This window comes from Coptis chinensis, chromosome 1 (genome assembly GCF_015680905.1).
Source record: "Coptis chinensis isolate HL-2020 chromosome 1, ASM1568090v1, whole genome shotgun sequence".
NCBI lineage: Eukaryota > Viridiplantae > Streptophyta > Magnoliopsida > Ranunculales > Ranunculaceae > Coptis > Coptis chinensis.
In genome coordinates this window covers 82,061,477-82,115,936 of record NC_141456.1, presented here as the reverse complement: position 1 = coordinate 82,115,936, position 54,460 = coordinate 82,061,477, and the positions used below count along the sequence as shown (strand labels likewise).

The 54,460-nt window shown below is 37.2% G+C and overlaps 2 long non-coding RNA genes and 2 pseudogenes across 16 annotated transcripts; 3 read left to right on the top strand and 1 right to left on the bottom strand.

Annotated features, from left to right (window-relative positions):
* Positions 1 to 4,082: 4,082 nt before the first annotated feature.
* LOC147525460 (DNA ligase 1 pseudogene) lies at positions 4,083 to 4,862 on the top strand (annotated as a pseudogene).
* Positions 4,863 to 7,546: 2,684 nt separating this feature from the next.
* LOC147525459 (uncharacterized) lies at positions 7,547 to 9,625 on the bottom strand. The gene is made up of 3 exons (XR_015198169.1): positions 9,482 to 9,625; positions 9,002 to 9,139; positions 7,547 to 7,907 (listed from the first exon to the last, which is right to left on the bottom strand). It is a non-coding gene; the product is annotated as an uncharacterized LOC147525459 (long non-coding RNA).
* Positions 9,626 to 11,348: 1,723 nt separating this feature from the next.
* On the top strand, positions 11,349 to 15,795 carry LOC147525458 (protein LAZ1 homolog 1-like; annotated as a pseudogene).
* A 9,633-nt stretch (positions 15,796 to 25,428) lies between these two features.
* LOC147525457 (uncharacterized) lies at positions 25,429 to 30,865 on the top strand. 15 transcript variants are annotated; one of them, XR_015221730.1, is made up of 8 exons: positions 25,434 to 25,748; positions 25,919 to 26,009; positions 27,705 to 27,806; positions 27,939 to 28,134; positions 28,224 to 28,277; positions 29,460 to 29,579; positions 29,666 to 29,711; positions 29,809 to 30,865. It is a non-coding gene; the product is annotated as an uncharacterized LOC147525457 (long non-coding RNA). The 15 variants fall into 15 exon arrangements; XR_015221731.1 differs by adding an exon at positions 27,392 to 27,454 and having other exon boundaries at positions 25,429 to 25,748; positions 29,460 to 30,865; XR_015221737.1 differs by adding an exon at positions 26,963 to 27,017 and having other exon boundaries at positions 25,429 to 25,748; positions 29,460 to 30,865.
* The last annotated feature ends 23,595 nt before the right edge of the window (positions 30,866 to 54,460 follow it).

Here is a 54,460-nt window from a genome sequence, read left to right as displayed (position 1 = left end):
TGCTCTAGCTTTGTTTCAGGTTAATCTAGTGGCACTAAGAACCGAACAAGACGAGGCAGCGAAAAGTAGTAGCAGTAAGACATAAATGCGTGTTTACTAGTAAGGGCCAAGGGCCATAGAGATTTCTATGAAGGCAATACATAACTGATTAGACAATGTTTGTATCTGTCAATTAATGAAGAGGTTGTTGCTCAAAGTTATATAATATTAAAGGTCATTCCATATAATATCAATTTACACTCTCAATCTATGTTATGCATGAAATTCATAGAAGTATATTTTTCTATTGCACACCTTTATAATGTATTTTATACTCTTAGTTTTCTTTGCTCACTTCATATACTAGCAGTGTTCATTGTTACATACTTATTAATGGAATCTAATCTATTTCTGTGATTGCTTCTTATTGATCAGGAACAAAATTAATGATTCACATATTGATTGATATTTGATGGTATCTGTAAGGGCTTCGGCACTGCTAAAGTAAAAAGGCATTAGTTTATGTATTTCTCAAGTGGTTTCAAATATATAGCCTGATTTGAATCCTATGTATCTTCTTCTCCTTCTCTTTCCAATTTTTCTATGATTTCTCTCTCCAACTTTTCCATGATTGGAATAATGAAAACTAGGTTTACCAATACATTTAAACTTTAGAACAGTGTACTTGACCACTTGCACCTTTCACTTGCATCTTTTGTTTGGAGGGTGGTTTTCATCTATATGTTAAGAGCCTCAACACATAACTTGATATTTTTTAACAAAGAACCAAAGTTACATGAAGTATTGTTTATATTTTTGTGGGCTTTAGTGTAACTATAGATTGAGGTTACTGTCAGAAAATAATTTTTGGCTATCGTATAAATTTGTGGTTATTTATGTAAAATTTTAGAAATCAAAATTGTGTGGAGAATTATGTGCACACATTTTTCGGTAACATTTATATATGAGACTAAGCCAGCCAAACTCATCTCTGAACTGAAATTGTCACACCCCAAATTCAACTCCACACACACTAATGTCCAAAACAGATCTACATATACTAAAGTCTATATTCATATACAACTTCTATCTCACACATATATATTTATGTAGTATCAAAACAACAGTACTTTCTAACACAATCACATAGTTATCACACAAACTAATATATATATTATAGATATAGTGATCGTGACTGTACATAAAGGCTTTCATGATTCAATCTTTTAAGATTAGAATCAAGCCTTACGTAGCTCTTAACCAATTCTCCAAATATTTTAATAATCACGATAAAATAAAACATATATATATATTTTCATTCCACACCAATATTTTCACGATAGTAAGAATATATCGAAAGTATAATAACCACTGACCATCTAATGCCATCATGTAACCACCCAACTATATCTATTTTAAACTTGAGCTAATTCTAACAACCTTGTTAATCCGTGCCTTGACAGACAACCCACCATTGGATCTGCCTAAAATTTGTATATGTCATTTAACTAGATATCAAGAATCTATGGATTAAATTTTAGGTCAATCCGATAATAGGTTGACCTCCATCTAAACAGAAACAAAGGACTGCACCCATCAGTTTTCTGGTGTAGTTTCTACTACGACTAGTCCCACTAATGGAAGCCTCGACAGATATCAAGCCATTGGATAAATCTAAAAATCTAATATGGAAGACTAAAATGTGTCAGGAAACTATAGATTAAATTTCATACAAATCCGAGTACGGAAAGGTCACCATCTAAGAAGAAACAAAAGACTGCACACTGCAGTTTTTCTGGTGTAGAAACACTAGAACCTGTCATGCTTATGCGCACCTCGACAGAAATCCAACCGTTGGATCTGTCTAAACTTTTAATATGTCAGACTATAATGTGTCAGGAAACTATGGATTAAATTTCATACAAATCCGAGTATGGAAACGACACCATCTAAGCAGAAACAAAAGACTGCACACTGCAGTTTTTCTGGTGTAGAAACACTACGACGTGTCACGCTTATGCGCGCCTCGACAGAAATCCAACCGTTGGATCTGTCTAAAAGTTTAATATGTCAGACTAAAATGTGTCAGGAAACTATGAATTAAATTTGAGAGACATCCGTGTGCGGAAAGATCTCCATCTGAACAGAATTAAAAGACTGCGCAGACAACTTTTTCTAGAATGGTGTTTACTGTTAACTGTTCATCTTCTTCACAAAACTCTATACAATTTATTAATGGCTTTATCCTCCCAATATACAATCCATATGATCACACATAACAAACAACATATCCTATTTCTATGGAAACAATAAAAGAAATAAATATAACTCACCTTATTAAGTCTACAAGATGTAAACAACTATGAATATCAATAGTGCGGTGAGCCCAATACTTTGCGTCCCCTTTTTCTCTTTTCTTCCTCTTCCCCTTCTTTTTATTGGAGGCTAGGGTTTTGATTTTGAATAATCATATTTTTACAGAGAAAATTCGCAGCTCTTATTTATTCCATGTTTTAAGTCTGTTTAAGGTAACCTATGGGCCTCCAATGGGTCTAAAAACACCCAAGGTCCATACCTATATGAATGGGTACATTTTAACAATCTTTTCAAGCCCAAAATGATTATAAAATACCCACATAAGTTCTAACAAACAATTCAAGTAAAAACATTAACTTTTTTTCTTGAAAATCAACAATAGCTAAACAAATTTTAGAATAAGCTTGACTTCATAATATAATAGTTATTTTCAATCAAATAATTTAATTTATGTTGTTTAAAAATTGGGGTTGTTATAGAAATGGTTCATATGGGCGAGGGGTTTGAATTGTACAGGCATTCCTGTTTCGGGCTATTCAGACCCAAGGTTCAGTTTTGATGGGGTGAAATCGAGCTTTTAACTCAGTTAGATGGACCAGCTTATATTGATGGGAAACATAGGTCGTGCCACAAGTAGCACCTATTTTTCTGCATTATCACATGGCAACTACATTTAGGCTTGAAGAAACCAAAATCTTCACTTGCTTCCAAGTCTTAAGGTAACCATTATTCCTCTGTGCCATTTATTTTGTTTATTTATTCAACTTTAATGTGAATTAACTAGCTATGGAATGCACATCAAATCGCTATATGGTTGGAGGTATTTTGTAAAACAAAAAATGATAAAAAGGTATTTTGTAAAATTGGTACTGTAGTAGATTGTGCAATCAAATTTGACTTACTTAGGTAGTTAGGTAAAAGGAGCGAGAATATAAGGAAGTATTTGGTAATCAGTTTTTTATTTTATTTTTTTCTCAAACAAACACGCTACCATCCTTTATTCACAATAGATCTGTGGTCAATGTTGGACCAATTTTTACTTTTTTTTTTTTTTTTTTGGGTGAACCGTTTTACATGAATATGGTATTGATAGTTCATATGGATGATGTGACAATATATTGTATCTATCCACCTTTTCACATGGCTTTCAAATAGGATTTTAAGTGTTTGTGAAAACAGATTATGAAAGTAGCTGTTCTTCACGCAAAATCATCGTCTTCAATTTGTTCCCTTTTGTTTGATTTTGATTGCTTTAATAATTTTTAGCGTAAAAGTCTATTAAATTAGACATAATTTTACGAGATCTACCTCTATTACAAGTAATTTGACATTTGGACAACATGGATTTTTTTACCCCCCGCTAGCAACATAACTGTCCATGTGGGTTTGCATTGTAGGTATGCATCGGCACCTTTGCTTTGCATTGTGACTTCTCTTGAGGCTACAATGTCTTCTACTAATGCTAATGTTCTCATGGCTACTGCTCGAGCTCAAGCACGTAAACAACCATCATCCCATACTTCTTCACCATCATCCAAGAGACCAAAGTTAGACAACCAGAAACCTAAAGAATCCACCACTCCAAGGGCTTCTTAAAATGAACCTCATTCACTCAATATTGAACAGGAAAGGATTGGACAAGGTATCATTCAGTTGGAGAAAAATCCTGCAGATTTCGATACTAATTCTGCTGCATTCTGGAATGAGGGAGAATCAGTGCTGTTTTTTGTTTCTTGCCCGGATTTTCGATTTGATATATGGTAATAAATAAATCAAGTCGAATGAAGATGACTGAAATTCTTTGTAACGCTTTTCGGATTGTCATTACTACCATGCCAAATGATCTGACAGCTGTTGTTTACCTTTCGAGTAACAAGATTGCCACTTCTTTTTCAGGTGTAGAGTTTGGCATCAGTGAATCTGATCTTATCAAGGCAGTAGCTAAAACTTACAAGATTTCAGAGAAGCACATTAAAGAAGAGCTTGGTATCCGTAAGCCTTCTCTTATCAAAGTCAAGAAATGTTGTGATTTAGGCGGTTTTGTCAAGGAAAGGTGTTCGTCACAGCTTGAGTGATTCAATTATAAGCCTGCTCCATTAACTGTTGTCAAAGTTTCGAATACATTTCCCACCATTGCCAATGAATCTGGGAAAGATAGTCAAGTATAGAAAAGAAGCCATATCGAGAGACTTCTTAAATCTGGTACGGATTGTGGACCACAGTATATAATTCGTCTACTTCTGTCAAAGCTGGGAATCGACTTAAGGGAGCAAACTGTCTTAGTTGTTCTAGGGCAAGCAGCTGTTTATTCTGAAAATCGACCTCCTTCACAACTTCATTTTAAGTCTTCTCCTGAAGAAGTTGCAGAGATTGTGAAGAAAGTGTGCTCAGAATTTCCTGACTTTGATAGAATCATTCCTGCTCTTCTAGAAAGTGGTGTGTTGAAGCTCTCAGAGTCATGTGGGTTTACTCCTTGTGTCCTTATTGGATCTATGCTATCCAAACCAACTAAAGGAATCTCTCAGATTCTTGATAAGTTCCAGGCCGGGTTCAAAATTCACATGTGAATATAAGTATGACGATGAACATGCTCAGATATAGAAAGATGGTTATGTTGAGATATATAGTCGGAATGGTGAACGAAATACAGGAAGGTTTCCAAACGTGGTAAATTCAGTTAAAAGGTTAAAATATTCTTCCATAAGGTCGTCTGTCTGCTGTTGCCTTCGATGTGAAGAAGCAGAAAATTATGCCTTTTTAGATCCTCACGTATAAGTGTAAGCATCAGTGACATAACCTTCGCTAGAGCCATGCGACAGACTATAAAATTATTTCAGTGGTCACTCACTCTATAAATGTAAACAAAATCTCTTACAAACTTTTATGTATCCAGGTTATTTTTTGTTATCAGTTATTACAATGTCCTTATCAATTCGTATAGTTGTGATAGTTCACAAGTTCGCCGTAATCACATACACTTCCATGGTTTTTTTTTTAACATTATCACATACCCTCCAATATATGTATTCCTTATCATCAACGTGCATAGCATGCACAATTTTCTAGTTTATATAGGACATATGTATGTACGTATAATATAATGTACACGTATTCGATTTGAAATGTAAGTTAATACATGCATACGTACAATTTATGAGATGTATTTAAAGTTTTTAGAACATTTTCAAAGATTATTGAATTTATGATAATTACAAGTGTTATTGTCGTACTAAAAACCAATTTTTATATCGGTTACGTAATTAAAAATGTAATTTTAGTAATAATAATGTATAACCCGAGAAGGAATCGGAACCGGAATAGGAACCGACTTAATTAATGGGTATGGTTCCCGATTTTCTAATTATAAGAAAAAACAAAGATTGGGACTAAAGCCCATAGTTCCAATTTAATTACAGATAAAAGACATAGACTTTTGTAATTATGTCAAGAGCCCACTCGGTCCATTTGTTGGTAATGGATGGTTTGCTATAAAGGAAATATGAGAATGAAAAGAGAAGAAGTGTTTTCAAAGAGAGAAAAGAGATTTGTTTATCTTATTTTCACCTAGGAGGACACGAGTCAACATGCCAAGTGACTGTGTCATTTTTTATGTCGGTAGACAGTTTCAGCCAAGTTTTTGTCGGTAGCAGTACTCAACACCTTGGTATGTATGAGAAACTAAATGAATTATGTCACTAACACCCTCTCGCAATGTATAGTATCCTCTTTAATACATATGCTATTATTTTCTGTACTAAAAAAATTTAGGGTTAACTAGTATTACCCCCCCTACTAGATGAGCCAATTAGGATTTCCCCACTAGATGAGAAATTAGGGTCTCCCCCCTAAATACACACAAAAATTGGCTCCCATCTAGTGGGAGTAATACTAGGATTCTTTTTTGTGGTTAACTAGTATTATTTTTTGTGTGTATTTTTTGGGGTGGAATCCTAATTGGCTCATCTAGTGGGGGGGTAATACTAGTTCACCCAAAAATTTATACATCAATTCTAATCTACCACTGGAAAGCTAGAAAATAAATTCCACATTCAAAATAAATTCCAAAATCTTGTAACATAATACCTAAAACCAAAACCAAAATTTTCACTTTCTATTTCTTGTTAATAAGATAATCATCATACTTATAATATAAGCTTTCACACGACCTAATAAGATCTAAACTTTATTACACCTTTTATCAAATAAATTCTTTAAATGAGATTCGAAATTGAGAAACTTGAAGTCAAATAAAAAAACAATTTGAGAAATGAGAGAGGAAATAGAAAATTTGAGAGAGAGAGAGAGAGTACAAAAAAGAAGACGCTATTAATGGGGTTCGAAAGAAGTAGGGACTAGGAGTTGTGAGTTGAAGATCGAGAAGGTAGAGATGGAAGAAATGGGTAAATTTGGTATTATAAGAAACTAAATGAGATTACCCAATTAGGTAAATGACTTTATACCGCAATTCAATGTGTATGATGCTTTTAATTAACAACTAAAAAAACGCGGGTGGGCTTAGCCGTAATTCAAAAAGTCAATGGGTTTTAGGCTAATAAAATCCGGAATCAAGGTTTTCACCCTAGTTTTATGTTATATAAAAAGGTAAGCTCCTCCCATATTCATGCACAATAAGATTTCTCTCTCTCATTCTCTCCATTATTCATATCTACTTTAGTTAGTGTAGTGTTCTCTCTAAGGCTAGTTAATTCGATCTAACAACATTCTCTTTTTTTGTAAAAATGTTATTTCAATTGAATTAGGCTTATGAGAGTAGGCCTTGATAAGTTCAAACATGGGTAGGGATCGTAACCATGCGTAGCAACTTCTGGTATTAATTATTACCATGTGCAGCAACTTTTGATTCCTTGTTTCCGTTCACTAGGATCTGAAATGTTTTGTTCTTCTTTTATTCCTTTTTTCTTGTGTTTATATTGTTTCACTTCACTATCCCAAATTTTGAATGCTTGTTAATCTCGTGATTCACTGCCTAATTCCTATAATCATATCTTAATGCAAAGCTCCAGATCTTCTTTGAAAGGTTACAAATCAGCTATGGTTTCTTATTAAGTATGTCAATGAACTAAGTACTTAACTGGAAGAGTTATACTTCTCAAAATGTACAGTCTTTGAGAATTTATTTCACTGTTAGTTAATTAGTAAAAAAAAACGCACCAATGGGTCTTTAGCTTAAAGGGTAAAGCACCTGGAAGATGATTTCCAGAAAATGGCAGTTCGAATCCGCCAAGATCCTTTGGTAACATAGACGTGAAGTAGTACATCGTAATTTCTTTACGTTCTAAGAAAAGAACAAAAGTGTTAAGTGGAGAAACACATAGTTTATAGTTCTAATAACAAAAGACAATGCCTACATACATAACTGATCATTCATCATTAAAGAGACACATTTTCTTATAGAAGTGCTTGTGTATGTAGGTAGCCATCAACTCTTCTTTGTAAAAAATAACGAGTCCGCTTCAAGCTTTGTAGTACAGAGTCATTCAAACTGGTGTAGTTGGTGTAATTAAGTTTTGGTAACACTCTTCCACCGTTAACTTCAAAGGAACTTTGTTACTTTCAACTTTGGACGGTATAACATTCACCAACAAATCAGCCTATATAGTAACGAAAAATCAGTAGATTAACGAAGTTGTTAACATGTCACATTTGGTGGAACATGTAATCATGAACATGAATGAATGAATCTACGTCTTTAAATTGACTGAGTCTCATCAGAAGAAAGAAAACAAATTAAAATCATTGGTAGGGTCTTATCTATTTCTTTAGCCTAAAGATGTTTAACAAAGTAAACTCAGTGCTGATCTTGTTTTTCCTTTGTTAGGTTATAGAGGTGATCCCTTGAAGTTATGGACCTGAATCCACAGGGCGACTGGAGGTTCAGGATATATGGGATATTGAGAAAAGCTTAGCTCAAGAGTTTAAAAGAGTGGTCTTTCAAATCAAGGAATGGATAGGGATTGTATGTTGGGTTGTAGTTCAGTTCTAAGCACATATAGGGTGAAATATGTTGGACTTGTTCTTTAGAATTGGTCTCTATTGAGTTGGAACTTTGGGAAAACTTTTAAGAGACACAATACCTAAGAACATGGTGGCTTGTTCTTTAGAATTGGTACTTCAGGGAAAATACAATGAACTTGGCCTGGCCAACGACCTAGCTACAGTGCCTACAAGGACCGTAATTTTTCGTAGGGGTTCAAGGCCTATATATGGAGATACACAATTTCTTTTTTCGCTTTCAAAGAACCCCTACCAGCTTATCAATATTGGTAACGAATAGAGAATGCCTAACTACAAGTCTAGAAACATATATGCAATTGTAAAGAAGCATAGCAATAACAAAGTAAAGAAGGGGTACTATTTATTACGATAAATCATCCGAACATATGTCTTAAAACACATATACTCTACTGTTAAAACACATAAGTAGTTATAGTTTCTCTGTAAATGCTGAACAGGACATCAAGGAGACCAACAAACTATAGGCAGTCTAGCACAACTACACTCTATTAGATGCCAAAGTCGCTGATACTGGCATTATTGTGACTGGTGCATAATTTTTGTAGCACGTCCTTAAACTTAAACTTTTACCACACACGGAGAAGAACAGATATCTGCACTGATCCTTAAGATGAATGTAAAACACGTAAAACTCGATCTGAATGTGACAAGAAGTTAAATTGATACGTACCTAGAAACGCTCCAGTTCCTGCTGCAGTCTATATACAAAATAGTTTGTATGTTTTCAGTATCTCGGAAGTAGATCTTAAACAAATGATGCTTCAGGGCCACTAATAGGCTCTTCAGTTGATTCAGAGATTGCTGCTATCTGAAATAGAAGAATATCAATTTCAATTTAAGTAACTATTAAAAGTGAAAACTGAGTATGGCATGAAAACTGAAACAAATAATACTCAGCAATATCATCACAATGTTGATTCAGAGATTTCTAGGTTTCATTACCAAACGCAAAACCAGCTGACAAATCAATGAATCACTAATTTCGAACCTGATTACAATACTACTCTGTTTAACTAATTTCGAATCTGATTACATGTTTAAAGATTATATGAATTAATCATTGACGGATTAAAAAATGTTAAAATCTAAACGAAATCGCTTAGATTTGATAAAGAGATTGTAGATTTGATAAAGAAACAATTGAAATTACCTGAAGAGATTGTAGATTTGATAAAGAGATTGTAGATTTGCTGAAGAGAGTGATTTGAGAGGATCGATCAAATATTATGAAGATTTTGAGAGTGATTTTGAGAGCAGTGATTTTGAGGATCGATCAAATATTATTTTGGTGAGAGAGAACGAAACAAGTTTTTTTTTGGGACCCTTTTTCTATGGGTTGTATAATGTGATCTGACGCTTAGGGGGAGTTCAACGACACGTGGTGGGCGTGCTCACAAAAGGACAAAACAAAAGCGTCGGTAGCTTTGTCTTTTTTTTAAAATCTGGTGTAGTGTGAAGTTGATCTTTGTTGTCTCTGTAATATAGAAAACATGCAATTAGAGTGGTATGCTCAACAAATAATCAAATATTGATTTAGCGTATGATTAGTTTGAGGATTACTCACAACTTGCTCCAACTTAAACATAAATTTGTTGATGTAAACTTAAATATGCTAATGTGAACTAAAATAGTACGCGTCCACTGAACAATCATTGTTCATAGTCCAATAGGAGTATGAATAATGATTGTTCAGTGGGCACCTTTCCAAAAAGCAGATAGACTTGCTAGACCTTGACTTGTGAAAACATACCAAAAGCACACTATAGGTATATATATAGTCTAAAATTTATGCAAGTGCCGACTAGCAAAATCGATAAAACCTTTAGATGGTGATACCAGAGGTCTAGGGCTCAAACCCCGCCAGTATCAAAGAGTTATTGATCTCATTTAAAACAAGCTTGCCAATAAATAAAAAACAAATATAGTTACAAACTAGATTTTGGACCCGGGCATACGCCCGGGATCTTATGGTCTTCCGCATCATGATTATCATACTAATGTCTTCCTTCTTTGTATGCCAAACCTTAAATGTACACAATGTTATGAAATGAACGAACTCATAAAAAAGTAGTACAATCATAATTAAGAACGGAGTTTTAAACCAATTCCTATTGCTATAGTTACACACTTCACACCCTATAAAGGAATTATGATCGATTGTAATAATAATTGGAAAAAAATTAAAAAATTAAAAATTAAATAAAAAAAAAATTATGATTGTATTGTTAAATGCCTATGACATCACCAAGATTTTTTTTTTTTTTTTTTTTTTTTTTTTTTTCAAATAAACTAGGGTTAGGCAGACCATCACTTGTATTAAAAACAAGAACTTCTTACATAGACAAGTCCACTAGCATCCTCTTTTACATGGGCTTATAAATCTTTATCTAGAGGATGCCCAAATTGGACCGTACAAGTGCTATTTTCCTGCACTAGAAACATGCCCATGAACAACCAACCTAGCCAAGCCCAAAGACTAAACAGAAACCAAGCCTTCATGTCTACCAGCCCAACAGGATTCAGGCCCAAGATAAGAGGATGGATCTGGGTGACCTGAACTCCACCATGTCTACCCGCCTGCAAGCTCCAGCGCCTATGGCTTTGTCATCCCCATCGCCAGGCAATGGAATTTCTAATCCAAGGATCTGTTACCAGCTCCTCTCGTCAAAAACCCATAAACAACTATCATAACAAAATTCATCAGCCAAGAAGACCGGTTACAATCCCAATCGATCTACTAATCTGCCCATAGCGCATAGTTGTTAGAAACACAACCCTTATTTGCTATCGCCTCCCTTGTGTCCAACCAAACACAATTTTGAATCCAGTCCCAAACTTTACTAGTTCTCACCCCAAATCCAATCTTAGCTCAGTTCAAAACACCGGAACAACCACAATAATGGATCCATGCTTCTTCCCAACCCAAGCTCAGAAGGACTTCCACGGATCAAGAGGGTCAACCTATCCTCTATACTAATGAACAATGATTAATGAATAATTGTAGCAGATAATACCTTATGGATGATAATCTCAACAGGCTGTCGGCTAGATCCAAATCCACCAAGTTCAGCCAAGTCCAAGCTGTGTTGTCTTCTGTGTGTGCTCTTGAGAGGTCCTAGAGAGAGATTGGACAACATATCCAGCCACCGGACGTCAGAGATGACGCCGGTGGCTGGTTAGTAGGGTCAGTAGTACGGGTCAGTAGTTGGGCGGTTAGTAAGAAATAGATGTTATCCATCACCAAGAAATTGGTCCCAATACCTATTTGCGAGTGAAAATCACTCACAGAACTAGTGTTTTTTTTAATCACTCTCAAGGACAATTTTCGAGTGTAAATAATCGGGAAAACCAATTTTCGAGTGAAAATAACTCCTAACGACAAATAGCCCGGATTTAAAATAAATATTTTCCGATTTTACCCTTTCAATTGTTTTGCTATGAACAATAAGTGTTCATACCTTATGTTGATGTATGAACATTGATTGTTCATACCCAAATAGGTTAACGTACCTCATGCAATATGTTGAGGTATGAACAATGATTGTTCATACTCCAATATGTGTTCTTACTGATCATACATTATGTTGAGGTATGAACATTAATTGTTCATACCTCAAATATGTATGAACAATGATTGTTCACAGCTCATGCTAGTATGAACAATGATTGTTCATATCCCAAATAAGTATGAACAATGATTGTCCATACTCCAATAGGTGTTCTTACTGATCATACATTACGTTGAGGTGTGAACAGTGATTGTTCATACCCCAAATAGGTATGAACAATGAGTGTTCATAGCTCATGTTAAGGTATGAACAGTGATTGTTCATATCCCAAATAGGTATGAACAATAATTGTTCATACTCCAATAAGTGCTCATATTGTTCATACATCACATAATGTATGATCAGTAAGAGCAATGAGTGTTCATAGCTTATGTTGCGATATGAACAATGATTGTTCATACCCCAAATAGATATGAACAATCATTATTCATATCTATTTAGAGTATGAATAATCATTATTCATATCTCAACATAAGCTATGAACACTCATTGTTCACACCTAAATAAACAGAGGAACATGTTTTTTTCTCTGGTGGGTGCACTTGGTAAAGCAAAGGTTTATTGGTCCAAATAGAAGGAAAACTCTGGGTTTTTGGGAAATGTGGTTGCTAAATTCACATAAAATACGGTACAATTTGAATTAGAACTTTGCTCTTCCAAACACACCCAAACCACAGAAGTGTGACTGGTTTGCATTACATGACTCTGAAGAGAGATTATACCAGGGAATGACGATACCTTAATCCGCCCTTCACCAAGATTAATCAAAATGCTCCACCTGCTTTCTGTTGTGCCAATCGGCTTAACGGGTTGTATTAAGTTTTGTACACTATGCATGTTTGTGATAACTACGTTAAATTGCATGCAGGTATCTTTATCTGGCAGTACTTCTGAATTTCAGTCAAACATGAGCTCTATATTTCCTTGTACAGTTTTATTCTGTCATCAAAGAGAAGCTGGAGCCTATCAAGCCTTTGGCTAAATTTCTTACATTCAAATCAATTGTATTCCTAACATGGCGGCAAGGCGTAATTATTGCATTTCTCTTCTCGATGGGAGCATTTTAAGGGTCTTTGGCGCAAGAGTTGAAAACACGCATTCAAGACTACATCATCTGCATTGAGGTTTGGTTCATCAATTTTCTGACAAACAGCTTACAAGTTACACCCTTTGAGTGTCATGACGATTGTATAGGATAATTAAAATCTAAGAGTAAGAGAATGAAAAGAGAGAAGTCCTTATGTGTTAAAACACATGATGATTTTACTCACATGTGGAATTTGTATGGTTGTGGGGAAAATAATTAAAAAGGAAATTTTGTAATGGCTTAAGCGACATATGGAGTGATTAAGATTCTAAATTTTTCATGGATTTATATGTTGGATTACTTTAATTCTACATCTTTAACATGCTAATTAGTATTGATCAAAAAAATAATTAAAAGAAAAATACCTTCAAAGTTGTCGAAATTGGAGATTGACAGTAAATAGAAATTTTCCAAAGCTGAATCCAAATCACGTAGTCTTCAGCCTTCTAGTAGTATTCACCACACAACACACCACAAAACACTTTTATTTTTCTCCTCCTTTTAGTTGTACTTTTTCTGGAAAGACTAATGGTTCCTTTTTCCAAAACGTTATTCTCTTATAGAGAAACTTTGAGAATACGTAAGTGTGTGTAATGGGATCCACTTAGGATTCCAAGTCTTATCTTAAGAAGACAAGTCTTTTTCATACAAGTACTTGTACTTGATATATTAAAACAATTTTAATATATATCTCTTTAATATGGAAAGTGCCCATTAACAAATTCATATTTACAATAAGGCCTTTGGAACTTTCAAGAAAGTCCTTTCCTACCATTAATTATATCTAAGTCCCTCCACCTTACATGTATTCACAATTAGACCATTGGGAATTTGTTCTTCACTGTCACACCCATGTCTAATTGACCCAATTTGGCATTTAACATCAATTGAGCATTAATAAACTATTTCTTATATCGGCCGGGTTTGAGCTCAATTAGTTATGTCACAATTTCCTAATACATAACTCCGTAGAGTGGTGAATCATTTATTAGAATTTGTGATTCAAGACGTTCTACATTCATTACCCAAAATGTCAAGTCTAGTCTATGAATAGACATTACTTTTTAACATCTCAAAGTAATAAATTTGAGACACAATGAATTTTTACAATTCCTCAAGTCTAGGGATTAATTGGTAGAGTGAGATTTGCACACTAACCTTAACAACGAATTTATAGTGTGTTCTCACTTTGATCCTCTCAGTGTCAGTCATGTGACTACACCAATATACAAACTTAGAGTCATACTCAAATGATTGAGATATCATCATCCTATCATATAACAATTATGTATATTACAGTCTTATAAATGAAGCGTCCGACTTCACCCCTAACTGTGAGCATTCTAGGTAAATAGATACAATCAAATCTCTCGCATATGACTCTTCATATGCTTGATTGTTCTAATTCTATTACCTATGGAATTTATGGTTTTATCATATGATATTAGTTTACCCATATACATAATAATAAGATTCGTGTATTTAATTAAACATCATCATGTATAAACAATAAATGTTCATTGGCTTTGTAAATGCCAAATATCCCAACATTATAGGCATGTCAATGTAAGTTTGGAAACAAGGGGCTAACTTATATGTTTTGCTAAATTTGACTTCGAGTGTGTTTCAAGAATACATCAGATAGATTGTAATACATAAATGCAAATCATAATATTTTAATCCGGACAAAACTTGCAGTGTGATTTTTTTTCCTTTCCTGATGTTGTTATTGTTATCCTAGAACATTTAGCATTTCTATCATGTGTTACATAAATGTGTAAGTTAGAACTGAATCTTTCCTTCTATTTTGTTCGTTAATGTAAGCTAGTCATCTTACGTTTTGAGGATCTCTTTGTGATTCTGTGAAACAGATGGGTGTTGCTGCTGTTGTCCATCTTCATGTCTTTCCATGGTTAATACCAGCCAAACCTTATGTACGTGGGGAAAGATGTGTACGTAATGTTGCTGTCTTGGATGATTATGCTGCACTAGGAACACCTCCAGATCCAGATGAGGTTCAAGATAGTGCAAGGTCTACCAGGGTGCATCTTGCCCAACATGATGCGAGAGAGAAGCGATTAAATTTCCCAGTGTCCGTGATGTGGTCATGGGAAGTGGAGAAATTGTGCGTAACTTTTGTTTTTGTCATTTATATTTTTTAGTTCTTGAAGATTTGAATATTTCTTACCTCTAACATTCTGATTATTCTCGGTTTTGTCTGTTACTAGATGGTTGACGACATGAAATAAACAGTTTCACGTAGAACGAGGAATCCCAAAGATAAACAAAACTTTTCATCAGATATCTGAAAATGTGAAGCAGCATGAGGCGCGTAGGAGAAAATCTAAAGATGACAGTTCTTTTATTCCCTTGAACTCGTGGTCAGAGGAATTCACAGAAACGCGTGATTGTCTTGTCGAAGGAAGTGCTAGTGACAGTGGTTTGGCTAGTGCAAAGAGACATTATAACCCGTCTATATCACCAATTTTTGAGATCAGAGATCGAGATAATTCTCGTGGGCATCCATCATAAAAATCAGTTGCAGGTTGTTATATTTTGAGGATCTGGCCTTGGAGTCAGTTATGAAGTCTTCAACATCTTCGTTTAGTGGGTTTCTTTTCCTCAATACAAAGTTTTGGCGAGAATTTCCTAATATTCTTAATAGAGTTTCTGACAAGACTATTCTGTTCAGGGGTAAGGAAGTCCGTAGATGAATAACGGTGAATTGGAACATATTTTTGCTAGAAAACATACAGAATAGCCTCCGAGTGTACAGTTGTAGGTCAAATATGATCAAAGCAGAGTCGGTGAATACACAAACTCGTCCCAACAGATACTTTGATTTTATTTTCTTAATTTTTCAGCATTAGCTTAGTTTCGTAGTTAACCAAAAGTTGAAGGTGATGTACATTAGATAAAATTTTGTGTTACAGTAGATTTACACGAGTTATGAGAATACGTGTATACTTTTAGAGATGGGATTCATAGAATTACAGGCAAATTTTTACTGAATGCTAGCGTAACCTTGTAGTTTATATTGAAGAAACTATAGAGAAGATGTTCAGTTGATTCTGTGTCTTAGATAGATTCGTTCTTTTTACTAACAAAGACAGGTAAATTTCAGTTCGATCATGGTTAACACAATTCCAACATGTAGTCATTTTTTGTACCGTATTATAATCCATATTGTAGTAGTCATATTCATAGATGGGTATATATTGGGCCAAGATATAGGCCCAAGACCATTTGATATAAGTGGGCAATAAACCTAGGGAGAGAGAAAAAAGAGAGAAGAGAAAGAAGAGAAGAAAAAAGAGGAGGAGAGAGAAAAAGAGTGAGGTCTAAGGGAGGAAGAGTGAGGAGACAACGGCCAGAGTGGAGGCGGAATAGGAGGAGAGATCTAGAGAAAAGGAGACGGCGGCTAGAGAGGAGGAGGAATAGGAGGAGAGATCTAGAGAAAGGAGACGACGGCCACAGAGGAAGAGGAATAGTAGGAGAGATCTAGAGAAGAGGAGAAGGGAGATAACGGCCAGAGAGGAGGAGGAAGAGGATGGGAGATCTAGAGAAGAGGAGAAGGGAGACAATGGCCAGAGAGGAGGAAGAGGATGAGAGATCTAGGGAAGAGGAGAAGGGAGACAACGGCCAGAGAGGATGAAGAATAGGAGGAGAGATCCAGAGAAGAGGAGTAGAGAGACGACGACCAGAAATGATAAGGAATAGGAGGAAAGATCTAGAGAAGAGGAGAAGGGAGACGACGGCCAGATAGGAGGAGGAATAGGATGAGAGATCTAGAGAAGATGAGGAAGGAGACGACGGCCAGAGAGGAGGAGGAGTATGGAGACGATGTCCCGAGATGATGAGGAAGAGAGGAAGAGATATCTAGAGAAAAGAAGGGAGGAGACGATAGCCAGAGGAGACGACGTACAGTGGAGACAACGGCCAGAGGATACGACAGCTAGAGGAGACGACGACCAAAGAAGATGAGGAATAGGAGGAGAGATTTAGAGAAAAGGAGGGAGGAGACGACGGCCAAAGAGGAGGAGGAGTAGGGAGACAATGTCCCGATATGAGGAGGAAAAAAGGAGGAGATATCTAGAGAAGAGAAGGAGGAGTCGACGGCCGGAGGAGACGACGGCCAAAAAAGATGAGAAATAGGAGGAGAGATCTAGAGAAAAGGAGGGAGGTGAGGACGGCCAAAGAGGAGGAGGAGTGGGGAGACGATATCCCAATATGAGGAGGAAAAAAGGAGGAGATATCTAGATAAGAGAAGGGAGGAGACGACAGCTAAAGGAGACGACGTACAGTGGAGACGACGGCCATAGGAGACGGCGACTAGAGAAGACGACAGCCAGAGAGGATGAGGAATATGAGGAGAGATCTCGAGAAGAAGAGTAGGGAGACGACATTCAGAGAGGAGGAGGAAGAGGAGGAAAGACTTAGAGAAGAGGAGCTGGAATGAGTAGACAACAAGAGGAGAGTGAGGAGACGACTAGAGGAAAGTAAGGAGATGACGTCCAGAGAGGAAGAGAATCCAAGAGTGAGATAGAAGAAAGAGGAGAGAGGGGAGAACTATGACGCAGGTTGATCCCCCGATAATGGGGTACGTAGGCAACCCAAATGGGTTCAGCTGATAGATTAAAATCATGAGTAAATACTTATAAGAACAAAAAGTATGAAATGGGTTCATACACATGGCGCCGTCTGTGGGGACAGGATGAGTTGTCTCTGAATATGCCTCGCACTATCCGAATGAGTGCAGAGGGGAAGAGCCTTCCACGGACCCTCGTGCCCGAATAGAACTTGGGGGCATGCTGAGCTATCCCTGGATATGCTTCGTACTATCTGAATGAGTGCGGGGGGGATGAGCCCTCCGTGGACCCTCATGTCCGAATCAAACTTGGGGGCAGGTTGAGCTGTCCCTGGATATGCTTCGCACTATCCGAATGAGTGCAGGGGGGATGAGCCCTCCGTGGACCCTCGTGGTCCGACCAAACTTGGGGCAGGGCCGAGCCGTCCCCCGATGTGCCTCGCCATCCAAAAATGGGTGGGGGGATGAGACCCTTCGCATATACAATGCTGAGTTCTAAGAGAAATGAAGGGGTGAGACCTCCTGCGGACATAGTAGTGAGTTCTACGAAGAAAAGATGGTGGCTGGGGTGAGACACTCCGCGGACATGGTAGCAAGGTCTATAAAAGAGAGATGGTGGCTGATGTGAGATACTCCGCGGACATGGAAGTGAGTTCTAGGAAAGAGAGATAGTGGCTGGGGTGAAACATTCCGTGGACATGGTAGTGAGTTCTATGAAAATCATATGGTGGCGGAGGTGAGACACTTCAACATAAAAAGCCGAAGTTCCCTGTGGAAAGAGAGATATCAAGCGGTAGTGAGACACTCCGTGGACATGGTAGTGAGTTCTATGAAAGAGTATTTGGTGGCGGAGGTGAGACACTCCACGGACATGGTACTGAGTTTTATGAAGAAGAGAGGGTGGCTGGGGTAATACACTCCGCGAACATGGAAGTGACTTCTATGAAAGAGAGAGGGTGGCAGGGGTGAGACACTCCGCGGACATGGTAGTAAGTTATATGAAGGAGAGTTGCCGACTGGGTGGAGACACTCCGCAGACATGGTAGTGAGTTTGATGAAAGATAGATGGGGGCAGAGGTGGGACACTCTGTGGACATGGAAGTGAGTTATATGAAAGAGAGATAGTGGCTTGGGGAGACACTCCGCGGACATGGTAGTGAGGTCTATGAAAGAGAGATGGTGGCTGAGGTAAGACACTCTGCGGACATGGAAGTGAGTTCTTGGAAAGAGAGATAGTGGCTGGGGTGAAACACTCTGCGGACATGGTAGTGAGTTCCATGAAAATGGTATGGTGGCGGAGGTGATACACTCCGCGGACATGAAAGAGAGATATTGGCGGTAGTGAGACACTCCGTGGACATAGTAGTGAGTTCTATGAAAGAGAGATGGTGGTGGAGGTGAGACACTCTGCGGACATGGTACTGAGTTCTATGAAGGAGAGAGGGTGGGGGTGATACACTCCGTGGACATAGAAGTGAGTTCTATGAAAGAGAGATGGAGGCAGAGGTGAGACACTCCGCGACATGGTAGTGAGGTATATGAAAGAGAGATAGTGGCTGGGGTGAGACACTCCGCGGACATGAAAGTGAGTTCTATAAAAAAGAGTTGGTGGTGGGGGTGAGACACTCTGCGGACATGGTAGTTTATGTGAAGGATAGTTAGTTGCCGACTGGGGGAGACACTCCGCAAACATGGTAGTGAGTTCTATGAAATAGAAATGGGGGAGGAGGTGAGAAACTCTGTGGACAGGATAGCGAGTTCTATGAAAGAGAGATAATGGTTGGGGGAGACACTCCGCGGACATGGCAGTGAGGTCTATGAAAGAGAGATGGTGGCTGGGGTGAGACACCCCGCGGACATGGAAGTGAATTCTATGAAAAGAGAGAGTGGCGGGGGTAAGACACTCCGCGGACACGGTACTGAGTTATGTAAAGGAGAGTTGCCGACTTGAGGGGAGACATTCCGCGGACATGGTAGTGAATTCTACGAAAGATAGATGGGGGCAGAGGTGAGACACTCTGCGGACATGGAAGTGAGTTCTATGAAAGAGAGAGGGTGGCGGGGGTGAGATACTCCGCGGCCATGGTAGTGAGTTATGTGAAGGAGAGTTACCGACTGGAGGGGAGACACTCCGCGGATATGGTAGTGAGTTCTATGAAAGAGAGATGGGGGAAGAGGTGAGACACTCTGCGGACATAAAAGTGAGTTCAATAAAAGAGAGATAGTGGCTGGGTGAGATATTCCGTGGACATGGTAGTGAGTTCTATGAAAATAATATGGTGGCAAATTAACTATGTATAAGAGCAAAGGCCGTGGAATTTGAGATAAAGACATTTGATAGACTGAGGATTTGGCAGATAAGGAAGGTCGAGGACTTCTTGGCTCCGCAGATTTATTGAAATCCTCATACCCAAGAGGGGGCATTTGTCGTAGTCATATTCATAGATGGGTATATATTGGTCCAAGAGATTGGTCCAAGAGATTGGCCCAAGACCATTTGATATAAGTGGGCAGTAAACCTAGGGAGAGAGAAAAAAGAAGGAGGAGAAAAAAAAGAGAAGAGGGAGGAGAGAAAAGAAAAAAGAGGAGGAGAGAGAAAAAGAGTGAGGTCTAAGGGAGGAAAAGTGAGGAGACAACCAAGGTAGGTGGAAACAACGGCCAGAGTGGAGGCGGAATAGGAGGGGAGATCTAGAGAAGAGGAGATGACGGCTAGAGAGGAGGAGAGATCTAGAGAAGGGAGACGACGGCCACAGAGGAGGAGGAATAGGAGGAGAGATCTAGAGAAGGGAGACGACGGCCAGAGAGGAGGAGGAAAAGGATGGGAGATCTAGAGAAGAGGAGAAGGGAGACAACGGCCAGAGAGGAGGAGGAAGAGGATGGGAGATCTAGGGAAGAGGAGAAGGGAGACTACGGCCAGAGATGAGGAGGAATAAGAGGAGAGATCTAGAGAAGACGAGTAGGGAGACGACGGCTAGAAATGATAAAGAATAGGAGGAGAGATCTAGAGAAGAGGAGAAGGGAGACGACGGCCAGATAGGAGAAGGAATAGGAGGAGAGATCTAGAGAAGATGAGGGAGGAGACGACGGCCAGAGATGAGGAGGAGTAGGGAGACGATATCCCGAGATGACGAGGAAGAGAGGAGGAGATACCTAAAGAAGAGAAGGGAGGAGACGATGGCCAGAGGAGACGACGTATAGTGGAGACAACAGCCAGAGGATACGACAGCCAGAGAAGACGACGGCCAAAGAAGATGAGGAATAGGAGGAGAGATCTAGAGAAAAGGAGGGAGGAGACGACGGCCAAAGAGGAGTAGGGAGACGATGTCCCAATATGAGGAGGAAAAGAGGAGGAGATATCTAGAGAAGAGAAGGGAGGAGACGACGGCCAGGGGAGACGACGGCCAAAAAAGATGAGAAATAGGAGGAGAGATCTAGAGAAAATGAGGGAGGAGACGACAGCCAAAGAGGAGGAGGAGTAGGGAGACGATGTCCCGATATGAGGAGGAAAAGAGGAGGAGATATCTAGAGAAGAGAAGGGAGGAGATGACGGCTAGAGGAGATGACGACCATAGGAGACGACGTCTAGAAGAGACGACGTACAGTGGAGACGACGGCCATAGGAGACGGCGACTAGAGGAGACGACAGCCAGAGAGGATGAGGAATATGAGGAGAGATCTCGAGAAGAAGAGTAGGGAGACGACATTCAGAGAGGAGGAGGAAGAGGAGGAGAGACTTAGAGAAGAGGAGCTGGAATGAGGAGACAACAAGAGGAGAGTGAGGAGACGACTAGAGGAAAGTGAGGAGATGACGTCTAGAGAGGAGAGAGAGAGGAAGAGAATCCAGGAGTGAGACAGAAGAGAGGGGAGAACTACTTCGCAACTTGATCCCCCGATAAGGGGGTACGTAGGCAACCCAAATGGGTTCAGCTGATGGATTAAAATCATAACTATTTCTCGTCTTCAACATTAAACCAAGGAGTCAATACTTATAAGAACAAAAATTATGAAATGGGTTCATACACATATCATTTTCTGTACCTTGTATGACTTGGAAATCAGGGAAGGAAGAAACAATTTCCTTTTTTGCCCCACAAACTTCATCCTTGTTCCTTTCGGAATATCAAGAGCCATAACTCTAAATAACACCTCAGAAAAGAAGCATTGGGCTTTCCCCAGGAGTCGAACACATAATGCCTGTCTGACTTTAATAAACATGTAGTGGCCTAAGTGGTGGTGGTGGTGGCTAGGGCAATGGGGTTATTTGGAGAATAAGATAATGAAAAGGGAAGAAGAGAGAAATGAGGCTAGGGGTATATGGACGGGGGTGTTTGAGTCATTTTTCAAGTTATAAGACTATAGAATTGAAGTAGATCCAATTTTGGTACTTATAGAATTGAAGCCTTTTATAAGACATTTTTAGTAGAAAGCCTCTTATAAGAGGCAAAAAACAAACAAAAAAAATGTCCAAAATCACTGGGCCACATCTTATAAGAGGTTATAAGACCTCAAGGTCTTATAAGAGGCAAAAACAAATGGCCTCTAACTGGACTGGGTCAGCGGTGAACTGTTTGGGATGCAACATAACAGGGGAAATCGAGGAGTAGAGGAACATTACCGTAGAAACCTAAACCGCGGACGTGGCAGGTGGACAGGAAGAAGGGAGACCAAGGAATGAGAAGACAGGTGGACGTCCGAGATGAAGGCTGGAAGGGGTCTAAAGAGAAAGAGATGGGAAGGGAAAAAGGGAGAGGAACCGCATTAGAAAGAGAGGAGAGACTTAGAAGATAAGGAGAGAAGAGTAGGGAGAGTGTGATACAACATTTGGCGCCGTCTATGGAGAAAGATCAAAACAACTTAAAGATGGCAACAATGGTGAAGAGAGGGGTGGGTAGACCAAAAAAGGCAGTAGTGCAGGAGCCGGTGGCGGAGGTAGTGAGTGATGAAGGGGGAGATCGAGCAGAGAAGACAGCAGCGGGGTCAGTAGCAGAAAAGACATGACTTATGCAAGAAGAGATCATGAGGTTGAGAGAGGAGAATGATGCACTTAGGAGAGAAAGAGAAATGGCGGAGGAAGAAGCAGGAGAGGAAGGGAGCGAGGAGTTTGACAATGAAGATGGTGCTGGACCTCGTTGAAAATCCGGTGATTGGCCTGACGATGGAGCAAGTTCAAGATATGATAAACAATGACCGGGAGGCAAATCTTCAGCAGGCGAAAGTACAAGGAGGAGCGGCTAGTCAGGTGGTGGTTAGTTTGAACCGTAATCCGTTAGCAGACACCATATGGGCTTCAGAGGTTCCAAAACGGTTCAATCAGCCCCGATTCGAAAGATATGATGGCAAAAGAGACCCCGCAGATCACATTCACCATTTCCGACAGCAGATGCCTCTTTGGCAAGAGGCTCGGTATGACAGGCTGTGGTGCATGATGTTCCCGGCTAGCCTTAAAGGAGGGGCATCGGATTGGTACTACAAATTGCCGTCAAGGAGCATAAATAATTTTTAGGAGTTGGAACAGGCATTCATAGACCATTTCATACATCAAAAGAGGTGAGTGGTGGACATCGCGACTTTATTCAACGTTAGGCAAAGATCTACAGAATCAGTTAGGGACTATCTGTGCAGATTCAAAGCAGAGACGTTGAAGGTGGAGAACATATATGAGAAGACCGCGGTAATAGCGTTTGAAAGAGGACTGAGACTGGGAACAGGAGTGCATCAGTCCGTGGCTAAGAATGAGATTGCGACCTTTCATGAGTTGTACCCTCGGGTGGAGAAGTACATAAGGTATGAGGACACCATGCAGAAAGATTCTAGAAGGTCAGGGAAGGTGGTATTATCTTTAGAAAAAGATGGGGAACACTGAAAAATGGAGACGTCAGAGAAAGGGAATGGTGTGTATCGCAGATACTCGTCCCGGCCTTAAACGAGCAGGGAGGGGATCAGAAGGGAGAATAGGGAGAGAAAGTGATACTGCGAACTGGAACAGACGCCACTGAATAGGCCGCTGAGTGAGATCTTGCCGTTGGTTAAGAATCTTCAGGGCTATGAAGGACCGCAGAGGACACCGATAGAGATACCAAACAAGCCATATTGTGCATTTCACTAGGTACGAAATCATGAGACTAATGAATGTTATGCATTAAAATGGTTGATTCAGAGGCTGGTAGAGAAGGGAATGACGATAGAGTTTGTAAGGGGTGCCTAGAACGAGGAGCAAGTGCTGGCTTAGGGCAGGATACTGGGAACCATTAATGTGATCTTCAGCGGGGAGGTTCTGAGTCACAACGCCCATAGAGAAAAGACAAGGAGACCGGCTAGTATCCAGCAGGTCAATGAAGTAATAGGCAATCTACGGCCAAAGTCATGGTCGGCGAAGGGAGGGGATAGGATCGTGTTCACCAGCGTGGATTTAAGAGCTATTGATTCTCCCCACGAAGACGCATTAGTCATTACGGTAGCGATGGGCAATTACATGGTTAAGAGGGTGTTAATTGATTGCGAAAGTGTCGTGGACTTATTATTCAGAGGGGCTTTAGATGAAATGAGAATTGATCTAAGGCAGCTAAGGCGTCCGCGAACAAATTTGTATGGATTCAATGGGAGTATGGAGGAGCCCATGGGAGAACTCTTATTACGGGTGACGGTATTCACCAGATTCATGGTGATGAATTCGAACTCACAATATAACGCGATTCTAGGAAGGCGCTGGATCCACGAGATGAAGGTGGTATCGTCAACATACTACCAGGTGATTCGATTCCCCACCACAATCGGGATGTATGAAGTCTACAGAGATCAAGTAGCGGCTAAGAATAGTCATCAGGGTACGGTGAAAAGTTTGGTCCAAGGGCTAAAGGGAGAGGCATCAAATTCCAGGAAGAGGCAAGCATATCAATTACAGTGTGCCTCTATGGAGGACGAGGTGGAGTCGTTGATAGGACCGAATACCCTCAACGAGATTGAAATAGTGAATTTGGGGATGGGAGAGGAAGAGAAGTTTACGTCAGTAGGGTCCAGTTTGCCTGATAAATGGAAGAGTAAGCCGGTACAGTTCTTATTAGAAAATAAGGATGTATTTGCCTGGGTAATTGAGGATATCACTGGATTGGATTCAGACTTCGCATGTCACACTACAACAAATATGACATATGATATCACTAATTTTACATCACTTTCAACAAAGTGATGTCATAAGAAAACTATGACATCACTTTTTTCAGCATGTGATGTAATAATTATCACAATTTTTTTGAACATCACTTATTTCAGAAGTTGATGTTGTAGAGATGTACAACATCATTTTAATAAGTGATGTCGTGATAGTGATGTAGTAACACTTTTTTACGTCACTCGCCGTGTCACTTATAAAGTGATGTAATATCTATGTATTCAACATTACTTTAAAGGTGTTGTCACTCACGGTGTCACTTATAAAGTGATATAATATCTATATATTAAACATCACTTTAAAAGTGACTTTGCCAAATTTTCAAAATCACTTATATAATGTAACTTCCAGAAGTGTTATTATTAATATACTTCTTAATTAAGTTAATTAGTTAGACCATCGAAAAAATTAGGTTAAATTGAAATGAAACAGGGGGCGCGCTTGGTTTTTAGAAAGTAAAAAACCGCGATTAGCTTATATAATTGTAAACCGTCATTTCACTGTGTTCATTTTAAATTTTGGAACCACTACAAGAAAATTGACTTTATGCCACGGATTCCCGAAATTTGTACCCACGGACGTGAACTGTCACTTGTTTTCCCACGGAACTTGTCCGTGATATATAATTTGTTGGTCTGTGGCGTTGTTCCGCAACCTTTTTCTTTGATTAAGCCACCTGCGTCCACGGTCATAACCGTTGAAATCTTGTGTGAAAAGTCCATCCACAACTTAAAGTAACCGTAGGCAAAGATCCAAAATAAAATTAAAAGCATAAAACACAAACACTGAAGAAGCTTTTTTTAGGATTTTCGTAGCCTTCTTCAACCTCTTGCAGCCACCACGTCTCCCACCCTCTTTTCTCTTTCTTCTTTAATCTTTAAATATTCTCACTCCCTTGAAACCATGGTGTTACCCTTATTTATGTTCTTCGTTATTATTCATGTCTTTTTCTTGTTTGCTAGCAACTCATTTGAACGATGTTTTGATGTTAAGAACAACATGCAGGTACTTCGTCTATCTCTTTCTTTATAAAGTTTGAAAATTTCAGAATAATTGTATATTATTTATGAAATTTGGTGCATTAGGGATTTAAAGTGGTGTAATTGTATTTTCCCTCTCTCATTCGAATTCGATTTCTTCACTTCTTAATATGCACTTTCTTTTAATTTCTTCAGTTCGTCAATGGATTTCGTAAATTGGCTTCAGTTCTTCGCTTCTGGTTCATTAGTGGATTTCTCTAATTGGAGAACAAAAGTGTCCATCTAGGTTAGTTTTCTCAGCCAACAATTCTTTTTGTAGGATGTTACTGTTATTATTTTTTCTGTTGTGTGAACTCCTGTTTATTTGTTGGGAAGCTCACTTACTAATTTCAGTTATCTGTGTGTGCCTAGGATCTTTGTTGTATAAGAGTTGGTAGTTGTATGTTAAATTCAATATTTTGCGTGTTTCTAAATAAATTTCATCAAAAGTGAATGTTAGAACTTTATTAATGCATAAGGGAGAAATGTATAGTAAATCAACAAATTCTGCATAGTCAGTTGGATACGACTGTACTACTCAGTGTTTTTTGAGAAAAATGTTCCTTCAGGTACAATATGTTTGTTGTTATATGGTAATTGATCTACCATATAATGATTGTTATATTATTCATGATTCATGAGTCTCTATATTGTTCTGATTGAAAAATGAGAGTTAGTAGCTAAAGTTATATCAACTTGTCATTTGGTTACATATCTGAACACGCTATATTGTATGTATATAATGATTTGTATGTGGTGTTTCTTATATGATAAATGATTCAAAATAAAGAAGAGTACTATAGTAACTTTTATAGGTTGTTAAAATCTTTTAAGCTAGCCATGGAATATTTGCAAGTTGGTTTGTTTTTGTTTATTTATTTGAGAACATTAGAATTAGAATACCTTTAAAGAAGTGATTTGTGAAGATTAGAATTAGAACATCTTCATACTAGTGTTTCGGATTGACCATTTAACAATCATTGGACAGACAAGTTATTGGTCATTGGTGGTATTTCACATATTGAATAGTTTGTTCTCGATTTACCTTATGATTTAGTCTGCCTTATGCTTTAGTCTGCCTAAGGTGGTTATGTAGTGGTGGAGTAAATAACTTTATATTTTCCAGTTTTGGTTGTCAAATGGTGTCGTCACTAAATCAGATTTCATACCATTTGCTCATACCCTAGGTTACATTGACAGGCCGTAGCAGACACGGATACAAATTGTCAGACACGGCAAAATATCAAAATTCTAGGTAAATTACATGCAATATGTATCCGACACGGACACGTGGATACGTATCCGACACAGATTTTTTTCAAAATATGGCGTGTCCATGTAACCTTGCTCATACCCAATAATAGTTTTCTAATGCATGTCTATATATTCATATATTGAGCTTGGGTTGGCTAGTTTCCTATGAGACAGGTGCAATATTTGTATGGTTGAATGTGTATATTTTGAATGATTACGGTGATGGTAGTAACTAGTAACTGATGAATATGTGAAGAGTGAGCATAGGTTTATCTGTTCAACATTTCCACGGCTTTTACTTCGAGTTCTACCTAAACTTCTTTGTGGAAACTTGTTTAACGTGTAATGGTGATACATGCTTTTATTATGCTATAGATCAAACCCTAGCCCCAACCATAGAGGAGCAATCTTACGAGTTTATATCGATTAATTTGTGAGGTAAGAAGTATTGGATCCCTATCTAGCTAGCTAGTTTTGGAAAGTTTTGATAAGGTCTTAGTGCAATTTTTTTTGTCAAGTTACCTTTAAAAAAATATAGAATACCCATCTTTTTCTAAAGCATAGTTGGTTTGTATGAAGTGTGAACCCACATTATTTGGTTATGGGTGTGATACTTTTTGTGTTTGTTTTAGAATTCTTTTGTTTTGATTATTTCATATTTTCATGAATGTTTGAAAATTTGAAATAGATATGTGGATAGTAGTGCCTAGTTACACTGGAGTCTTTCTGAAGATTAATTGGTAGTTGCACCATGAATCTTGATCCCAGCAAGTGTTGGAATTCTTCAAAGGTTTCTCTTTAGAACTTTGTCTAAATTTATTTTATAAAAGTTTAAACGTTGCCTTAGCCAGAAATGTAGAACAACTAGTACTATAAGTATATTTTATTTTGAGTTTTAAAATCAATTTTGTATTTCCAAAAGGAATCTTGGAAGATGACTTTGCTTATAGCTTATCAGAGCCTTGGTGTAGTGTATGGTGACTTGAGTATCTCCCCTCTATACGTCTTCAACAGTACACTTGCTGAGAAACACAAGAGCTTACAAACTGCATTGCAAATTTTGGTTTTGCTTGGGACATGTATGGTGATTGGTGGAGTGCTCACCCCTACAATCTTTGGTATGATATTATTCTCATGGATGCAAAAGCGTTTGAATGTCTGGGTTTCCTTAAGTTTCTAACCAACTGAACTCCTCTACTCTATATAGTTTTCTCTACGGTGTCAAGTCTTGAGTTATCCATGTCCAAGGAACATCATCTATGTAAGTTTCTCCCCCGCCATAGAATTTTGATGTGGGTTATATTGCCATAAAATTTTGATCCAATGAAGCTTGCTTCAAGTACTGTTGTAGAGTTAGTAACTAGGACACACATGCATGATTGGAATCTTGATAAATAATGGTGGAAGTAGGTTTCTTGCCTTCTAGTTTTTTGGTGCAGCCAAAAAATTAGAAAAGCTCTTTTGTTTAAGAACAATTATCTAAGGGTATGAAGAGCTTTAATATCCAGAGTGCATCTAGCATTCCATGGTCAAGGTCCCAAAGTAGTGCAGTAGCTGGTCCTTCCTAACCAACTCTCAATCTATTAAGAGATTCATCAGCAGTTAGTACTTATGTTTCACTAGGTGAGGGTTCTCGATAAGGTTTATTAGTGTAAAGTTGCTTTTGGAATCATGCCTTGCTGCTAGGTTTTGCACCTTGTACTGAAAGCTATGTAGTCAAGGTGTGGTAATTGCTAAGTAACCAGAGTGAGATGGCAAACAATTGAGAGAGTGAAAAAGCATCAAAGTGTCGTAGTGTCGCTTAAATTTAAAAGCTCTTAAAATGCAGAACACCTTTAGAGCATAGCCCAAGCTAATAAAGAAGTACATTGTAAGATATTACGAACAGGGATGTGTAAGAGAAGTAGAGAATGATATGATCTATAAAAGACATACCATATCTGTAGCAACTAATGCAAAATATAGAGGAGGCAAGTAATGAAAGAGATTTGATTATAAAAAGCGAAACACCAAAAGAGAGATGGTATTGTGGTTTAAATCCACTTTGAAAATTGAGAAATGATAGTTTTGATAGGTCTGGATTCCGGAGTCTAGTCTAATATAAAGGAAAGAATTGATCTTAATACTTCGCTCATCTACCTCCAAAGATTTCTAGGACTATTTTCTAATGTCTACCTTTTGAAGTTGAAATCTAGCCGCAATATAATGTACAGAGTGGTTTTTCCCGGCACTCCAAGATCATATATAATTTGTTTGGGATGGTATATTTAGTTGGAATTGGACTCAATGAATGGCGAATGCTTTAAATTCAACTACTTGGTGTTATATCTATGTTATTGAAATATTGAATATATTGTTAGCTTTGTTATTGATATGTTTACAGGTTCTAGAATTGATCATTATTCGTATATCCATACTGATTGTTCTTGATTGTTTCTTGCAGGCCAATTTTTTTTAACTCTGCCTTTGTAAAGTTCTCGCTAGCTTTATGCCGGTCCCAAGCCCGGATAAAGGAGGGGAAAAGGAAAGAGTCTTAGACTCTTCAGATATGTAAATCAATCTGGTACGTGCTTCTTATATTTTTTTTTTTTTATGTCAAATGGCTGATTATAAACTTGGCTTGTGCTTTCATTCCATACAAAACAATAGCTTACATGAAGCGTGCCTAAGAGAATACACCATAGACAAGCATGCAGTGAGTTTCATACTTATTCCTTTGTTCCCCTTGCTCCTGAAATTGATTTTTTTTCCATAAGACGTGCTACGAAATTGGGCTTTTACCTTCTATGCAGATACCTAATGGACAATCAGAATCAAGGTCAGGAAGTTCATGGTATCCGACCGTCTCAAAACCAGGTTATTGTGTTCTTTTCCATTATATGCTCTTTCTTGGGTTGTTGTTGGGAATCTGCAATAAGTACATTCAGTTGGGTTACTATTAGAGGCAGTTCTTGTCTTAAAACATGATTTATGCCAAATTGGGAGCTCGTACATGACTTAGGTCCAATTGCTTATAGTGTGCATGTTCTCGTGTCTTGCATATATTATTACCTTTTCTCTTTGTTTGTTTATTTTTGCATACATTTGAGGGTGGTTGTCATGATATAATACGTAGGAGCTCTATTGGATGGATTGACGAGTTTTCTTCTGTAAATGAATTTTGACAGATTACCTCTCTTTTTCGTAGCCAAAGGTCTGACCAAATTAAAATGACTTGTTGATATCAAGTGAGGAACTGTGCTGCCCTACCTATATCCTTGTGTTGATCTGTTCCAGGCATCCATTCGTAATAGTTGAACTGACTTTTTCTTTATCTAGTTGTCTCAACTTTCTCAATATTCTACTTTTTGTCATTGTTGTAGCTGAATGGTTTAATGATGAGATTGTTGCTTGATCAATTAGATTTTGTAGTAATGTAGGTTGACTAGTCGTTAATGATTCTTGATTTTGTAATATCTGATTAGTATGTTTGGTGAGGCTTGTATATATAAGATTCCACCATCATGTACGTACGCTTACACAAAATTTTTGTCTTGTAGTTGGCATGTGTGCAGATATAAAGGTGTTAGTATTTATGTCTTGGAGACTTTTGAAGGAGTTTGGGATGTGCCTAATTAGCTTATATTGAACAAGCAAGGATATCAGTAAAAGGCATAGCTACGAGATTAGCATGCAGCCTGATGATTGCACATATTGCGTCATGATTAGTTAAGCTCTAGTTTTATTATACCATATCTTTGTACCTCTTCAAAGCTAGTTAGCTTGTATTTTGACAATGTGTATGGATTAAATTTCAACATTGTCCATGTACCATTCTAAATAAATGAGTATTTTGGTGTTTCAAGCTTACTAGATAGTACTAATGACAATATAATGGTATATTTCTTCTATATTTGATAACCAATGGTTTTATTAGGATTTTTATTAGCAAACGTAAAAAATTCTTTTTCTTTTAAATTTATTTGGCTACTATGACATCACTTTTATAGTAACTTAAAATATGTGAGATCACTTGTTAGGTGTTGTTTAATTGGTTTTTAACATCACTTCTTGAGCGATGTTTATGTTCCATTCTCACGTCACTTCCAAAAGTGATGTCAAACTAACAACTATTATATCACCTAAAAAGTGATCTATATTTGAATAACGTCACTTTGGGTCATCACTTCTTAAAGTGATGCATCTTGACCAGATCACTAAAAAAATAATGTAAAAGACCTATCAAATCACTTGCTGTCATCACTGAAAAAGTGATTTTAAAAACCCTTACTTTTCATGTTGCCACCATTTACATCACTTTCAAAAGTGATGTGGTATATTTTTGACATCACTTATAGAGTGATTTTAAATGTCATTTTTGTTGTAGTGTCACTGTTTGAACATGAAGGAAGATGCTAAGTCGGTGAGACAAAAGATGAGAAGTGTTAGGCTGAAATATGCTGAAAGAATTCGCAAGGAGATTGCGAGGTTAAAGGAGCTTTGATAAGAGCCCAAAACTGTAGTTTTAACCCTTTAACAATATTACTTTTTGACCAATTATGTGATTAATAAGTAAGAGTTAGTACTGTTATCGTGTTCTTCTATATTTCAAGCATTGGAGTTGAATATGTGAAGAAACATGTCACTTTTGCACTAGAAAGGAGCAAAGGTTGGTTGCTAAGAAGTTCTATAATTAAAGGCCAAGATTCAAGGAGAAAAAACCTTTTTAAAGCCCGGTCAAAGCTGAAAAGTCAAAATCAACGCGGGCAGAAATAGCGTACAAAAGTTAACAGAACTTTCGAAAACCGTATCTTTGGACTCAGACCTCGGAATTGGGCATACCTTATGTCAAAACGACTGACTCGGAACGAGCTTTCTAATGGTCCAAGCTTTGACCCAATCAGAAGAGTAGAATTGGACAAAACGTTTATTATAGTCCTTTCCAACTGAAAACCCCTTTGTAGACTGAAGTAATGAGGTTTTGGGCTCGATTTTCCGGCCCAAAACATGGCTCCTAAGACCATGCATGAAATTGTGGATCTAGTCTCTTCTATATAAATAGGACTAAGACTTAACTCTTAAGTAATCAATTTTACATTCCAATAATTAGTTTTTAGATAAAGTTTTAGTTTTACATTCCAATAATTAGTTTTTAGATAAAGAAATTAGTTTTATATCCAAGTAATTAGTTTTAGAAGAAGGAATGAGTTTTTAGAATTAGATTTAGTTTTATAATAAAGAATTAGCTTTACATTTCAACTTAGTTAATTATCAAATACTTAGCTTCTAATTCAGTGCTTAGTTAGTTTTAGTTTTGTTTTAATTTCATTTCATAAATTCAGTTTAATTCTTAGACTCTTTCCATTAGATTAATAAAGTAATTATTATTCATAAAATAATGTCTTGTTCTTATTATTCTTATTTCAGAAATGATAGTTTAATGACTCAAGGCTAAACCTCCATTAGAGGGGTTTGAGGAAGCCTTGATGATGACTTGATTTTTGTTAGCGTAGATATAGTTGTAATGTTCTATTCAACTCTAGAAAGTAATCAGTTCACCATGAGAATGGGTTTGATTGCTTCACATGCATGCTATTTATTAGTTGGTAGAGATTACCATGAATAATTAGGGATTATAAATACCCAACCTTTACTTGAAAACGTAAAGATTAGGATTACAACGAGTTCTATGCTAGTTTATTAAGTCGAATCAAGGTGGAATCAAATTCTCCTAATTCTTTCTCATATTGTCATCTTAGTATTGAACTGCAGTCATTTCATTTATCACATCTTGATTAGTCAATTCACCATCGTAGTTAAATTCAAATCCATTACTCTCACGATTTTGTTAGAATACATAAACTAGGAAATCCTCACATCTAAACGAGCTATGAGTGGAACGAATTCTCTGCTCCAATTATATTGCATTGATAACGAGAGTAGAACTTTGATATATTAGCAATAAGAAAATTCATTTAGTTTTACTTACATTTGAGTTTAATTACTTATTCGTAGGTAAAACTATCGTTTTTACATTTATCAAATAGCGCCGCTGCCATCTTAGTTGTGCTTAGTTTCATTTTCTTTAGTAGTGTTAATCCTACCAAACTCCCATTAAACCCACCCACCCTTGTTTGGTTCTAACTATGGTTGTTTGCTTCAGAACTGATTTTTTTTTACAGAAATACACTGAGCGCGCCCCACTCCCCGCACCTCATTGGCCTATTTTTGAAGCGCGCCCCACGCTAAAGTGCCTAGACATCGTCCAGGGCAAGAGCACGCCCTGTGCCCTTGTTAGGCAAATTTGAAGCGCTCCCCGCGCTAAAGTGCCTGGACTTTGAGTCAAGCAAGAGCGCAACCCGCGCCCTTGTAAGGCAAATTCCGAGCGCACCTCGCGCCCTCTTCTGAACAGCCCAATTTTCACAGGTTAGTACAAACTTTTATTTCTTCAAGTTATTCAGTTTTTCTAACTTGTTAAATACACTGAGCTCAGCGTATACAAGACGTTATTCATAAGTGAAGCAAGGAGGCATTCAGGTACTTCTTTCTTCCACTCCTCGCATCTCCTGTTAGAAGATTTATACTAGCATATCAGGATTGTTTTGACTGTTGTCGCATTTCTTTAATATTGGACTTAGCCTTGCATGGGATTAAGGACAGATAGAGAAAAAACGACTAACGTAATTTATCATGAACGTCAACACGCACACTTATCTAGTATACCACGCACTACACCTGAAATAATGGCTGAAGAAAGAGAGACTCCTCTCTCTGACTTTTACAAAGGCCTGAACGATAGCCTGAAATCTTGCATCGTTCTTCTGCGGACTTCGATGGGGATTTCGAATCCCGAATATATTTAATTTGTGACCAGTTTTTCATGGGTTAGACCATGAAAAACCTTATCAGTATATGCGTAAGATTGAACAAGTTCTTACCACATTCCATCATCCTACAGTAGGTGCGGAACAAATTAAACTGAGGGTGTCAACAAACGCCTATTCGCGTCATGAATGTCAATACCAATCCATGTAATTTCTGTTTGAGTCCTGAGCATCCCGACTCCTATTGTCCTCTTGCCTATCAACAACAACCATCACAACCAGATAATATTTGCTCCATTAATAGCTATCATATTCCTAACGCCCCTTGGAGACAAAATCCCAACTTCAGTTGGAGAAATAATCAACAAGTTACACCTCCAGGGTATAATAATCAAAATGTTAGGCCAGCAAACAATTACAATCAAGCTCCACCATGACAAGGACAAGGACAAGGGAATTATAATAATTATAACAATAATAATTATAATGCTAATAGAGGTATCATTTCGGTAAATAATAACTATCACAACCCACCCATTAATAATCAACGTGACATAGTTCCTATCACATAACCTGTAACAAACACTCCTCCACAACCGGATCGTTTCGACGCCTTTATGCAAACCCAACAACAAATTTTACAGTCCATCCAACTTTCATTATAGCAGTTAACACAAGAGAAAGTACAACCAAAAGGTGTGTTTCTAGGTCAAGCGATACCTAACCCTAAAACACCAAACACAGCCTTTGAGGTAAACGGTAATACTAGTAATGAAAATGGAAACGTAGGTGAGCTAAATGCCATCACCACTCTCCGTTCTGGCAGAGTGGTTGATAACGCCGTAACTATGCCTGTAGTTACCCCACCAGTAGTCCCTACACCTGATACTTTACTAGATACTGACGTAGTAACTGAAGATCCTACCCCTATAGAGGTACCAGTTAAACCACAACCTAAGAAACAAAAGGCCAAGGTTAAACATCATGTTAATGATCCATATGCTAAATATAGAGAGAAACCACCGTTTTCCAAAGATTAGCCATGTTAACCAAGGATACGAATTTCGATGAGATTAGGGAAGTTTTCAAAAATTTAACGATAAACCTACCTTTTCTTGAAGCTATTAAAAAGTTACCACAACATGCCAAGTTTCTAAAAGATTGTTGCACTACTAAGCGTAAAACAAATATTCCTAAAGACGCCTTTTTAACTGAACAGTTTCCCACGTTATCTGAACATAATGAAATTGTTAAGTACAAGGACCCTGGGAGTCCTACTGTACAATGCACCTTAAGGGATACTCACACGACAATTGCTCTATTAGATCTGGGGGCGAGTGCTAACTTACTCCCTTATTATCTCTATAAATAAATAGGTCTACAAGAGATGCAACCTACTAAAATGACGTTACAATTAGCTGATCGGTCTATTAAGTATCCTAAGGGTGTTGTTGAAAACGTGCTTGTTAAGGTTCATGATTTCTACTATCCGGCCGACTTCGTGATCCTCGACACAGAAGTCACTAACGACTATGTTCCTATCATTTTAGGGCGTCCCTTCTTGGGTACTGCCAACGCGCTCATAAACTGCCGCGATGGTTCGATATCCTTATCCTTTGGCCATCTTTTTGTTAAGATAAATGTTTTTAAAACAATGCACCAGTTCCCAAATACGACTGTCGATGGAGAGGTTAGCATGATCGAGAACTTAGGTCAAGATTATTTCGACAACACGTTTCCTGATAATCAAATACACCAATTTCTTTCCTTCGAAAGTTCAAACATTGACGCCATGACAGAAGGAAAAAATTCACACAATATCCCAGTGATTCTTTTAACCCACCTATTGAAGAATGTCTTGCATATCTAAAAACTTCTGATGATATAGACCTAAGAGCTCTAGCTGAGCACCATTCACCCACCGCACATTATCCTTTCACTTATTCATCTTCCATCAATGTTCCCTGCCCTCCCCTTTCTCAAAGGAACCTTAAGTTTGCACTTGATCCTCTTGTTTCTCCTGTGCTTCATGATTTTCTAAACTCTCCTAGTAAGAAACTACTACCTAAAGTGCCACCCGAGACCTTCATTTTCAAATGTGTGATAATACCAACCCATTCCACCAATGAATTTTGTGACAAACCCACTCTCTCATTTCTTCCATTTCTTACTTCTACAATTCATCCATATCCACCATTTCTTCCACAAATATCCATTTTCTCAAAATCATTCACTTGCCCACCCTTTCGTTGGAAAAACAAGAAGACCCTGCATGCTAGGTTAGATTCTAGATTCATCGGTTTTCTCTCTCATTCCGTTATGCCACGTCATGGGAAATCATGGTGCTTGATGGTGTTTTGATGTGTTTTCTATGATAATTATTTATGACACGATCCACAACTATTTCGGTTATTGATATATGGCAAACTGCAGGGTATGTATATATATATATATATATATATATAGTTATTTGTTAAAGTCTCGAGTATCTAACTATAAATAGCTCATTTTATTCTTTGGTGTACTCCATTCCACTATTATATTTTGGTAAGTGCACCATTCAGGTAACCGGGCCCTCCTATTAGAGTGTGTGGCTATAAGTCCACGTTTAACGTAATTCACGCTCTCCTCTCTTGCATGTTTTCTCGATTTTTGAGTCATGTTTCTCTATGGAGTGATTTACGTCTTTATTGCTTTATTGTTATCCCTTTTATTAAACATAATTCATAAAAAATAAAAATTAAAACCATAAAAATAGTAATCTAGGAAGTCTCAAGAATCTGACTTTAAAAGACCCACGTTTAAAACAAATTTTCTAAACTCTGTTCTATAAAATTTGTTTGGGGGTGGGGTGTTGGTCTTTCCATCCTTAACGATGCTGGACCATCTTCATCTCATTGTAAGTAGTTTAGTTGTTTGGTGTTTAGGAAATTTCCCTGTTTTCGTAGAATTTTATTTCGAGTTGTTTAGTTTATTAGTTAGATTTGGATGATGTAATCGTTTTCGACTATTTGATTGTTAGTTGAATTTTTAATTTAATTTGGTTTTTGTCCAAGCATGCGATGATTTTTCCATGAATCCCACATTCCCAAATTGTTTAGGGTGGTATTATTATTTTTTGCATTGCTTTTATCTTATCCACCGTTTTAGAAGTTAAATTTTACAAACTGTGAAAATATGAGTTGTTGAGAATGTTGCCAATATTGGTGTGGCTAAGATTATATATTGTTGTGGTGATGAAATTTCAATGAATAGAATTAGGAAGTTACTATTTTAAATTCAACCAAAAAGCTATTGGTTTATATTTGGAATATGCACCTAACTTGTTACCGTTTTGGTTTTAAAAACTAAACCTCTATAAATACTTGATTCACTCTACACTTACAAACCACACCTCTCACCTTGCACTTCTCACTTTTCTCTTAGTTTTTCACTACAGAGCACTCAAGGTATAAGGGCGCCCAGCGCCGCTTCAGCCCATTGTGAGCACCTGCGTTGTAAGCGCTGGACCTCGAGCAAGACAGGAGTGCACCCCACACCCTTCACAGCCCAATTGTGAGCGCACCCTGCGCTGAAGCGCCTGGACCTCGAACAAGACAGGAGCGCACCATGCGCCCTTCACAGGCCAATTCTGAGCACACCCCGTGCCTAGACTTTCGTAGCCACTTAAATCTCTGATTTTTGGTGAGTTTTTCCTAGGTTGTTTGCAGGACTCCTAGATTGTATTTGTTGAAATGAACTCTCCAACACTCATACCGGAGCAATCTTTTCAAAGATTTGTTCTCGAGTGACACGTATGGATCTTGGTTGCGTGAAGTGATCATACAAGCAGGATGGCATTCTCTAATGGTAGGTTTTGATGAACTTTACTCTCCTGCACTTACTTCATATTTTTATGAACATTGTAAATTATTTTATCGGATGAATGGAGAACACGTGTTCTCCATCACCATTGATTACGAAACAATGGACATAACCAAGTTCTTGTTGGCTTTTGATGTTGAGCTTCCTATCCCTGCTGAGATTCAAGACTCATGGGGCTATATAGTTGATAATTTCTCAGCCTACAACTATGAGCTTTTGCATAAGACTTATGGGGCTGAAATCTTCCGTGTAGAGGACCAAAGGACATATAACGTAGCCCTTGGTAGCTTGTTCCTTAACGTGGGCACGGTAATGTTCTTTATCATGCTAAACATATTAGGGGAGTGGTGTTTTTCTTCTGCGAATGACGCCACTTATGACGTTTTCCTTGCTCTAGCTGAGGGACGTCTACTATATGACTTTCTAAGACATTAGTGTCTAGTTTACCATGAGCCCAGAATATGAGGCATAAGTACCTTCTTATGCTTGTCTTAGTTTGTCATATCATGCTATGTTTTTTTCCTGCATTTTGTGCCCGTTTCACGAATTGGGTTGGGGTTGACATTGTGAGACCCACCAACTGCATTATTCGTTCTTTCCGTAATGACTTGGCCAGGGTAGAGGTTATAACCTCATTGGGTTGCCCCTGACACCCAATCCGACCAAGTGGCGCTAAACAGGCTAGCAATTGTAGATGATAAATGGCATGAGGCCTGGCAAATCATCATGGCATGGTAGGATGCGAAGGAACCTCACTTCTTTATAGAAGAGGTTGATGACGCCTAAATGCTGGATAAGAGGTAATTTTTATTTTTGTTCGTGTCTGCTTATGTCCCAAGCAATTTACTTTTTGTAACCCTATAACGGGTGGAACTCATATAGAGTTGCGTCTATTTTTATTTCTCTATATTAGTATGTTTTAACTTTGTTTTGCAGATGTTTCAAAATTTCACGCGTTTCCATGATATTTTTCTACCCTTTTTATTTCAATACTTTGAGGACAAAACATGCTTTTGTTTGGGAGTGGCATAGAAACACTTGTAATTTAAGGCACCTATTAGGATATAGATATGTACAATATGCACTTATTTTCTAGTAAAAAAATCAAAAATTCAAAAATATAAAAGTTATGTTATACACTTAGGAATATTGGTATTATTTTCTTTCTCTATGCTCTTAATAATCTAGAAATTTTACATTAGCTTTTGTATTAGAATAGTTTTTAGAAACTTATGTTAATATGTAGGTAATAATCTTTGCATCTTTATATAAATGTATTGCATGAGTATCTATGTTTGTATTGGCAGTAAGTTTCTGAAATCAAGGCTAGAGTACTTATTCTACAAATCCTGTGAGAATATAGCCTAAAGTCTTATATGAGTGAAATATTTGAGAAATGACACAAGGGAGAAGTAAATTCTGAATAGAGAAATCACACGTCCACTTTCTTGATCACTATGCTATATCCTAAGCGAGAATTTAGGCCTCTTTGGATCGATAAGGCCAGAAATTCAAACCTATATGAAATTATTTCCCGCTAGTCGGCCCTCTAAGCCTTTCTTTAGCCTTTCATAAATCGAAAATCATTTACCCTTTTACAAAACAAAATAAAAATAAAAATCAGCCTACCCATTCTTTGAATGAGTCTGAGAATAGAGATGAAGAATAGAAAAGAGAAAGACCTTTGAAATCAAGAATTTGTTAGTTGCTTCAAATAAAAAAAGAATGTTTCCATCCAAACAAAAGAAAAAATAAAATAAAATAAAAATAAGAGTTAGGACTCCAAAAACAGAATCAAAGGAGTCAAAAGCCAAAGAAAAAGAAAAAAATGGCTAAGGATGAAAACAAAGGGTAGAAGCTGATAAGAGCCCAAAACTGTAGTTTTAACCCCTTAACCATCATACTTTTAGACCAATTATATGAGTAATAATTAAGAGTTAACACTGATTACGTGCTTTTATGCATTTCAGGCTTCAAAGTCCATTATGTGCAGAAATGTGCCACTTTAGCGAGATAAAAGAGCAAAGGTCGGTTACTAAGGAGTTCTATGATTAAAGGCCAAGATTTAAGAAGATAAAGCTTTTCTAAAGCCCGGTCAAAAGCTGAAAAGTTGACACAGGCAGAAACAACACACAAGTCAGCAGAACTTCCGAAGGCCGTATCTTTAGACTCAGACCTCGGAATGGGGCCTACCTTATGTCAAAATGACCGGCTCGGAAAGAGATTTCCAATAGTCCAAGCCTTGACCCAATCAGAGGAGTAGAAGTGGACAAAAAGTCTGTTGAAGCCAACTGCAGCTGAAGAGGCCTTTTTAGACTGAAAGAATTGGGTTTTGGGCCTGATTCTCTGGCCCAAAACATGGCTCCAAGCCCATGCACGATTTTTGGATCTGAATGTATAAAAACCAAAGCTTCACTCTTTGTTAATGGTAGATAGTTAGACCTAGATTAAAGATTAGATTAGTAGCCTCCATTAATTAATTCTAGATCTAGTTTTCCTTAGATTTAATTAGTTTAATTTAATTAGTTTCATATCTTGTTTTTATTTAATTCCTTGAATGATTGTTCGTCATTTAATTAGATAAATAAAATAGTTATTATTATTCAATTTCGATTTTTGTCATTTGCATTTATAGATCTAGTTTAAATTCTTGTTCTTATTTCATTCTTAGTTAATTAATTAGATTTCAATTATTGTTTAATTTAGATTAGTAAAGTTAGAATTTTGATATGATGTGTAGTTATAATTTAATGGGAAATGATGGGTTGATGATTCGAGGCTAAAACCTCCATTAGAGGGGTTGATGAAGCTTTGATGAAAACTTAGTGGTATAGTGTAGAAGCATTGTAGAATCTATTCCACTCTAGAACGTCGTGATTCGCCATGAGAATGGGTGACGACCTCACATGCTAGTTAGTATTTGGTAGAAATGCCATGAACACTAGGGATTAGAACTCGAAATTCTTGCTGTAAGAACGTAAGAATCGAGATACAAGAACCTATGCTAGGTTATCAAGTTGGATTCGAGGTGGATTCAATTCCCCTCTAATCCTTTATCTAGATTAAAAAACAATCATATTTCCATATATTTTGTAGTGACATTCAACATATTGCTTTTCATATTGCATCGTAGTATAATTCCCCTTCGTAAAACTCTCATTAGACTTAAGACCGACTAATTAGACTAGAGAACATTCCATGCTAGAGAACTAGGAGTGGAACGAACTTGTTACTTCACTCTATTTCGATAGATTTGAGAGTAGAAACCTTGATAAACATAGACACGTAAATTAGTTTTAGTTTACTTACGTTTTGAGTTCATCGTTCATTTTGTAGGTAAACTATTCAATTTCACTTTTATCAAATGGCGCCGCTGCCATCTTAGTTGCACTTTAGCATTGTTTTCATAGTAGAATTAGCATTGTTTGATTCATACTGTGGTTGTTCATTTCAGCATTGAAAAGTTCCGTGAAAAATTACACGGACGACGACCGCCATACTACTCTGAGCGACCAGCTAAGTTCTTTGGAACACGGCGCCACGGCGCATACCCTAAGCGCCCAAAGCCAAATTTTCCGGATTTCAACAGGTTTGTTTCAAACTTCGATTTTTAAGTCTTTCGGTGTTCTAACACATTATTTTACTTGAACACGCGTAAACAAGACGCTATTCATAAAGCGAAGCAAGGGCCGAATCAGGTATTCCTTTCTTCCACACCTCGCGATCTCGGTTAGAGGTTTCTACTAGTATATCGAATTGTTTGGAGTGTTGCATGTTTAGTTAAAGTTCGACTTAGTCTTGCATGAGATTAAGGTGCGGTCGAAGAAAAACAACTAACGTAATTATACGACAGCGTCAACAAACAAGTCTATCTAGTTTCCCACCCACTACACCTCTAGCTACTATTTCACACACACCACCGATATTATGGATGAAGAAAAAGAGACTCCTCTCTCGACTTTTATAAAGCCTTGGCGATAGCCCTAAATCTTGCATCGTTCTAGCGGACCGATTGGGGATTTTCGCATCCCCCCAAATATATTTAATTTGTTACCCGTTTTTCATGGTTTAGACAATGAAAAACCTTATCAGCACATGCATAGGATTGAACAAGTCCTTACAACATTCCACCATCCTACGGTTGGTGCGGAACAAATTAAATTGAGGGTATTCCCTTTCACCTTAGCTGATAAGGAGGCGTCTTGGTTAAGTGCCCAAGCGCCTAATTTTGTGGACTCGTGGGCCAAACTTGTTCATTTGTTTATGGAACATTTTTACCCACCCCTAAAGATGGATGAAATGCTTTCCAAGATTCACTTCTTTTCGGCGAGAATCCTCATGAATCATTTTCAGAGGCTTGGAATCGTTTCACCGATCTCCTTATAGAGTGTCCACACCATCACCTAGCAAAAGACGCGTTAGTTCATGCTTTTTTCAAAAGACTTCTACACCACCATAAAGAAGTCCTAGACATAATGAATGGGGGTAGTTTCCTAAGTAAAGGAGCCTCAGAGGCATATAAATTTTTGGAAGATCAGACTAAGTGTAATAATAATTGTGGGGGGGTAGTGGCGATTACTCCGCTCCGCTAGTTCTTCTTCAGCAGATTAAGGCTACCGGTATGTTTGAGGTTAAATCGGATCGAGCTTAAAACTCTAATTGAATCCCTCACAAAAAGGTAGAGGCCATTTACGACAACAAAAGCCTATCCCCGTCATGAATGTAAATTCAAATCCATGTAGTTTTACATTTGGAGTCCCGAGCATCCCGAGCTCCCATCGGCCCTATAGCCTATGAACATTCTTGTTCCATTAATAGTGAACCCGCCCGCTTGGAGACAAAATCCCAACCGGTTGGAGAAATAACCAACAAGTCACACCTACGTGGTACAATAATCAATATGTTAGGCCAACATACGGTTATAACCAAGCTCCACCACAACAAGGGCGGGGATCGGGGTAATTATAATAATTATAACAACCAAGTGCAACCTCGACAAAGTCAAGCACAAGGTCAATGTAGTTATAATAATTATAATGCTAATAGAGGTATCGTTAGGTAAATAATAACTATCACAATCCGCCCATAAATAATCAACGCGAGATAGTTCGGTCACACCACCGTGACTACTACACACCTACACAACCGGATCGTCTTGACACCTTCATACAAGTGAGCCAACAACTTTTCCAAACCATGGCTCAATCTAACCAACACATTCTACAATCCGTTAATAATTTAAACCAACGGTTAGCCCAAGAGAAAGTTTCCAACCAAAAGGCGTGTTTCAGGCCAAGCGATACCCAACCCTAGGCGGCAAAACACGGCCTTTTGAGGTAAGCGGTAATACTAGTGCGGAAACTACAACCATAGGTGAGCTAAATGCCATCACCACTCTCCGGATTCGGAAGAGTGGTTGATATAAAAGTAACTATGCCTATAGTTACCCCATCAATACTCCCTACACGGATATCGAACTAGATACCCGAAATAGAAACCGAAGAACCTACCAGCGTAGAGGTACCGGTTAAACCACAACCTAAGAAACGAGAAAGCCAAGGTTACACATCAAGTTGAGCCATACGCTAAATATAGAGTGAAACCACCGTTCCCTCGAGAAATTAGCCATGCTAACCGGGGATACTAACTTTGAGGAGATTAGGGCGTTTTCAAAAATCTAACGATAAACCTTCCTTTTCGAAGCTATAAAAAGCTACCTAACCACGCTTAAGTTTCTTAAGAAGTTGTGCACTACTAGGCGTAAGACCAACATACCTAAAGGCGCTTTCTAACTGAGCGGTTCCCAACTTTATCCGAAAATAATGGAATTGTTAAGTACAAGGACCACCGGTAGATCCTATTGTACAATGCACCTTAGGAGATTCTCTCACACGACGACCGGCTTACTAGACACGGGGGCTAGTGTTAACTTACTCCCATTTTATTTGTATAAACAAATAGGTCTAGAGGAGATGCAACCTACTAAAATGACATTGCAATTAGCTGATCGGTCTATTAAATATCCTAAGGGTGTGGTTGAAAACGTCTTTGGTTAAAGTCCAAAATTTTTACTACCCGGCCGACCGTTATCCTCGACCACGAAGTCACTAGCGACTCTGTACCTATCATTTTAGGGCGTCCCTTCTTGGCTCTTGCCACGCTCATAAAGCCGCGATGGTTCGATGTCCTTGTCCTTTTGGCCATCTTTCTGTTGAGGTAAATGTTTTCAAAAGCGAGGACCGCGATATCGATTCATCCACAAATGGCGAGGTTAGCATGATCGAGAGCTTAGCTCAAGATTACTTCAAAAACATGTTTCGGGAGAAGCAGTTAACAAATTCCTTTTCTTCCGGAAATTCCGACTTTAACAATGACTCCCGGTAGAGGCGAAATCAAAGAAGAATTCACGCAACTCTTTTGCACCGCTTCTTTACCACTTCAGCGAGTCCCCCTTGCCAACAACCATTCATCCCTTGATGCTATGACGGAAGATGAATTTTTCAATCTCTATTCGGTGATCCTTTTGACCCACCTATTGAGGAATGTCTTGCATATATCAAGATTTCGATGATATGGACTTGAGAGCTCTAGGCGAGAATCATTCACCTTCCATCACCAATATTCCCCACCCTCCACCTTTTCAAAGGAACCTCGAGTTTGCACTTTCGATCCTTTAGTTTCTCTCCTGCTTCATGATTTTTTAAATCCACCTAGTAAACAAATACTTGCCAAGGATAAACCACTTGACACCTTCATTTTCAGACTTGAGGCCGGTCCCTAACTACACCATGAATGAGTTTTGTGCTAAACCCACATCCTCATTTTTTCCATGCTTTCCCTCTAATACTTATCCCAATCCACCATATTTTCCACAACCATTCACTTTTCCACACTTATTCACTAGGACACCCTCTCGTTCAAAGATGAAACATAAGGTGCATGCTTTCGGTTATGTTATAGGTCTATCCGACTTGCTTTTCATTCCACTAGGCTGCGTCGTAGGAAATCTTGGTGCTTGATTGTGTTTGGATATGTTTTCTGTGATATTTATTTATGGAACGATCCACAACTATTTCGGTTGTTGATATATGATAAACTGCATATTCATACATATGTTTAGATAAGTCTAGGGAATCTGACTTTAAAAGACCCAAGTTTTAGTACAATACCAACTTTCTGGAGTATAGGCCAAACAAAAATTTCAAACTTAAAAAGAGTTTTCCAATTTTGTTTGGGGGTGGCGTATTTTGGTATTCATTTCAAATCTTGTTGCCACCCTAAGCCTGTCATGTTTACTCCAGTAGAGTTTGTGTTAGTTAGTACGTAACAGTTTAATTGTGCTTCATATTATCATATCATCTTTACAATATTTACATTCACAGTGCGCCAATTTTTTGCCACGTTTCTATGGTAAATTTTTTCCTTATCTCTTTACACTTTGAGGACAAAGCGTTCGATTGTTTGGGGGTGGGATAGAAACATTTGCAAAAATTAGACACTTTTAGGATGTAAATTATGCACTTTTATTTATAAAATGTTAAAAATTATAAAAATTAGTTAGTTACATAATTTAATTGTGTTATTGAATTGTTTCATGAACCCCTTCTCCCAAATTGTTTTGGGGGTGGTATAGAAACACGATGTAAATGTTAAGCACATATTAGGTTGTATATTACGTATTATTTGTCTTAAAAAATAAAAATAAAAATAAAAAGTTTATGCTATACACTTAGGAATATTTGTATTGTTTCTTTCTCTATGCTCTTAATAATCTAGAAGTCTCACGTAGCTTTTGCATTAGAATAGTTTTTAAAAACTTAGGTTAATTAATAATGTAGCATCTATCTATAAATATATATCTATGATTGTTTGCAAAGAAGTTTAAAAAGAGTACTTATTCTACAAATCCTATGAGAATATAGCCTAAAAGCCTTAATGAGTGAAACATTTGAGAAATGACACAAAGGGAGAAGTATAGAATAGAGAAATCACATGTCCACTTGCTTGACCAAACCAAAAAGAATTTAGGGCCCTTTTTGGTTAATTCCTTTTTCCGACCTAAATAAAATCCCCCTTGAGCTTTTATTAGCCATTTCATAAACCACAAAGACAAAACAAAACAAAACAAAAAAAAAAAAAAAATTTCCATCCAAAGAAAAAGAAAAAATGTAAACAAAAAAATTAGAAATAAAAGAAAAAGTTTCCATCAAAGAAAATAAAAATAAAAAAAAATAAAATAAAAACTCCAAAAAATAGAATAAAAGGAGTCAAAAACCAAAGAAAAAGGAAAAAAAATATATGGCTAAGGATGGAAACAAAGTGTAGAAGGAAAAGTAAATAACAAGGTTTTCTCTAGTTACATAATATGAAGACTCTATTATCTCAGATTTGTCCTTTTTGAATATCCATTTCCTTCCTTCTTAAACCATCTCCTAATCCCCGAAACACCTAATAAAGACCTCTAGCTCAATTAGGAATAGGTTAGTGTGATAGTAAGTGGCAGATGTGTTTGATCGACTCCGGCTTCCTTGTGTGTCATTGAGATTGTAAGGTAAAGTGTGCCCAAGCAAGACTAGAGTAAATAAACTTGAGTGGAAAAATCGAGTGTTGTATCTTGACTATTATTGTGAGAACCTACTTAAGGACGCTTATTCGAGTTTGAAAGCGGACTTGCTATTGCATTTCATAGTATTCCTCATTGTATATATGTTTATTGTAGATGATTGATTATTATGCATATATTAGCTTAGGTTTTGACTTGGTTATTCTTGGCCATAGCTAGTGAGATGTATAGATAATTTGGAGCATGAATAAGGAAACAATAGTTTTCTTTCTTAGTCATTGTAGTATAGATGAAGTTTGTGAGTACCTTCATTTGGAAAACTCTCACGAGGCTATAACTTCGTCCACTAGGGAATTCTTAGTGGTTTAAGGCCTTGTTGCATATGGTCATGCAATCGTTCAGTCAAATAAACGAGTAGATAGAACTCCATTTTTGGTCACTTATTCTAATTTCTCATCTTTGCTTGAGGACAAGCAAAATGCTGTTTGGGGGTGGTTTGATAAGAGCCCAAAACTGTAGTTTTAACCCTTAACCATCATACTTTTAGACCCGATTATGTGAGTAATAATTAAGAGTTAAACGATTACATGCTTTTATGCATTTCAGGGCTTCAAAGTCCATTATGTGCAGAAATGTGCCACTTTAGCGAGATAAAGGAGCAAAGGTCGGTTACTAAGGAGTTCCATGATTAAAGGCCAAGATTTAAGAAGATAAAGCCTTTCTAAAGCCCGGTCAAAAGCTGAAAAGTCGGCCTTGAGAAGTAAAAAACACACAAGTCAATGAGAACTTGAAGGCCGTATCTTTGGACTCGAGACCTCGGAATGGGGCCTACCTTATTTCAAAACGACCGGCTCGGAAAGAGCTTTCCAATGGTCCAATCCTTGACCCAATCAGAGGAGTAGAAGTGGATGACAAGTCTGTTGAAGCCAACTACAGTTGAAGAGGCCTTTTTGGACTGAAAGAATTGGGTTTTGGGCCTGATTCTCTGGCCCAAAACATGGCTTCAAGCCCATGCACGATTTTGGATCTGAATGTATAAAACCAAAGCTTCACTCTTTGTTAATGGTAGATAGTTAGACCTAGATTAAAGATTAGATTTAGTAGCCTCCATTAATTAATTCTAGATCTAGTTTTCCTTAGATTTAATTAGTTTAATTTAATTAGTTTCATATCTTGTTTTTATTTAATTCCTTGAATGATTGTTAGTCATTTAATTAGATAAATAAAATAGTTATTATTATTCAATTTCGATTTTTGTCATTTGCATTTATAGATCTAGTTTAAATTCTTGTTCTTATTTCATTCTTAGTTAATTAATTAGATTTCAATTATTGTTTAATTTAGATTAGTAAAGTTAAATTTTGATATGATGTGTAGTTATAATTTAATGGGAAATGATGGGTTGATGATTCGAGGCTAAAACCTCCATTAGAGGGGTTGATGAAGCTTTGATGAAAACTTAGTGGTATAGTGTAGAAGCATTGTAGAATCTATTCCACTCTAGAAGATTAAAGTGATTTGCCATGAGAATGGGTGACCGACCTCACATGCTAGTTAGTATTTGGTAGAAATGCCATGAACACTAGGGATTAGAACTTCGAAATTCTTGCCGTAAGAATGTAAGAATTAAGATACAAGAACCTATGCTAGGTTATCAAGTTAGATTCGAGGTGGATTCAATTCCCCTCTAATCCTTTATCTAGATTCAAAAACAATCATATTTCCATATATTTCGTAGTGACATTCAACATATTGCTTTTCATATTGCATCGTAGTATAATTCCCCTTCGTAAAACTCTCATTAGACTTAAGACCGACTAATTAGACTAGAGAACATTCCATGCTAGAGAACTAGGAGTGGAACGAACTTGTTACTTCACCCTATTTCGATAGATTTGAGAGTAGAAACCTTGATAAACATAGACACGTAAATTAGTTTTAGTTTACTTACGTTTTGAGTTCATCGTTCATTTCGTAGGTAAACTATTCAATTTCACTTTTATCAGAGGCAAAGTAAGAATTAGGTTTTCTCTAGTTACATAATATGAAGACTCTATTATCTCAAACTATTTTTTTTTTAATATTCATTTCCTTCATTCTTAAACCATCACCTAATCCCTTAATACGTAATAAAGACATCTAGCTCAATTAGGAATATGTTAGTGTAATAGTAAAGTGGCAGATGTGTTTGATCAACCGACTTCCTTGTGTGTCATTGAGATTGAAAGGTAAAGTGTGCCCACTTTGCTTACTGGAGTAGCAAACTTGAGCGGAGGAAAAATCAGAGTGTTTTTGTCTTGACATTTATGTGAGGACCTACTTAAGGACGCTATTCCAAAGTTTCAGAAACGGGCCTGTTAGTGCATTACATAGCATTACTCATTGTATATATGTTTATTCGTAGATGATTGATTATTATGCATATATTAGTTTGGTTTCGACTTGATTATTCTGTATTCATTGCTAGTGAGATGTATAGATATCTGAGACTAAGTAAGGAAACAATAGTTTTATTTCTTAGTCATCGTAGTATAGATGAAGTTTGCGAGTACCTTCACTGGGAAATTCTCACGAGGCTATAACTCATCCACTCGGCGAAACGAGAATTGTTAGAACTCTATTTTTGGTCACTTATTCTAATTTCTCATATTTGCTTGAGGACAAGCAAAATGTTGTTTGGGGGTGGTTTGATAAGAGCCCAAAACTGTAGTTTTAACCCTTGAACAATATTACTTTTTGACCAATTAATTATGTGATTAATAAGTAAGAGTTAGTACTGTTATCGTGTTCTTGTGTATTCCAGGCATTGGAGTCGAATATGTGAAGAAACAATCACTTTTGCACTAGAAAGGAGCAAAGATTGGTTGCTAAGAAGTTCTATGATTAAAGTTCTTATTCAAAGAGAAAAAGCCTTTTTAAAGCCCGATCAAAGCTGAAAAGTCAAAGTCAACCTTGGTGAAATAAGCACACAAAAGTCAACAAAACTTCCAAAGGCCCTATATTTGGACTCAGACCTTGGAATTTGTCCTACCTTATGTTAAAACGACCGGCTCAGAACGATCTTTCTAATGGTTCAAGTCTTGACCCAATCAGAGGAGTAAAAGTGGATGAAAAGGTTGTTGAAGTTATTTCTAGTTGAAAACCCTTTGTGATTTGAAGTAATGAGGTTTTGGGCTCAAATTTTCAGCCCAAAACATAGCTCCTAAGCTTATGCACAAAATTATGGATCTAGCCTCTTCTATATAAAGAGGACTAAGACTTAACTCTCAAATAATTAGCTTTACATTCCAATAATTAGTTTTTAGATAAAGAAATTAGTTTTATATCCAAGTAATTAGTTTTAGAACAAGGAATAAGTTTTTAGAATCAGATTTAGTTTTATAATAAAGAATTAGCTTTACATTTCAACTTAGTTAATTATCAAATATTTAGTTTCTAATTCAGTGCTTAGTTAGTTTTAGTTTTGTCTTAATTTCATTTCATAAATTCAGTTTAATTCTTAGACTCTTTCCATTAGATTAATAAAGTAATTATTATTCATAAAATAATGTCTTGTTCTTATTGTTCTTATTTCAGAAATAATAGTTTAATGACTCAAGGCTAAACCTCCATTAGAGGGGTTTGAGGAAGCCTTGATGATGACTTGATTTTTTGTTAGCGTAAATATAGTTGTAATGTTCTATTCTACTCTAAATGGTAATTAGTTCACCATGAGAATGGGTTTGATTGCTTTACATGCTAGTTATTAGTTGGTAGAGATTACCATGAATAATTAGGGATTAGAAATATCTAACATTTACGTGAAAACGTAAAGATTAGGTTACAACGAGTTCTATGCTAGTTTATTAAGTCGAATCAAGGTGGAATCAAATTTCCCTTAATTCCTTCTCATATTGTCATCTTAGTATTGAACTGTCGTCATTTCGTTTATCACATCTTGATTAGTCAATTCACCATCGTAGTTAAATTCAAATCCATTACTCTCACGATTTTGTTAGAATGCATAAACTAGGAAATGCTCACATCTAAACGAGCTAGGAGTGGAACGAATTCTCTGCTCCAATTATATTGCATTGATAACGAGAGTAGAACTTTGATATATTAGAGTAACAAATTTCATTTAGTTTTACTTACATTTGAGTTTAATTACTTATTCGTAGGTAAAACTGTCGTTTTTACATTTATCAAGCTTGAATAATGCGAGAAGTGGAGTTCACAGACTGGTTGTCTAATGTTGTCGCAGTACCGAAGAAAAATGGCAAGGTCCATATGTGTGTCGATTTTTGATAAACGATAAAATTGATTAGTCTACCTGAAATGAAGCGATGAACTCAAAGCGTAAGTAAACTAAAACTAATTTACGTGTCTATATTTATCAAAGATATTTGTTTTCTATTCACCGAGAATCTATTGAAATAGAGTGGAGTCACAAATTGTTCCACTCCTAGTGCTCTAGCATGGAATGTTTTCTAATCTAATTAGTCGGTCTTAAGTCTAATGAGAGCTTTTCTGAAGGGAATTATACTACGATGCAATATGAAAAGTAATATGTTGAATGTCACTCTGAAATATATGGAAATACTAATGTTCTTGAATCTAGATAAAGAATTAGAGGGGAATTGAATCCACCTCGAATCCAACTTAATCACCTAGAATAGACTGTTGTAATCCAATTCTTACGTTCTTATGGTAAGAATTGCTCATTCTAATCCCTAAATAACATGGCATTTCTACCAATTATAACTAGCATGTGAGGTCGTCCACCCATTCTCATGGCGAAACACGACCTTCTAGAATGGAATAGACTCTACAATGCTTCTACACTATACAACTAAGTTTTCATCAAGGCTTCATCAACCCCTCTAATGGAGGTTTTAGCCTTGAATCATTCCGCAATCATTCCCATATTAATCTAAACTAAACATATTATCAAAATTCTAACTTTACTAATCTAAATTAAACAATAATTGAAATCTAATTAATTAACTAAGAATGAAATAAGAACAAGAATTTAAACTAGATCTATAAATGCAAATGACAAAAATCGAAATTGAATAATAATAACTATTTTATTTATCTAATTAAATGACGAACAATCATTCAAGGAATTAAATAAAAACAAGATATGAAACTAATTAAATTAAACTAATTAAATCTAAGGAAAACTAGATCTAGAATTAATTAATGGAGGCTACTAATCTAATCTTTTAATCTAGGTCTAACTATCTACCATTAACAAAGAGCTAAGCTTTTGTTTTATACTTTCAGATCCAAAAATCGTGCATGGGCTTGGAGCCATGTTTTTGGGCCGAGAATCGCCCAAAACCCAATTCTTCAAATTCAAAAAGGCCTCTTCAGCTGCAGTTGGCTTCAACAGACTTTTCGTCCACTTTTGCTCCTTTGATTGGGTCAAGGCTTGGACCATTGGAAAGCTCTTTCCAAGATGGTCGTTTTGACATAAGGTAGGCCCCCCCATTAGGTCCGAGTCCAAAGATACGGCCGCGGAAGTTCTGGCTGACTTGTGTCTTTGTTTTACGCTGCGTCGACTTTTTCAGCTTTGACCGGGCTTTAGAAAGGCTTTATCTTCTTGAATCTTGGCCTTTAATCACGGAACTCCTTAGTAACCGACCCTTGCTCCTTTATCACCGCTAAAGTGGCACATTTCTCGCACATAATGAACTTTGAAGCCCTGAAATGCATAAAAACACATGTCGGTGTTAACTCTTAATTATTACTCACATAATTGGTCTAAAAGTATGATTATTAAGGGGTTAAAACTACAGTTTTGGGCTCTTATCAAATCACCCCCAAACAACATTTTGCTTGTCCTCAAGCAAAGATGAGAAATTAGAATAAGTGACCAAAAATGGAGTTCTATCTACTCTCGTTTCGCTAAGTGCGATTGCATTGACCATATCAACAAGGCGCTTAAACCACTAGGAATTCCTAGTGGGCCGAGTTATAGTCTCGTGAGAGTTTTCGAGTGAAGGTACTCACAAACTTCATCTATACTCTGGCGACTAAGAAATAAAACTATTGTTTCCTTATTCATGCTCTAAATTAACTATACCTCTCACTAGCAATGCATATAGAGTAATCAATTGAAACCTAAGCTAATATATGCATAATAATCAATCATCTGATGAATAAACATATATACAATAAGTAATGCTATGAAATGCAGATAAAGGTCCGTTTTGAAACTTTGGAATAGCGTCCTTAAGTAGGTTCTCACATAAAAGTCAAGACAAAATCACTCGATTTTTCCACTCAAGTTTTGCTACTCCGATTAATGCGGTGGGCATACTTTACCTTACAATCTCAATGACACACAAGGAAACTGAAGTTGATCAAACACATCTGCCACTTACTATCCCACTAACCTATTCCTAATTGAGCTAGAGGTCTTTATTAGGTGTTGCGGGGATTAGGAGATGGTTTAAGAAGGAAGGAAATGGATATTCGAAAGGGACAAGTCTGAGATAATAGAGTCTTCATATTATGTAACTAGAGAAAACCTTGTTATTTACTTTTGCTTCTACACTTTGTTTCCATCCTTAGCCATATTCTTTTTCCTTTTTCTTTGGATTTTGACTCCTTTTATTCTATTTTTTTGGAGTTTTTATTTTATTTCTATTTTTATTTTTCTTTTCTTTGGATGGAAACTTCTTTTTCTTTATTTTAAAGCAATTAACTAATTTTTGTTTACACGGGTTTTTTTATTCTTCTTTCTTCCTTATTCTATTCTCAAACTTATCTAAATTGGGTAGGTTGATTTTTTTTTTTTTTTATTTTTTTATTTTTTTTTTTTTTTTTTTATTTTGTTTTGTTTTGTGACCGGGTAAAGGATTTGTGATTTATGAAAGGGCTAATAAAAGGCTCAGTGGGGCGACTAGCGGAAAATATACTTAGGTCGGAATTTATAGCTATATCGATCCAAAAAGGGCCTAAATTCTCTCTTAGGACATGGTATAGTGGTCAAGCAAGTGGACGTGTGATTTCTCTATTCGGAATATACTCCTCCCTTGTGTCATTTCTCAAATGTTTCACTCATATAAGGCTTTAGGCTATATTCTCACAGGATTTGTAGAATAAGTACTCTAGCCTAGATTTGAGAAACTTATCGCCAAACAATCATAGATACTCATGTAATATATATTTATAGATAGATGCAACGATTATTACCTACATATTAACCTAAGTTTCTAAAAAACTATTCTAATGCAAAAGCTCATTGAGACTTCTAGATTATTAAGAGCATAGAGAAAGAAACAATACCAATATTCCTAAGTGTATAGCACCTAACTTATTTATTTATATTTTTGAATTTTTGAAATTTTGACTAGAAAACAAATGCATATTATACATATCTATATCCTAACGGATGCCTTAATTACCGTGTTTCTATGCCCACCCCAAACAAGAAGCATGCTTTGTCCTCAAAGCATTTAAATAAAGAGGGTAGGAAAAATACCATTGGGAAGCGTGAAATTGGGGAACATCTGCAAAACAAGGTTAGAACGTGCTAATATAGGAAATAAAAACCGACTTGAACTCTATAAGAGTTCCACCCATTATGGGGTTAACAGGACTTAAATTGCTTGGGACATAAGCGGACACTAAATGGAATTAAAAACTTACCTTATCTCCCGGACATACATATTATCTACCCAATAGCACCATGGGTCTTGTATTTCAGTGGGCATGGCAAGTCCAAGAATAAATGCTAGCAAGAACCATAAGCGGTTCCCAGCCTACGTGTGTGATCACTTCGCGAGTCCAAGCACCATAAGTAGTGCTTGGGAACAAATCTTCGAAAGACTGTTCCGGTATTATTGTAGGAGATGTCATCTCGAAACTACGCTTTGGAACAGCTGCAAATGACCGGGGAACAACCCCAGAAAGCTGGAAATTTTACGGTTCTTTGAAAGTCGGTACGAAGTCTCCCAGCGAAGCTTTTTCGGGTTTTTTTTTTTTTTTTTTTTTAACAAGGGAGCGAGGTGGGGGTAAGAATAGGAATTTGAGTGATCAAGAATGGAAAAACCAACACCCCACCCCCAAACAAATTTTTGAAAACAGGTTTGTAAAAATTTATTTTGAAACGTGGGTCTTTTAAGGTCAGATTCTCGAGACTTGCTAGATTACTATTTTTATAGTTTTAAACTTTTTTACTTTTTATGAATTAAGTTTAATATAAAGAAAAACAATAAGCAG